Source organism: Azolla caroliniana, unplaced genomic scaffold, assembly GCF_043228905.1.
Source record: "Azolla caroliniana isolate FFs.n. ecotype wild unplaced genomic scaffold, voAzoCaro1.0.p SCAF_2, whole genome shotgun sequence".
NCBI classification, from domain to species: domain Eukaryota; kingdom Viridiplantae; phylum Streptophyta; class Polypodiopsida; order Salviniales; family Salviniaceae; genus Azolla; species Azolla caroliniana.
The window spans coordinates 16319654-16384865 of record NW_028230437.1 but is presented as its reverse complement, the minus strand read 5'-3'; the positions used below and the strand labels follow the sequence as shown (position 1 = coordinate 16384865).

The 65212-nt window shown below is 41.1% G+C and overlaps 4 protein-coding genes across 7 annotated transcripts; all 4 read right to left on the bottom strand.

The window, feature by feature from the left end:
- Positions 1-12914: 12914 nt before the first annotated feature.
- Positions 12915-18088, bottom strand: LOC147867433 (alcohol dehydrogenase class-3). Its single transcript, XM_087315215.1, has 10 exons — positions 17970-18088; positions 16836-16972; positions 16547-16593; positions 16051-16376; positions 15884-15966; positions 15445-15520; positions 15265-15326; positions 14226-14321; positions 13706-13867; positions 12915-13321 (listed from the first exon to the last, which is right to left on the bottom strand). The coding sequence occupies exons 1-10, from the start codon at positions 18004-18006 to the stop codon at positions 13208-13210; spliced, it is 1140 nt and encodes a 379-aa protein (XP_087171341.1). The 5' UTR covers positions 18007-18088; the 3' UTR covers positions 12915-13207.
- Positions 18089-19597: 1509 nt separating this feature from the next.
- On the bottom strand, positions 19598-27544 carry LOC147867432 (uncharacterized). 4 transcript variants are annotated; one of them, XM_087315212.1, is made up of 14 exons: positions 27308-27543; positions 27052-27125; positions 25923-26027; positions 25497-25767; positions 25192-25272; positions 24498-24683; positions 24295-24417; positions 23366-23401; positions 23065-23184; positions 21906-22232; positions 21622-21786; positions 21312-21397; positions 21101-21215; positions 19598-19975 (listed from the first exon to the last, which is right to left on the bottom strand). In XM_087315212.1, exons 1-14 carry the CDS (start codon positions 27476-27478, stop codon positions 19805-19807), a joined length of 2031 nt encoding a protein of 676 aa, XP_087171338.1. In that variant the 5' UTR covers positions 27479-27543; the 3' UTR covers positions 19598-19804. The 4 variants fall into 4 exon arrangements, 3 of the variants coding, with proteins under 3 accessions (XP_087171338.1, XP_087171339.1, XP_087171340.1); XM_087315213.1 differs by lacking the exon at positions 23366-23401 and having other exon boundaries at positions 27308-27542; XM_087315214.1 differs by lacking the exon at positions 25923-26027 and having other exon boundaries at positions 27308-27542.
- Positions 27545-47110: 19566 nt separating this feature from the next.
- Positions 47111-49015, bottom strand: LOC147867431 (uncharacterized). Its single transcript, XM_087315211.1, has 4 exons — positions 48753-49015; positions 48436-48623; positions 48296-48352; positions 47111-47543 (listed from the first exon to the last, which is right to left on the bottom strand). The coding sequence occupies exons 1-4, from the start codon at positions 48807-48809 to the stop codon at positions 47333-47335; spliced, it is 513 nt and encodes a 170-aa protein (XP_087171337.1). The 5' UTR covers positions 48810-49015; the 3' UTR covers positions 47111-47332.
- A 5228-nt stretch (positions 49016-54243) lies between these two features.
- On the bottom strand, positions 54244-55304 carry LOC147867430 (uncharacterized). Its single transcript, XM_087315691.1, has 2 exons — positions 55133-55304; positions 54244-54965 (listed from the first exon to the last, which is right to left on the bottom strand). The coding sequence occupies exons 1-2, from the start codon at positions 55302-55304 to the stop codon at positions 54244-54246; spliced, it is 894 nt and encodes a 297-aa protein (XP_087171817.1).
- Between the last annotated feature and the right edge of the window lie 9908 nt (positions 55305-65212).

The window sequence follows — 65212 nt, the reverse complement described above, 5'->3', positions numbered from 1 at the left end:
ATCATTCTATGTAGGACATCTTAATAATAGTTATTCAGGTGTGGTATTAATCGTGCGGGATAAATATTATCCTCAGGTGGTGCATAATGATCCTTATGGTCATAGAAATCACTTGTTTTGGCGAGGTTTTGTGGGTGGTTGGGATTTGGTAAATTTTTCACAAGAAATGAATCTTAAAGGAGTTAAAGCATGGGAAATCATGTCATTACAAAACATTAAGATCATTCATCGTATGTATGGAGTAACTAATGCTCAACAAAGAAGAGGTCTTCTTCGACAATTCTCACAAGTTCTCTCCAAGTGTAATGCATTATTGATACATGCACCATTAGATGAGGAGCTTTTGGATATCCAAAGTCAATTGCATGTTATTATTTCTCAGTTGCAATGCCAAAGTTATCGTTATGCAAAGATGCGACAATTGAGGGATGGCTCATAGATAATCAATGTCAATCTCATTTGTTTTTCCAAGCATTACATCCTACTTATACTCAATCTAATGTGGTACATGTGAAGCAAGGGGATGAATGGATAGTGGATCCTACTACAATAATTGACATATATGTTCATTACTTTAAGGAGTTGATTGGCCCATAATTGTTAATGACAAATGAGGTGAGTAGAGCACGCCATGAGTTTTATGATGTGGTTAGATGTATCGTGCATGACCTCATTAGTCATGAATTGGATGTGGATTTCACTGAGGATGAGGTGGACAAAGTTTTAAGTTATCTTCCTTGTGGTAAGAGCCCTAGTTGGGATGGCTTGACAAATGAAGTTTTTAAGTAATATTCAAACATTTTAAAGGGGCCCTTAACTTTGATATTTCAACATTCTTGGGATTCTAGTTGTATGCCTCAAGCTTGGAAGGTTGGTCTAATTAAATTAGTTCCAAAGGTGGCATCTCTAGAATCATTTCATCAATGGTGATGTTATCCCTTGTTAGTGATGTTATCCAGGCTTTAGTCATGAATTGGATGTGGATTTCACTGAGGATGAGGTGGACAAAGTTTTAAGTTATCTTCCTTGTGGTAAGAGCCCTAGTTGGGATGGCTTGACAAATGAAGTTTTTAAGTAATATTCAAACATTTTAAAGGGGCCCTTAACTTTGATATTTCAACATTCTTGGGATTCTAGTTGTATGCCTCAAGCTTGGAAGGTTGGTCTAATTAAATTAGTTCCAAAGGTGGCATCTCTAGAATCATTTCATCAATGGTGATGTTATCCCTTGTTAGTGATGTTATCCAGGCTTTAGTCATGAATTGGATGTGGATTTCACTGAGGATGAGGTGGACAAAGTTTTAAGTTATCTTCCTTGTGGTAAGAGCCCTAGTTGGGATGGCTTGACAAATGAAGTTTTTAAGTAATATTCAAACATTTTAAAGGGGCCCTTAACTTTGATATTTCAACATTCTTGGGATTCTAGTTGTATGCCTCAAGCTTGGAAGGTTGGTCTAATTAAATTAGTTCCAAAGGTGGCATCTCTAGAATCATTTCATCAATGGTGATGTTATCCCTTGTTAGTGATGTTATCCAGGCTTGCAACAAATGGTGATATTATGGGTCTACACCTTCCGTCTGGAGGGCAACTAGTAGCACAAGATTTGGTTGATGATTCCATCTCTAAAATCATTTCATCAATGGTGATGTTATCCCTTGTTAGTGATGTTATCCAGGCTTGCAACAAATGGTGATATTATGGGTTGTAAGGAATCACCGTTTTGATTCACCTTCTCCGGTCGGCCACAACCGAGTAATCGCGGATCAATGCAGCAGAAAATAGGAAATACAGAGAAAGACGCGATACACAGGGATTAACGTGGAAAACCCTATACGGGAAAAACCACGGGAGTGCGAGACTCCAAACCAAACTATGCACAGAGAAATATACAAAGGTGAAGCTACAAGGCAACAACCTTGAGCTCACTGTCTTCGCCACAGGCGGCGGTATTACACAGAGGCGTCGACCTCTTCGTTTCTCTCTCTCTCTCTTTCTCTCGGCTGCTCTCACTCTGCTCTCTCGACTAGAACATAAAATGAGCAACAAACGTAAACTATTTGCCCTAAGTCATATTTATACACATATGACTTTCGGGCTATTTACAAATATAGCCTCAAGGGCACTTGGCAAACATATGGACAAATATGTCCCCGCATCCGGATCTCGCTCCGGGTACATACATCATCCGGCTCCGTAACCGGGGTCTTCATCATCCGGCTCCGTAACCGGGGTCTTCTTCATCCGGCTCCGTAACCGGGGTCTTCTTCATCCGGCTTCATACCGTAACCGGGCTTGCCGTCATTCGTCTCCGGACATCCCATCCGGAGGGACCGATATCCCAACAAACTCCCCCTTCACTTCGGCATGGGATGTCTCTCCAATCCGATCCTCCTCCGGCATGCTTCCAGCTTGTCGGGTGTGAGTACTTTGGTCAGCATATCTGAACCGTTCTCGTCCGTGTGGATCTTCGTCAGCACGAACTCCTTATCTTCTATCCTTTCCCGGATCCAGTGGTATCTACGCTGGATGTGTTTCGTCCGGGAATGGTAGGCCGCGTTCTTCGCAAGGTGGATGGCACTCTGACTGTCGCAGTAGAGTCGGTACTCCTCCTGCCGGATACCGAGCTCTCTAATGAAGTCCTTCATCCATATTATTTCCTTGCCGGCTTCAACAGCCGCCATGTACTCCGCCTCCGTGGTTGACAACGCAACCGTCTTCTGCAGCCTTGACTGCCACGAAACGGCTCCCCCTGCATACGTCATCACATACCCTGATGTGGACCGGCTGGTATCTGCATCAGCCGACATATCCGAATCGGTGAAGCCGTCGAGTTCGGGCTTACCGGAGCCGAATCGGAGGCACACGTTCGCCGTGCCCTTCAGGTATCGGAGTATCCACTTGGCCGCGATCTAGTGTTCTTTGCCGGGATTGCTCATGTACCGGCTCACCACTCCGACTGCATATCCGATGTCCGGTCTCGTACACACCATGGCGTACATCAAGCTCCCGACGGCTGAGGCATACGGCACTTTCATCATATCCTCCTTTTCAGCCTTTGTCTTGGGACTTTGCTTGCTGGACAGCTTGCAGTTTGCCGGGAGGGTCGATCCGACTGGTCTTGCTTCCGACATGTTGAACCGTTTAAGCACCTTTGTCACGTACTTCTCCTGTGACAGCCACAACTGCTTCTTGCTCCGGTCTCGGATGATGTGCATCCCTAGTATTTGCCTCGCCGGACCCAGGTCCTTCATTGAGAAGGTTCGGTGAAGAGCCTTCTTCAGCATCCGTATCTTGGCCTGGTCCCGTCCGACGATCAACATGTCGTCCACATACAGGAGGAGTATTAGAAAGTCTCCTCCTTCGAACTTCTTCACAAACACGCAGTGGTCGGACTGCGTTTTGAGGTACCCTTCGTCGGTCATGAAGGAGTCGAACTTCCGGTACCATTGCCGGGGAGCCTGCTTCAGTCCGTAAAGGCTCTTCTTCAACCGGCATACCAGGTGCTCCTTCCCTTTCTTCTCGAATCCTTCCGGTTGCTGCATGTAGATCTCTTCTTCGAGGTCACCGTGAAGGAATGCCGTCTTCACGTCCATCTGTTCTACCTCGAGGTCCATGCTTGCCGCTATGCTCAGCACCGTTCGGATGGAGGTCATCTTCACTACCGGGGCAAATATCTCGTCGAAGTCGACGCCCTTCTTCTGCTGAAACCCCTTCACCACGATCCTGGCTTTGTATCTCGGGGGGTTTCCGGCATCTCCCGGTTTCAGCTTGAACACCCACTTGTTACGGAGTGCCCGTTTTCCTTTCGGCAGCTCCACAAGTTCATATGTGTGGTTCTCATGCAGGGAATCCATCTCCTCCTTCATGGCACTTAACCACCTGCGGCTATGGGTGTCATGCTTCGCTTCTTCAAGGCTCTCCGGCTCCCCCTCGTCGGTTAGCAGCACGTGCTCTGGTTCCGGAAATCTCCGGGGGGCCCTTCTCTCTCTTAGAGGATATCTCCGTTCGGGAGCTTCGGTAACCGGTTCTTCCGATTCTTCTTCATCCGAATCCAGTTCGGGATCGGGGCCGGTTCCGGTATTACTTTCATCTTCTTCGGCCGGTTCTGTTTCTTCACCGTCTTCGGCCGGATCCTCGAGTGCTAACCGGTCTCTTGCCGGTCGGGACTGCTCCTTGTAGAGTTGATCCTCACCAGTCGACTTGGAGCTCTTCATCTTCTTTTCCGACTCCCAGTCGGCGAGTGTCTTGTCCTCCATGAAGATGATATCTCGACTCCTGAATATCTTCTTGTCGACCGGGTCCCATACTCGGTAGCCGAACTCGTCGTCGCCGTAACCGAGGAATATGCATGGACGAGTCTTTGGATCTAGCTTTCCTCTCCGGTCCTTTGCCACATGCACATATGCGAGACACCCGAACACCTTCAGATGCCTGTAGGACACTTCCTTACCGGTCCACACTTTCTGCGGCGTGTCTCCGTCCAAAGGTACTGAGGGTGATCTGTTTATCACGTATGTCGCCGTCGACATTGCCTCAGCCCAAAACCCCTTGGGTAATTTCGCATGTGCCAGCATACTCCGGACCCTCTCCATTATGGTCCGGTTCATCCTCTCGGCCAGCCCGTTCAGTTCCGGCGTCTTCGGCACAGTAAACTCGAGTCGGATTCCCTTCGAGCGACAGTACTCCTGGAACTGCCCCCGGTATTCCCCTCCTTTATCCGCTCGTATCGCTTTCAGCTTCTTGCCGGATTCCCTTTCCACTCTCGCGTGAAGTTCTTTGAAGACGGACAATACTTGGTCCTTTGTCTTCAACGGTGCCGTCCACAGCTTCCGGCTGTGATCATCAATGAATGTTACGAAGTACTGGGCTCCGCCATGTGACTTCGTTTCTACCTGACACACGTCAGTGTGCACCAACTCCAATGGTGCGCCACGTCTCGTCGGTGGCCTTGAGTGGAAGGAGGTCCGGTTTTGCTTACCGGCCAGACAGTCGGTGCACTTCTCCAGGTGCACATGCTTCACTGGAATGAGGTTGTCTTCTGCAAGCCTCTTCATCCCCTTCTCGCTCATGTGGCACAGTCTCTTGTGCCACAGCTCACCGGCAGTGTCGGCTACCACGTTCAGCTCTTCCGGACATAACCGGGCATTCATCAGGTACAGTGTGTTGTCTTTCCGGGCCCGAGCCACTATCAGGTTCCCCTTGCTGAACTTCATTACGCCATTCCGGATGCTACCTGTGTAGCCTTCATCATCTAGCCTCCCGGCCGAAATCAGGTTCAATCGAACCTCCGGAACGTGTCTGACATCCTTCAGCAGCATTTTGCATCCGGTCGAGGTTGTCACCCACACGTCTCCTATGCCGGCAATCCGGCACGTACCTTCATTTCCCATCCGAACACAGCCATGCTCACCGGCTGTGTAGGATGAGAAGTATCTTCTCTCCGGGGTCAGGTGGAACGACGCTCCGGAATCGATCACCCAGGTCGTCTCATCGCCGGCAATGTTTAGTTCACCTTCTTCGGTGATGAGCATGATCTCCTCTTCACTTGCCGCGAGTGCCGTCGTTCCTTTCCGGTCCTGCCCTCGCCGATCCGGACCTCTCCGGTCCGTGGCTCCCCGGTATGCACCGTTTCGTTCCGGTGACTTCTTCAAATCGGTGTCGTCGGCTCCGTTGTCTTTACGGTAATGCCGACAATTCTTTCGGAAGTGCCCCGGCTTCCCACAGTGGAAGCATGTTGGCCTTCCTCTTGACTGCGACCGGGTCCCCGACTTCTCCCGTCTTTGCGGACTCCGGTTCCATTGTCTTCCCCGTTCCGATTCGGTAAGCAGCGCCTTCGAGTCGGAGGCCGGTTCCTTATCTCTCCGACGCGCTTCTTCATTTAGAATACTTGTCTTTACCGTTTGTAGAGACAAGTTATCTTCGGTGCAGGAGGTGCTGAGAGTCACCACCAAGTTCTCCCAGCTGTCCGGCAATGTACACATCAGGATGATGGCTTGCATTGCATCCTCCAACGGGAACTTGATCGCCGCAAGCTGGTTCACGAATCCCATGAACGTGCTTACGTGTTCCACCATACTCTCGCCGTCCCGGTACTTGAGATTCACTATCTTCCTCATCAGGGAGGTCCGGTTCAACGCATTCTTCCTCTCGTAGAGGCCCGACAGCTTCTTCCACATCTCGTATGCGTTGGTGTCGTTCGCCACGTGTTGTAGGACGCTTACATCGACATATTGTCGGATCGTTGCTACGGCTTTCCGGTTCAGGAGCTTCCACTCCGACTCAAGTACCCCTTTCGGTATTTCCGACCTGTCAATCGGTTCGTACAGGTCCCGAACAATCAGAAGATCCTCCATCTTTATCTTCCAGTCGGCGTAGTTCTGCGCGTTCAGCACCATCATGCCCGGAGGCCCACCACCGCCGCCTTCCATCTTCTGTGTGAACCTCGCTCTGATACCACTTTGTAAGGAATCACCGTTTTGATTCACCTTCTCCGGTCGGCCACAACCGAGTAATCGCGGATCAATGCAGCAGAAAATAGGAAATACAGAGAAAGACGCGATACACAGGGATTAACGTGGAAAACCCTATACGGGAAAAACCACGGGAGTGCGAGACTCCAAACCAAACTATGCACAGAGAAATATACAAAGGTGAAGCTACAAGGCAACAACCTTGAGCTCACTGTCTTCGCCACAGGCGGCGGTATTACACAGAGGCGTCGACCTCTTCGTTTCTCTCTCTCTCTCTTTCTCTCGGCTGCTCTCACTCTGCTCTCTCGACTAGAACATAAAATGAGCAACAAACGTAAACTATTTGCCCTAAGTCATATTTATACACATATGACTTTCGGGCTATTTACAAATATAGCCTCAAGGGCACTTGGCAAACATATGGACAAATATGTCCCCGCATCCGGATCTCGCTCCGGGTACATACATCATCCGGCTCCGTAACCGGGGTCTTCATCATCCGGCTCCGTAACCGGGGTCTTCATCATCCGGCTCCGTAACCGGGGTCTTCTTCATCCGGCTCCGTAACCGGGGTCTTCTTCATCCGGCTTCATACCGTAACCGGGCTTGCCGTCATTCGTCTCCGGGCATCCCATCCGGAGGGACCGATATCCCAACATGGGTCTACACCTAGTAGCACAAGATTTGGTTGATGATTCTTTCATGTTTCTACAAGCCTCACGAGAGAATCTTGAGAAGGGGATGCTTGTATGGAACCAATTTGCATTGGCTTCCGGATTACATATTAATTGGAGGAAGTCTAGTCTCATATCATGTACTAAAAGGGATTTGGAATGTTTAGGATGGCAAGAATCCGTGGTGAAGAAAGACTCTATTTTTCGACACTTGGGTTATCCATTAGGAATGAATGTTACAAATGGTCAATTGATTGAATGGATGTCTAGTAAGTTGAGGGATAAGTTCATGTATTGGAAGTCACAATCTTGGCCATTTCATGTACACTTGAAGGTTGTACAATGTATTATGGAACCCATGATATTATATTACTTGCCATTGTTGCCATGGACAAAGAAGGCTTTGCATTCTAGTTCGCAACCTCTTCGATATTTGTTGTGGAAGAAGAGGGATAAGATGGGAATCATTTGGGTTGCATGGAATCATGTAGCAACCCCTAAGCGCTTGGGGGGAGTTAGAATATTGAACTTATCTAAGCATATGATAGCTCGTAGATTTTCATTATTACAAGATATGTTTTCAAACTCACAAGCATGGATATCTACTGTTTAATATTTCATTGAGAACAAGGGTTTAACAAATGGGAGGACAACAATTAAGGCTTCATGGTGGCAATTACTAAATGGATGTATTTCACTTAGGATTCCGGGCTCTACATGTGTTCAACACTTGGTTACCTCATGGCAAGAAGCAATCCTATTATGTGTATGGAAACCATCATCTAGTAGAGAGCATTGTAATTCTTTGCAAAAAGAGTTGATTTTATCTTCTTGGTTATTATGTTGGCCAAGAAAGGAGACATTGTGCTCTCAATTTAATCGTTTGTTTCATTTGGGGGTCAAAGAGGTGGGAGATATAGTTGAGGCTCCATCTCAAAGAATTTTGGAGTTTGCTGAAGCGCGACAATTATTACAAATTCCACCTAATTATGGGTTTATTTGGCAACAACTACAAAATATTGCATTGATGCAAGGTCCCTTACCTCTACAAACAAGAGTACAACTGTGGCTAGATTGGTGTTTAAAGGGTCAAACATCATTGTTACAAGTGACTACTAATCTTTTTTATCATTGCTCTCTTAAGTCTCTTGGATGGTTATCATCGAAGGCGGAAGAAGAATGGAGATTACACAAATCTAATCATGGGTGGTGGTAGATCTTACAACGTAGTTGGCATTCTATATTTCCACTTGTAGCAAAGGTCTTCATTTGGAGAGTTTTGATTAGAGGATTATCTTTGGGATTAGCTCTAAAGAGTCATGGATTAGCAATGGGTAATTGTTTCTTTTGCACTATTCAAATGGAAGATAGTACTCATCGATTTATACAATGTCCAATTGCTTGTTAGATTTGGAGTTACATTTCTCAAATTTGGCAAGTTTTATCATGGTGTTATTTGACACCTAGATAGTGGGTGTTTGCACAATTTACACAGGTTGACCCAAAATCAGAGATGAATATCGTTTTTCTATTTATGAGATAATGGGGATTGCGTCATAATTGGAATATGCGCAATGCTTTTGTATTCGATGGTAGATGGAGTGAAAGCATATCTATGAAAGTTGAAGGGAGCTCTAATGTGGCAATTTTCTTTATTGGAGCAAGTGGAAATTCTTTCCTCGGTGGAGTGTTCGTCTTGCCTATCATCAATTCAACATGTTCCACTACCCATGTAGTGTAGTTAGTGGGTGACCATACTCCATTGTCACACCTATTGTAAGTAGTGTTTTTTAAAACATTTATTAATATAATTGTGTGTTTTCACCAGAGAGAGAGAGAGAGAGAGAGAGATTATATTATTGTTTTCGGAGGTCAAATATGACCAATGAAACCAAAAATACTGCAATTTTCGTGATGTGTGAAGATGAGTAGCAATTCTTGATGTTCAAGAACTTTACAAATGAATCGAAAGTGCACATTGTGGTTGTGAGAGAAATTTGTGCAAAGATTGGGCTGGGTTGAAGATGTCTGGAAAGCATGGTTGAATATGATCAAATGCAAAGCATTGCATCAAAGTGTGATACTTAGACTACTTAGACTCTCGAACTTGTTTAGGGCAAAGTGTGCATAACCGACCACTCTCATTACTTGTGCCCCAACAACCCATTTCACATCGCAATGCATGTGAGCTAAGTCGCATAGAAGCAATGGTTCAAATGACAGACAATGGGATGGGCTCTAACATGTATCGATGTGTACGGTTTCCCCGTTCCGTGAAGAATATGGTTTTGTCGACCGGTGCAACATGTGTAGTATAATGTGTGAAGCGTGAGCCTCCACATTTTTCCATGTCATGATACATTGGTGTTGCAAAAAGGCCTCATTTACAAAGGAATCTAGTGATGCGTCATGAAGCAAATGTATTGCACCTCATCTACCAAACCACTTTTTCATATCTTGCATCCAATTGGAACACAAAATTTTGCTTTTATGCGTCTTTTTGGTCTTTTTGCTTGCTTCAAATGCAATTCTAAGAAGTCGATGTGAGGGAATTTTTTGAACCTTAAGCATGTATTCAAGAACCCTTTCCATGGCCATAATCTCAATGGGAAGTGATCCCTTGTAGAAACTTTGTAAGAAAATGTTTTTGGACATTTTCAAACTCTTTCCAAGTAGATTTAGGGATGCCACCACCCCATACTTCCGCCCCATAGAGAAGCACCAGTGTCACCAAAGTGTCGAAAAGGTATTTCTTGAGGACCGAACACTTAATATCTCCATGATTGCATGTGTTCTCAAATGCATAATATGCTCGCTTTCCCACCTCTAAACGTTGTGTAGCACATTCATTCCATCTATGATTTGAAAGAACTTTCAGGCCAAGATATTTGAAGCTTTCCACACATTCAAGTGGCTCTTTATTGTACATAATGCATGGCTTATCTTTTTTTTGGCTCTTCACAAGCATGAGTCCCATAGATAATGTTTCTAAATTTGAGCACAACTAGAGGATACACCCATCTTATGCAACCATGTTCTAACTGTCACAAGCGAGAGAGAGAGAGAGAGAGAGAGAGAGAGAGAGAGAGAGAGAGAGAGAGAGAGAGAGAGAGAGTGTGTGTGTGTGTGTGTGTGTGTGTGTGTGTGTGTGTGTGTGAGAGAGAGAGAGAGAGAGAGAGAGAAAGGCTGAAGAAGAATGGAAAATACACAAATCTGATCATGGGTGGTGGCAGATCTTACAACATAGTTGGCATTCTAAATTGCCACTTGTTGCAAAGGTATTCATTTGGAGAGTTTTGATCGGAGGATTGCCTTTGGGATTAGCTTTAAAGCGTCGTGGACTAGCAACGGGTACCTACTTCTTTTGCACAGTTCAGATAGAAGATAGTACTCATCGATTTATACAATGTCCAATTGCTTGTCAAATTTGGAGTTACATTTCTCAAATTTGGCAAGTTTTATCACGGAGTTATTTGACACCTAGACAATGGGTGTTTGCACAATTTACACAGGCTAACCCAAAATCAAAGATGGAGATTGTTTTCCTATTTCTGAGATATTGGGGATTGCGTCATAATTGGAACATGCGCAATGCTTTTGTATTCGATGGTAGACATGGAGTGAAAGCATATCTACAAAAGTTGAAGAGAGTACTAATGTGGCAATTTTCTTTATTGGAACAAGTGGAAATTCTTTCCTCAGTGGTGTTCGTCTTGCCTATTGGCAATTCAACATGTTCCACTACCCATGTAGTGTAGTGTGGTTAGTGTGTGACCATACTCCATTGTCACATGTATTGTAAGTAGTGTTTTTCACACACATTTATTAATATAATTGTGTGTGTGTGTGTGTGTGTGTGTGTGTGTGTGAGAGAGAGCCTAGATGGATGTAGCTCAGTTGGTAAGGTTGCCCAATGGAGACCAGGTGGTCATGGGTTCAACCCCTACATTCCATAGTGGCATCTAGTGAAATAACAGATATCTATGGAGTAATAGAGAGGTGAGGAAATTGGGGTTCGAACCCAAGACGTAGTGTTAACGATTTACCACTAGGGTAAGCTAATTACGATAAAAAGAGAGAAAGAAAGCCCAGATGGATGTAGCTCAGTTGGTAAGGTGGCCATGGGCTCAACCCTTACATTCCATAATGGCATCTAGTGAAATAAGAGATATCTATGGAGTAATTGAGAGGTGAGAAAATTGGGTTTCAAACCATTAGGGTAAGCTAATTACGATAAAAAAAACAGAGAGAGATGAGTTTTTGAAGTTCTTTTGTGACAACTTTTGCCTTTCGTAAACCTTTTCCGTAGTAGTAGTTTCACTAACAAAAGCAATAGTGTTTTTTGGGAAATAAACATTCATAAAAATGTGAAGGTACCTAAAAGCTTACACCACTAAAGATCACCAAACATCATCCCCTCCAAAAGAGGTGAAGGTCCCATTGACAATTTGAACATCAACCTAGTTTTGAACCTGCAGAATGCATCTTGATGATAAGCCATGATTGCATGTTTGAATTATGGGTCATCTATGCCAAAGAAATAAATTGACATTTCATTAAACAATATGCAAGAATGAAAATGAGAAAATCGTATGAGACCAAAATGTGTGGATGGGTACCAACAAATCCCTTGAAATATTGTTAAATACCAAAGTATCATGTTAAATTATTTCGATGATGCAATGGACAATTTAAACCTATGATGGGTGGATGGGTACCAATATATACCTTGAAATATTGTTGTGGACATCATTAGGTCCTTCATGCCTTGACATCGACTAAGAAGCCTACAACAATGGAATGCTATTAGTTCACACACACACTCTCTGTCTCTCTCTCTCTCTCTCAACAATTGGATTTTATAAGTCATACTAACACTAGCTCTTTTTGAGCATGTGATATGACAATGTTAACAATTTGCCTTCAAGTATTTTATACTATTACATAACCCGTATTATCTTATGTGTCATGAAAAAGTCAATCAACATTCCTTGAGTAGATATGTTAACCGAAACACTTGCATACTTAGATCATGTATAAATACGTATCTTGAATAAGAAAGACAATTGAAAATGGGATTGCTGATGTGGTGATACGGTACAGTAAAACCTAAGGCTACATACATAAGCATGGGCGCTCTTTCAATTTTGGAGATAAGAAATTAGACACAAGTCGCAAGTACCATTACATCAAGAGGGCTCAACATATAAAGGGCTTTGCGTTAAACCCAAGGGCTCTCACTTTTCTTAATTATTAAACTTACCTATCCATTTTTTAAGAATGACAACTTATATCCGGCAATCCATTTTATGTAAAATGTGAAGAGAATTTGTATTGCTTTAACAAGTCTGATAACACATCCATAAAACGATATCCACAAGACTAGACAAAATCCATGAGGATCTATAAGCTCCATGAAAGTAGCTTCATACTTGAGCTTGTCATGGAACCAAAGATTTTAAAATATCGAAATTATGTGTTCACATTGTTTGATGTATAGAATGGTGGTGCCTATATACTTCACTTAAGCAGAGAGTCTCCATAGCATTAAACCCAAATGTTGATTCACGCTACCATCATATCAAAGCACACAGATAATTCTACGTGTTTCTGAAAGCAGAACAAGGATGAATTTCATTGTATTTCACATGCAAACACCTTTCTTGCATGTCCAGACACCTTCAATTTCTGCTCTCCATAGGATCTTTAATTTTCATCCATGATAGCAGATATGAATGAACTTCCAACAAAAAGTTTTGCAGTCGCAGATGAACAAAATATCATAAAATTTGAACCTCGTGAAGACCATTGACATATTTGACCCAATGAACAAATCTTCACTAGCTTAACTTGTTCATTTTTCCAATACAAACACAATATCAACATAGTCTACAGGATCTCTGAATGAACAATACCTAAATAATAAGATCCAATTGTCTAACTTGTTCATATTACGATACAAAAGCATTTTAAAAGATCCGACGACATTTGCTGAGAATCCCAAGCATGAGATAGTTTCACTCACCTTTATTTAATTTCAATTGCACCATCTTCAAAGTATGTTACCACATGTTAATGACCGCACGCAAGGACTTCCCATGGTGCATAAGGTCAAAAGCTTCATTGATCTGAGGCAATGTTAACTCATGCGTAATATATTCGTCCACTTTAATCTCCTAAACAGCAAAAGAATGCAAAGGGTGCTTATAGGTCAAGAAAAACAAATAAAAGATAAAATTCACTGTAACCTGCTTAAAAGTGATGAAAACATACACAAAAAATAATCATTTTAATTTCCTAAAGAAAAGGAATGCATGGGTGTCTGAATGCCCAAACAAATTAAACCAAGGGTGTGTATTGAGTAATGTTGGGGAAGCAACAAGTAACACCTTTATCGAAAAACATTCTTAGACAAATCAATGCAAGGGTGTGTTTTGATATATAAAGAACAATTTTTTTTAAAAGATTCAGTGTAAAATCTCCTAACATGCAAGGATGTTTCTAGGTCAAGAACGGAAAAACAAAAGATTGGTTCACAATTCAGATATATTTGACCTCACCTTGTTAAGATATTTACCAACGAGTTGTGGAACGTGTGTTCGACTCTTAAAGCCACCAAATGCTGTTCCCTTCCACACTCTTCCGGTTACTAATTGAAAAGGTCGAGTAGAGATCTCTTGGCCAGCAGCAGCAACCCCAACAATCACTGAGGTTCCCCATCCCTACCCGCAGTTCAACAAAAAAGGCAAAACATCAAAGAGATATATACTAACAAAATCTTCTCACTGAAAGAGTAATTGTACTAATAAATTATCCTTCTACTTAAAAAATATTTGTAGGCATTTTAAGGGGGACCTTTGGTATGACAGAACAAATTACTTGATTTTCACATGCGAAATTCTGTATAGGTTCTAAGTCTAGGCCTTTCAAGAGAGAAATAACATGTATTCTAGTTGATCGACGTTTCACTTGGAAATCTTTTGCAGAAACAAAAAAATATGTATGCTTCTGCATTGACATTCCGAGAGAAAAATAATATCATGGTACGATTTCAAATGTCACAAAACTACATTTATGCACCTTATGGCAGCACTCCAAAGCTGCGCGCATCAGTTTGACATTTCCAACACATTCAAAGCTGTAGTCTACACCTCCATCAGTAAGTTCAACTAGAACCTGGAAAAATACAACATATGAGTATGGTATGAATCTTATATAATTATTATATCATAGTACTGTGTGAACCTTACACAATTATTATAATATTATAGTAATGTATGGCTCTTATACAATTATTATAATATCATCGTATAGCATGGATCTTACACAATTATTCTAATATGAAAGCATCATATGAAGCTTCATGTAATTAATTCTAAAGAACTCAATGTAAAATGCACTTTAGTAATCATCTTCCTTCACACAATTACAACAATGCTTAGCTTAATCACACAAAAAAGACCCCACAGAACTTCTCCAAAATAGAAAGCTACTATGTTTTCACCTCCAGCTCCAAAACTTCTCCCAAACAGAAAGCTATTAGGGGGGGTTTCACCTCCGGCTATTCTTCCGATCAATCCAGACAATCATCCAATAATAGCTTTCCATCTCCAGCTCCAAAATTTCTCCATAATAGTAAACCTATTAAAGATTTCACCTCCGCCTCTTCTTCCCTTTGGCTCAATCAAGACCATCATCCAGAGAAAAATATTCCCATATTTGAATCAAGAAAATTGAGCCAGTACTATTACTGAGGATGTTTCGTAAACAGCCGAGTTACCTTAATTCAAAACATTTTCAAAAGATCAACACAATTCCCAGCCGATTCTCTACATTTTGCGCTTCACATTAAACAGAAACAAATACTACAAGATCAGGAAAATGCCTTCAAATGATTAGGTAACATTGGCAAAAAGAAATATGCATATTGTCAACCGTGCTTAAGTTTATGAACAGCATACCTACAGCCAATAAAATTTCTTTACAATGAGAAATGAGCTCACCACATTTGTTACGATTATACACGAGATTCTTTGATATTCTAGTAATGCAAGCTCATTATGATAGCAATCATTGTTGAAGATTATGCTCAACCTAATAAGCAAGGAATTACAGCTACCTCTTGGATAGGTTTTTCATGGTCTTTAGGATTGATAAACTCTGTTATTCCAAATTTCTCACCTGCAAGAAAACAGCAAATTCATTTCCACAGTAGGAGTTCCGATCATTTTATCATTCAAATGAAGTATCTCCTGGTGTTTGGCTTTTCAAATACAAACAAAAACATAATCAAACCTACCAAGACTAGCTTTCTTGGGGTCAATGTCAACCCCGATGATCCTAGACGCGCCTGCAGCCTTTGCACCTTCTGCAACCTGGATGAAATAAAACAAAAATTAGTGATACAAGAATCCCACCTAAAAGCACATTTTGAGGTTTTTTGCGAGTTAACCAAGAATAATCCACAGTTGGTAGAAATGGAAATGAAATGAACAAAACCACCAAAAATGGGGACAATTATGAATAGAAAGGGCAAGAACGGGAACAAAAATTTAACGGAAACCTATATATTTAATCAAATAACTGCATTCACCCATACCCCCAATGACTCCAATTTTCCCACCTATAAAACTCCCAAGTTATGAACTACATATAACTCCACCTATAAAATGCAATTTTAAAGCACATAACTCCATCCATGATTATTAAGGCACATGTGTGCATCCCAATTAACTTACAGCAAGGCCAACAGTTCCAAGACCAAATATAGCCACAATAGAGTTGGGTTCTACTTTTGCGGTATTCCAGACAGCACCTAAGCCTGAAAGATCAATCATACACAACTATGATCCGATAATTTCAAACAAGTGGGAAGCATTATTTGTGTATATATGAACTTATTAACCTGTAGGTATACCACAGCCGAGTAGACATATTTTCTCCAACGGAGCCTCAGGAGCAACTTTTGCCACACTTACATCATGTACAACAGTGTATTGACTGAATGTTGATGTGCCCATGAAGTGATAAATTGGTTTACCATTGATGGAAAATCTACTCTTTCGGTCATTGAGCATAACACCAACTCCTGTGGCAGACCTCACTTTGCCACACAGATTAGTCTTTCCAGATTTGCAGAATTTGCATTCCCTACACTCTGCTTGATAGCAAGGAATGACATGATCACCGGGTTGCACTTCTGTAACTCCTTCACCAACACTTTCAACAATTCTGCAGCCAAAAGGTATTTAAAGTTTGCTAATTCATTTCTCAGGTAAAACATAGTGATCTTTCAGATTTGATCCAGGATAGTATTGCCTTATAGTTAGAAATTTCTTCGCTATTCACATAAATGTCACAGAATTTCACATTGCACAACGAGAATAGAGTGGTGCATTTACCCTGCCGCTTCATGACCCAGAATGCAGGGAAACAGACCTTCAGGATCCTACAACATAGATAAATAAAAACATAGACCACCTCAAGTTTAGCAATTTTAACCATTGTGAGTAATAAATAACACTGTGTTAAATGCCATGAATACTTTCAGACCAATCCGTTAAATTTGAAAGTAGAATTCTCCGAATGTATTCATGGCATGACAAATACACATGATTCTCCGAATGTATTCATGGCATTTAACACAGTGTTATTTATTCCAAAATTTGAAAGTAGAATATGGAATCAGACCAATCCATCTAGTGTATATGCATCGGTGTGACAAAGGGCTGTGTGCAAAATCTTAATTCGAACTTCTCCTGCCTGAGGAGGTGCCACCTCCACATCCTCAAGGGACAAGGGTTTCTTTGCTTCCCATGCTATAGCGGCTGCAAAGAAAAACATGAAAGACATAATAAGTGCAAATTATTTGCTGCAATCTAGCATCAGTTTAAGATTAAACATAAAATACTCCTGATTCTTTTCTTTTATATCCCTAGATGCCCTTGGAAACCCTTTGTCGAGCATTTACATGGTCAGTTCTTCCAGTTCCCCTTGAGAATTTGACCAGGCACAATTGGGGATATAACCAAAAAAACAGGTGCATTTGGGGAAATAAGGAAAAAACTCAGGAGAATGTTTAACCTCATATGGACATGAGATTACATCAATTACATAATCATGAACAGATGTTTTATGTCACCTGCAATGCTCATTATATATTCATGTAACATAGCTTGAGAGCACTTAGATGAGAGGGATAGAATCCCAACCTTACTGAAACAATGCTTCTATATGTATTCGTTTATGCAAAATAAAAAATGTTGAAAGCACTTTGTCAGTATTCATACGTAAAATGTCTTTGTGAGAATATGTCTGACATTGTCTTTGTTGAGTATTTTTTGGTAAATTGTGTCAATGAAAACTTATCCACTATAGATTCTGCAAACATTCCAACTTAGCTGTGCCGGGACTGACTCTATACAGTTAAAGAATCTATTCGAGCTAAGCTCAGGAATACTTCCTTTTTTTAATTCATTTTGAACACTTATTTCACAATTAAACCTTTGATATGCGTGGATCGCTGATGATCTATTAGAGTTATAGCTATAAAAACTTGGATCTTTACACAGTCAAATCTCTTTAAGACGACTTGGTTATTTATACAGTTGGATCTTGACAAATTAGTAGTTGCTTTACATAGTCGGATTATTGCAAATGCTTTGGTCCTTAACATAGTTACGCCACTTTCACAAATACTTTGTCTTCAAATAGTTCAGATATTTGAGACATAGAAAAAAGCTGTTTAAGACTGTTTCTACATCAGAGAGATCCATTAAAGGGGGGGGGGGAGAGAGGATTATATGTAGAGTATGGTTAGGTTACCTTTGCAGACGATAATTTGTCCCTGAGTAGACGCCATGGCTATGGATGGATGGATGGATGGATGGGCTGTCACAGAAAAAGGATGGATTCGGGTGTATATATCTATAGACTATATATGTATGTATGTATAATATATATATATTATTGGTTTGGTTTTAGGGGGTGGGGGATCTCTGTGTAATAATAATTAGTAGCAGTCGTAGGTAGTATTTTTGGTCCGCAAACGGCATATACCTATACCAATACCAATACCAATGGCCAATGACCATTACCATTACCATATATGTACATTATTACATACATTTATATATCATCATTCATTCATTCAACCTTCCTTGGAGCCAAATTCATTCATTCATTCATTCATACTTTGTTGGAGTCAAATTCATTCATCTGCTACTACTCACTACTAGTACACAACTATATTACTATCACAACTTTCGCAACCCACCCACATGACAAACTAACTCACTATATGTTCCTTTCTTTCCTATGATCGATGCTTGGTTGCCACCTCACTTGCATAAGGAACGAACAAGCTCTTGGTCTCCGTCATCCTACAATCCCAAAGACCAGAACGCGTTACATATAGATTTCCACCCTTTAGGACACATCACATTGGCTATGAATAACAATTGGTAGAGATTTGACAACTAACGGAAGATACTCAATCCTCGAGACAATTTCATCGCCGCCATCCTCATTGCTAAGCCCTCGTCGCACTTTGGGCCAAGGATGAAGATGGCATTCTCCATTGGGACAAATTTTCTAATACTAACATTTGACGTCTTCGTATGTTGATGTAGGCACACGGGTATACGCATGAACAATTACATTTGTCTCTTATACCATAGATTTACGGCTTGAATGATATTGAGGTGGAGATACTCTGTTGCCAATGCCAATATCCACCAATGTGATATGGGGGCATTCACCATGCGAGTTTGAGATGATCCTAGCATGGATAGCTTGGGATGCTGATTTGTCTCTCACAAACATGGATAGCTTGGGATATCGATTTATGTCTCACATACATTCTATGATAGTTTTGCCAATGTAGATTACATTCTTACAGCTTTTGTATCGATATGACATTATGGTTTTGGGTTTTGAAGGCCAGTTGGGCATACATACAACATATTAGATGAACAAACTAGGGATCGGCAAAGGCTCGGCTCAAGCCTAAACCGTTTGGCTTAGCCGGCTTAAAGCAGCTCAACAGCTTGGCTCGGTTTAGGCTTGAACTTGCCTTAACGGTTTGAGCTCGCCTTGGCTTGGCTTAGCCCGCTTAGCGGTTTGAGCTCGGCTCGGCTTGGCTTGAGCCTCACCAAACCAGCTTAAGCAAGCTAAGCCGATAAAGCCGTTTAGAAACTTGAGAGAGAGAAAGAGAGGGAGGGAGGGAGAACTACACAAACGAGGAGAGAGAGAGAGAGAGAGAGAGAGAGAGAGAGAGAGAGAGAGTCAGGACCACAGATGTGAGAGAGAATGGGAGGGAGAGCTTGTGAACCGGTTCGGTTCAGGTTTGAGATCCCTTAAACGGTTTAGGCTTAGCCGGTTTGGCTTGGAGGCCAAACTAAGCCTACACCGAACCGTTGCCGATCCCTAGTACAAACTTTTCATAGAATAAATGCTTCATGAATGAACTGTTAATCAAATATATTTGACAATTGTCATTGACAATAACAATTAGGCAGTGATAATGAGATCATGTGTTTAAAATCATGATCTTCCTTGGCTCTACCAACTCAAAAAGCATTTAATATGTGCAATTTCGGCTACGTAAGAGATCTAGGATTGCCACCATCTCGCCAGTTATAAACGTCTGCAAAAATTTATTATGTTACAGCTTTCTTAGGACTGCCCTTCCTAAATCTTTGTTGTCTTTTGTCCACGTTTCCATTTTCAGCAATTCCAACACCCAAGTTTGGATTTCCAATCCAAGTTTTATTCCCTTGAGTAGGACTTTGCATGGACTGACCATATGCATTGTTTGATGGTCTCCTATCCTGCAATAAATTTTAGAAAGAAGAAAAACTTCAGTTAAATTTGAAATCTTGTAGTTCCAAGGAAAGAGTGAAACAATATATTCAAAATCTTCCAAAGTTCTTTTGATGAAGAAAAATAACTAATTACAGAGTAATCATTTGAAGGTTTGGAAAACTTCAAAGTTACCCATAACAAAGAACAGCTTTCAATGATACTCATATTGTGAGAATCACCTGAATTCTGGGACATGCCAAAATTCCAGGTTGTCCCTTAAGTTTAAAGATCTGTTTCGCTATCCATTCAATTGTCATATATGCGTATCTTATCTATAATCTAATAGTTCACATTTGTACTGACATGAAGCAGCTGGTTTATCACTGGCAGATTGTCAGTTCTAGTTTTTCATCATATACACTATTAATCTAACCAAGTTATAAAAACTTGATCACTGGAATCATTCTCAATAACACTCCTCTCATAAGTTATAAAATATATATCTTAATGCTAATCCTAATGGTAAATCATGTAACTTCGAAGTTGACCTTGTGGCTTCATAGAACAACTGCTGTACTTAGAGAGCATAGTAAGATCAGGGTTTAGGGTTAGTGTCTCGACAGCATACCAAATTCAGTAATATGGGGGGGTCGTTAGTTCCTCTACATAGCTCAATACCTAAGGCTTCCAGACCACCACATGTTCCCACGTGGCATAGGTTCATATGGGTTTGTCCCAATTCCTAGGATAACCGGTTTCAAACTATCCTACCCTTATCCCATTAAAATTATCTATAGAGTGAATCCGTAAGGTTATGCCTATAACACTGCTAGAGGAGAAACCAAGAGTTTCAAGCTTATGAATATGGAGTAAATACCTGAACTAAACACTACCTCACATTCTATTTGCTCCTCTAAAGAATCTCATGTTATGTTGAGCGTCTGCACAACGATGAGTAGTTGTAGTATCTACATGATGCCAATTAAAGGCCGAGAATATGAACACAATTTGATGGGGAAGATACCTATTACCTATTAGACATACCCAAAATGCTTGCAATAGCGTAACCTGTATAATTTCTTGATTGGAAAAATAGAAAAAACACTAATTGGTTTCCTATGGGAATTTGTAGTTCAGTTGATGCAACTGACAAGTGAAAAAATGCGTTCTGCTGAAAGCATTGGAAGAACTTGTGGAGGCATCCTGTTTGTTGGCAAATGTTCTCCAGTTACACGGCTCAACTTCTCTATTGAATGGTCACATGCCCTGCGAAGTTTGGAAAAAATGGGTCTCAAAACAATTTAAATTCATACCAACATATATGACTGGCAATTTTCTATGAACATATTCATAGATTCTTACATGCATTTAAAACCAAATAAAGGTTTTCCAGTAAATATGGCATTTTCTGGCCTTTCCAGCTGCTCTTTTACAAAACAGATTAATTTCTGCAAGACCACTGGTTGCAAATAGAATTAAGAAAAGTGCAAATTGAGAGAAATGAAACAGATACTAAAGAATATAAATGCCAAAAATTCTGTAAATTTCTTGAAACCTAAAAGTTTTGCTCTCATTTTGTCAGAGCGTTCTGTGATATCACAATATAGTGAAATTCATAGTACTAGGAGTAATAGGAATTGTCTATGTAGGAACTGTTTGCATCATGGCAAACCTGTAAATCACGTTTGTCCGCTTTGCCTGACAAACCACTCTTCAAAGCAGGCATTGCTGTGTCTAGTTCTTGAAGTTTCGTGGTAAGCTTTAATAGTTCTTCACATAACCTTGAAAAGGTCTTTATGCTCTCTTTAGGCTCAAATTTGTTAGCCTTCAAGGCATCCTGTAATTTATGTTGTCTATTGGTATTATAATTATACACAAAAATTACCAAGCGAAAATACTAAATAGAAGTGATTAAAAAAGCGAAGCCTAGCTTTCGTCTAGGCCCATTAATCTTACATCAATTGCTTGCACAACAGCATTGCCAGCCAGTTGGTCCACAGTTTCATCCTTTCTTATGTCTGCTCCTTCCAATACTTGAGTGCTTGAGAAATTCTCTCCTTCCTGGGATTCTTTCGTATCTAGATACCCATGAGGCTTCTGAAGTAGGATATCCTTTCTTGCCTGATCAGTGGGAGATGCATCCAGAGGCATTTGTCTTACAAGGCCTTCTAATGTCTTTACTAGCTTATCTGTACGATCAAATGTTTCTGACATTAATTCATCTTCTTCATGACCAGACATCTTGAGGATACTCCTTCCAAGCACTCCAAATTCTTTCTGAACCTGTTCACAACATGTATGTCAGGTCATATCTGCGTAACTACCACAATGACAGGAAGCAAAAGAAAATCACCAAGCATATGGAAAGCAAATATCCAAAATACCATAATGAAAAGCCAGATGAAGAATGAAGGAGATATACAGAAAATATTAAAGAGGATGGATAATTAATGGAGAAAAAATTAGAGAAGCAGTCACAAGAGCAAGTAGAGGTGTAAGGAGGCCAGAACATGTGAACAATTCACAGAAAATGGAGAAGGAACTCTAAGAAATAAGGAATGCTGGAAGAAGGCAGTGTAGTGAAGCAGCAGGAGACAGGATTTAGGAAAAAGCAATGAGCAAGAGGACGAAAAGGAAGAAGTAAGAGAAGAGTGCTGAGAGGATAAAAGTTTAAAAGTAAGATTTCTAATTGTTTATTTACCCGTGTTTGAGGCCCCTGTTTTACTGAGATTGAGTCTGATTCATTACACCAAACAGGCTTCACAATTTTTGTCAATGTGTTCCTAAATTGATGTAGAATCAAATTTCTAAAGACTATCTATTGTTGATTACTTCCAGCTACTAAATTTTTCTAATGTCCAAAGTCAAGGTGATTGACCAGTCCTCACTGGGATGATAGCAAATATCATTTTGAATGCTAGCAAGATGCACTTATCATGTGCATTATCCTGTTTAATGCAACTCTTTGAGGCAATAGATGCACATTTTTAACAGCTAATAACATATTTATTAGATCAATTTTTAAAGGTTTAGGCAAATTATTGCCAGAAAATATAACTGGTAACTTAGCAGTTTTGTTTCATTTCCACACAAAAATCTTCAGGATAGTGTGTACCTTTTCCAGCTCTTTATCGTGATTTACAATTGCTTCTTTGATATCTTTGGTCAACTCCTCAACTTTTGGGCTTAATTCCTCCATCGAAATTGGTTTGGTCTCTGGCAAAGATAAATGCATCTGCGATTGATAATATCTATAACAGTGAGCTGTAATTCAACCATTTGGGCAGCAAATTCAATAGCTGAAGAGGACTTTGTAGCCAGTATAAGTTCACGTAACTTGGAGGAAAATCCCTCACTGTGCATGCAAGGAGAACACAAGAGTTCTCAACTCAACAAATAAAGAGTTTTCCTATTACCTTTTTTTCTCCAGGACTGTTCATAATTTCTGACATCTGTACGCATTCCATGAAACCCATTCAGTACAAACTTAGAGTCAGCTGGAAGAAAGTGCTAATATGCATCAAATGGACAGGGAGAAATGGTCATCAATGGAATTCTATTATCCTTTCACTGGAGTGCAATTTTCAGCAGCCATTAGCTTAATTACAGCTCTAAAAAGCATACTTTCGAGTCAAAAGTTGTGCATACTAAGTGAAATACTCGTCCTCTTCAACCGCAGAGAGTAATGCATACTGCTATTATTCATCCTCTTCAACAGTAAAGAAGTATACATATCGTTTTATTAATCCATGATCCTTTTACTGGAGTGTAATCTTCAGCAGCCATTAGCGAAATTATACCTCCAAAAGGCATATTTTCTATCAGAAAAACCGATGTCGAAAGTTGTGTATACTAAGCCAGATACTCATCCTCTTCAAACAGTGCAGAGCTGTGCATACTGCTCCATTCATCCTCTTCAAACAGTAAAGAGCTATGCATAATGCTCTTATTTATCCACATGCAATTTCACTGGAGTGCAATCCTCAGTGCCATTAGCTAAATTATGACTCCAAAAAGCATATTTCCTATTAGAAAGTGGAGTCACAAGTTGGCATACTGAGTAAAATACTTATCCTATTCAAATAATAAAGAGCCGCGCTTATTGCTCTTATTTACCCTCTTCAAACAATCAAGAGTTGTGGATATTACTCTCATTTTTCCTCTTCAGAGAGTCAATAAGAGCATGACATACATGTGTGATGACATAGTTACATTTCGTGACTTCCATAATCAAGTCAGCTGTCTATTTCTGATCTTTGAAGCTTCATTCAAGGGTTCTCCTAAAAAAAGTTAAGTGATGGTAGACTAATTCCTTTTTCTCTTGTTACCATTTGAGATGCTATACCTGACTCTCCAGAGGTAGAATACCGCCTACAAATGAAGCTCTAGAAGCTCGTCTGGAACCTGCATTTAATCTCTTCAGCTGTGACTGCAGCTCAACCACGCTTGATTCCATTTTTGCACATGTCTACATGTCACAGCCCACTAGAGATATATCTTATGAAACTCTTATAGCTTGAAATGACTTGAAAAATTATGATTTCTTACATCTTTGAGATTCTGGTTAATTTGCAACATCTTTTCCATGTCATCCACATCAGCTTTCTTTTGAATGCGGTTCTGAAGCTCTGCAACTGCTGTCTCAAGCTTTGCTTTTGAGGCTGATGAGATTTCTTCATCATGCGGCTTTGCAGCTTCCACAAGGAACTTGAGCTCGAAATCAGAACGTAGATTCTGTGAAAAACATTAAAGAAACTAGAACTTTTAACATTATAGAAGAAACAGAAAACTTTAACTTTAATCCTTGCATATCTCATTCTCATATGTAAAATTAGCTGGATACCTGATCTAAGCTCTAAACCCTAGACCTTGAATCTAGTTTGTTAGGTATAATGAGACAAACCAATTCCTGGACACCTTGTTTAGTCGTGTAAAATCACTTCATATACATTCACATACACTAGACATTATCCAGACTCATATTTGATCGCTGCAGGATGCATTTTAAGTCTCATTTAATTTATTTCATGCATATAAAAATTCTTTCTATATTACATCTAAAAAGATTCTAAAGACTACACTTTTGGATATGCATACATACATATCGGATTGATATAAGGATTTCACTTATCAATGTGTAAATAGTGACATTACATGAACCAACTTTCTCAATGCAGAGTTTGTAAACTGGTCTTACTTTTGAAAAATTCATTCAAGTTTTTTTGTTAAAGAAACTTCTTACTTTGCAATATTGTTGGAGGGCCTCCAAGTCAGCAGCGTGAGAGCATGTTGTCTGCTCAAGCTTTAGCTTAAGCTGATCAGTCTGGCATTACAATGAAGTTGCCATAACTTTAGTGAACAGAATTGTATCTCTGATAAACCAAATTTTTTTATAGAGGTTTAAAGTTTATATTTGGAGCTCTATATGTACGACCAATCCATTATTAATTCTTAATGTTCAGGGGATCTTTCCAAGTATTCATGTTAAAACATCAATACATTATCAAATAACGATTAGTTATAGAAGCCATGAAAATGGTTCTTAACTTGTTCTTCCAAACTGTGGAGTTTGTCATGTTGTTCATCAAAATCTGCAAGAAGAACTTCAACTTTTTGGTTGAAGGTCTCAAGGGAAAGAGATTGTGAAGCCAGGATAGAGTCTGTGGATTTAGTCACTTTGTCTAATGCATCTAATTTTTTTGTCGCTTCTTCTAATGCGACCAAACGTGGTTCAAAAGACTGCACTTTGCTATCTAAGCTCTGTAACCCTGCTACGGTATCACCAAGCTGCTTCATGCCATCATTGTTGTTATTTAGCCTGTGCGTTTGCAAGCAGCAATATTCCTTATCATATTCGCAGTTCCAAGATATAATTTATTCGTTCCAAGCAAGCCCACATTCATTCATTTTCATATTATTTTCTTATCATATTTTCTTTAAGTATATGTGGATGCCCAAATCAAGAAGTCATACCCTTGTTGTAACATTTGCAATTTCTCCTCAACCATACTGGCCCAATTCTTTTGCTGTTCTGCTTCACTTTCTTTTTCTTCTTTCATCTCTTTTACACAATTCCTACTGCAGAAAAGCTTCAAACTTTCCACATGAGATAACATGAAAAGGTATAACCTTCGTATCATCCACCTTCCAAAAGATGAAAAGAGCTAGGAAACTGTTTGTTACATGTCGCGGTTTAAGTCTTAGACATGATAAAGCCACTATTCACTGCAAGAAAGCTTCAAACATTTCAAATGAAATGTTCGAAAATTCTTTTATATTCTGTACAAAATCCCCATAGATTCCATTCAAGGTGTGTGAACACTGAAAAGGTATTGTCTCCATTCTGTCTAGCTTCTCAGATATCAAAATGTTTTCAAAATATCGCAGATGAGGGGATTGGTTGTCAGGTGCAGTTGACTAACTTTAAATACAATACAGCCTTTATCCTAGTCACACAAAAGCTTGAAAGCTTCACATGATATGTGTGAAAGTTATTGTTTTCATACTGTCTATATTCCAATAGCCAAAAATGCTTTTAATCTAGAACTCAATCAACTCTTTACAACATGTTGCTGCTGGAAAGGCTAACCCTTGAATACAACAGTCATCAACATACCAACAATACCTTGAAACACTCCATATGAATATGAAAAGGCAGTGTTTCCATATCATCTATCTTCCAAGGGATCAATTATGAATGTTTAATCCAGGACGCTGCATGTCATATGTTGCTACTTAAGTGTTGAATACAATAAAGGCATGTCTCAGGAGATTGTAACAGTGAGGTGTTGACACATTGAGTACAGAAATCCGAATGATTCATATAAGTATTTTCTATTACAAGTTATCCATTTCTTCACAGAGTTTTCTATAAACTATTGAAAGATTTTTGAGTGCAGCATTTATTTGGTCACACCTCATCGCACTCTCTGCAGAAATAAATTCCTACATAAGGAAAAAGTAACCTACAGCAGCTTATTCATTTCTTCTACGTATTTTTTTGTCTATAAACTAGGCCATTGTTGCATAGCCACCACAGCTCAAAGCGTTTTTGTCAGCAATTCAATTCTTCCACATATTAAGAAAGGGAAGGATGCTTTACCACAATTCATCCATTTCCTCCTTGTATCCCATAAAAGCTTTCCCTTGCTCTTCAGCTTTGTCAAGACGAAGAGCCTGGAAATTTAAGAAAATGGGGACAAAAAGACAAATAAGGTCAGGAATCTATCTAAATCTATTCATCCAAATTGAAGCGTCAAGAGAACACAAACAAGTAACAAAAGTTTATTACGCCAAATGCATATATCCAAATAATACATTATTATTATTATTATTATTATTATTATTATGGTGATTACCTGAAGACCGATCCGGTCACAGAGGGAGTGCAAAATGGAGTGCAGCTTGTCCCAGTGTAAGGAAGCCACCACAGGGACATGGTGGACAGACAAAACGTCTCTAATTGCCTGTACGTCATTCCCGGAGATTTCAAAGGAATCCATGGTTGAAGGTAAGAATGAAGAAAGCATAGACGAAAATGATGTCTTCGAAGGGTGAGAGAAAACGAGAAGAGTGAAGGCGATGGAGTATGGCTAGGTAAACATGGTCTTCAAAACCTGCAATCTCTGGTTGAAGAAGTTGCGAAGGTCACCATGGCCTGCCCACGGACGCAGAAAGGGAAGAGAAGGAAACACAGAAAAAGAGAGCGGAGGGGACGCCATGGTTTCTCTAGTGGCTTTCCAAGCGTTTTTCTTCTTCTTCTTCTTCTTCTTCTTCTTCTTTTTTCTTTCATTCTTCCCTCAATGAAACAAGCTAAACCAAATGCAAAAAAGACATTTAAATTTTATTTACATGCATATATTTTGTGTTAATTTACATATATGTATGTATGTATGTATGTATGTATGTATGTATGATGCTCGTGTCTAAGTTAAGTATGTACTAGCGGCAGCTGAGCGCGTGCAATCTGCACCGTCTAATGTGGATAAAAAAAGCGTTTTGTCACCAGGACCTCGACTCTCTGGCAGCCTCTATCACCAGCAGCCCGACTAACTCAGTGCAAGAGCCCGACTCATTCTCATTTCAGGAGCCTGACTTAGAAACAAACATCAAAAGCTCCAAAAAATCCCAAGTGTAAAACAAAAATTTGCCATGAAAATGTTACATAAAAATTACTCAAAAAAACCCTAAACTTCGAGTTGCAAAAAACTTAAAACTCAAAACTCACACAAACTTATGTCTCCAAGTTTCAAATAACACTTACATAAAAGATTAAAATGCCAAATGTCTACAATGGGAATAATCCAAGTCAAAAACCCTAAAACGAAATCTGATTATATTGTTACCCTGTGGGACAAGTAGGACAAGTGTGAAAACGTATCAAAAGAAGCCGAGCACTAACAGCCAAATAATGAAGCCTAATGTCAAGGAATGAGTGGGTGGAAAGCGCCGAGGTGAAGGGAAGCTATATATATCGAGGAACAGCAAACACAAAAGGGATCTCGAGAAGACGAAGGCTAGTAATAGACTAAGGGAGAGTGAGTGAGTATTGTTCCGATTATACTCGGAACTTGTAATCTGTACTTGTATGCCACATTTAATTGAATATACATATAAGCTTGTAGGTAACTTCGTGTCTGCCTCATCTCGATACATATATCTATATAAAGTTCGATTTGTGTAAGGACAAAACTATGAATTGGTTGTAGCCGATTCTGCAGTGTGTCAATCTCATTCTCTGTAAGCAATCCGTTCTGCGCTCGTTAGTACGTCGTGAGCCTGAGTCTCTTATGCACTACGATCCCTTGACCCGATTACTCAGGAGTAATCAAAGGTGTTCTCCAGGAGGGAGTAACACAATTTGGCACACCCGGTTCACGTTATGAGTTCACAACGAACACGCATAGGAGAAAACCCAGGTCGTCATAACAGTGAGCCCTAGAGGAATACGCACTCGGATAATTCCCGACATGTCGAACAAGAAGACAATAACATTGACTCCGCTCTCACAGAGCAATCGCTGCCTCCGGAATTAGATGCCCAATCAATCGTGATTCATGATCCCACATCAACTAGCGGCAACACCTTTGAAGTCGACCAAGGTTCGAATATAACCTCTTCTCAATGGTACGGGAGGATCCCGACTTCAACACAATGCCTTATCCCTACCCGAGATACACTTATGACGTTGATGTGGAAGCACATGTTCAAGCCTTCCTAACCACATGGCAAGCAAACCATGTGTCGCAACGATTGTCCGCAACCGATGTAGAAACATCAAAGATCGCAGAGTTCGGCTTGTCTCTCGATGGGCAAGCAACACACTGGTATTCCTAGCACGACTCGGGGGAGTTTGCATCCTTTACAGTCCTCCAGGACAAGTTTATACACCTCTTTCATCGATAGATACCCAAATGAAAACTATTAAGCCAATTCTACACCATCTCGTAGGAGCCACAAGAGATGATTCTGTAGTTCACAATTCGATTTCAGAACCTACATCATCAATTGGCTTAGGAAATCTTGGCTAACGACTTGAAGGAGACCTTCCTTACGACTCTCCGTGAGCCTCTTCAAACCACCTTGGCCCTCGTCAACTTCTCTTAACAAACGATCGAGCAAGTTATCGATTGTGTCCTCGCCATGGATAAAGCCCAAAACAAGAACTATTTCTCCATGAGTTCCCTCCGTGGCGCTTTACCGACAACCGAAGAATCCCAATTTAGGTAGGTCATTCAATGCACCACTTGCTTGAACCTAGGACACTCGGTAGTGGAATGCATCCTACGTTCACACTACCCAATTTGTCATTCCCGAGCTCACACATGCTCAACTGCGCCGCCGCCGCACTGATCAGACAGATCAAGCCACGAAACGATCGTTTCCAACACGATGATCGCATCCGTCAACCACCTCGCTTTCAGGACATTGAGCGACCTCGTTACGATGACCGCTATCGGCTAGTCGAGGACCGTTTCTGGCCTATCGAGGATGGCTATGGCCACTATCGCTACGACTACGATCATGACGAAGAATATGAGCCTCGATACCGACATGAACCACGGGTAGGGGACGGGTAGAGAGAAGGCCCCCCAATAATAATTGATTTCTGAGTAATCGATAGTATGGAAATAATCGGTGCCTAGAGTGTCAATATCTTCCTCAACTAGAGGATTGGCTCCAGAGGCCTCATCTTCAAAACTCGGCATGGAGTCTACGAGGGTCAGATGGGTCGGAGGTTGTTACCATGAAGCTGATTCGTCAAACACAACATCTCAGCTTACTCAAACCTCTTTGGTTTGGGGGTTATAGCACTTACAACCCTTCTACTCATCTAAGTGAAAAGAGAGATGATGATAGAAAAGAGAGAGAAGGAAGATATAGAAACCCAAATCTACAAAGATATATTAATAAGGAGTGATGATCCTAGAAACAAGAGAAAGAAGATACATAAACTCAAGCCTACAAGGATGAATTGATCACTAGAAAAAACGCACTACATGAATAGGCAAGAAAAACCCCACAAAAAAGGCTCCTGCTCACCACCTCACTCTTCTTGCTTTATATGAAGTTCTCCTCTAGTAGATAAGTTTCGCTTACTTTCTTTTCCACGCTTTTTTTACAGCTTTTCCATCTCCTATTCTTAGCTATGATACAACGATCTTCTAATCGTCATATCTCCCTCGTAGAAGCTCTAAATTTAGAGCTTTAAAAACCTATGGATAGCTCTCTTCACAAACTTTCCAACCCATATTTACACATTATATTTGGCTTCCAAACGAATGAGTTATGAGCGTTCGTTGTAGACTGCATTTTGGTGCCCGCTTTTTTCTTCTTTTACTTTTCTCCACGTGACTTGCTTTTTGTTTGACTTATCCTCAAGACCTTAGCTCGTGATCTTGCCCTCCGGATGTGAACGCACCATACCTTATATTCTTGTAGACTTCAATACCTTGAATTCTAAAAACACTTTCACATTTTTAGCCCTCCCCCTTGCTTTTTTGTGAACCATTTATGGTGAACCCTAAGCTACTAATAAAACTAAAGGTTCTCCTTCGCCTTATTCATGGCTATAGACAAAGAAGGAGAAAATAAATAGAAAAGAAACAAACTATGTGAGTAAAACCCCCGCTAGTCGATAGGAAAAACCTCACACTTCTAAACACACACACATACACATTGACAATTGCCATCACCATCTTTCTCCTTGTCAACACAAAGAAAGAGGTTACAACAATTAGTATATCTTCATCAACTTTCCAAACAGAAGTAGGTCTATGTGATACATAACTCTTGATAGAAGTAAGCATGTTAACATATGAATAAATCTTTCGAGCGAGCGAACCTTTTGTACAAATACCTTCAAAGCTTCGAGACTTGTCAGAATTGTCATATTTTGAATTATGTCAATCTTTGCTTCATCAACATGACTTTCTTCTTGGCACACCACATTCTCCACATTACCTTGTTTTTTATGTATGACCATTTCATCTAGAATCTCATCTCGAAAAGGAAGCAAAAATAAATCTCGTTTGGTTGAATCATTCAAGGATTGGAAGTTGACGTCTTTCTCCTTTGGAACAACCACAATAAGTGAGACAAACTTCAAATTCTCCAACTTGATGTGGTGCTTGATGCCTTCTACTCTTATCTGTGAATACTCATTTATGAATAACTTTGTAAACTTAAAAAAGAGAGAAATAAACCTTAGATCCTCTTCTCCTTGGACATCGTTTGAAATCATCTTCTTTTTCCCCTTTAGGGTGATAATACTTTTCTCTTCAATGACTTCTTCCTCCTTAGACACCATGTGGAATGATTTGTTTTCCCTATCCCACGAATATTCATCAATTGTTATGCTTTCCTCTTCTTGCTTGCCAATGTCGATAGATGATTCCTTCTCCTTTATACATTTGATTAGTTGTGGTGGATCCTTTGATGGTGATAAGTTAATGATACTCCAATCATGCATTACAAGTAAATCTCTTGGCTCTTGGTCAAATTGTTGTTGAAGAGTTGATGCCCACATAACTTTGTTGCTACTCAATGCAAATCCAAAACATAAATCATGCATGAACACCTTCATACACTGCAACTTGGCACTTACCAATGCTTCCTTACACGCATTGATCTCCAAAAGCCAATCTCCAGCTATCACTTCTAGGTTACCTTCTTCATTTTGCAACTTCGTTGTGGGTACTTCACCATCAACAACTTCTTTTGTCATATCTTCCATTTCATCTTGCACATATTCATCATCAACCACCATATCACTTGTTGTATCAATAATGTCCTCAACATGATGTACATTGGCATCACCATCCATAACATCGCTTCTCATAACTATCTCCTTAGATTCGTCTTTCACATCATCATTCTTTATATCATGGTTGTCCTCATGAACTAGATGGGGGGACTCCACATTCATCACCTCTTCTTCATTGTCTCTGGAATCACCTTCATAGACATCATTATAACTCCAAAAATTAGAATAATGATATGAGGGAACCTGTTGAATCGGACATTGCAAGTAGGCTGGTTGTTGGCTCATGACCGATCCACAATTATTATAGCTTGGATTTATGGTATATGACGCCGATAATCCATATGCTTCACCGAATAACAACTTCTTCAATTGTTGATCATAACTTTGACATACTCGAAGCAAATCATGGAAAGACCTTGGGTACTTCATATGCACTTCATATTGAAAATATGGATCTAGCCCTGCTTTGAATCTTTCCATCTTGAAGTATACATCTTCAACGCCTCCAACAAGTCCAATCCAAGTGGACCATATATCCAAAAACGTCTTCTCATACTCGAGGTAGCACATTGGTGAAACCATACGCAATTGGAAAAGTTCTCTTCGTAGATCTGTCGCATCGCGAACTCCATATCGTGTCATTAGTTTGATGATGAATCGGTAGATCCAACCATCAATTAGTGGACAACCGTTCCTCCCGTTATACAGAAAGGATCGACCCTCCCTGGAGCGCCAAAAAATGAAAAGAGAGATGATGATAGAAAAGAGAGAGAAGGAAGATATAGAAACCCAAATCTACAAAGATATATTAATAAGGAGTGATGATCCTAGAAACAAGAGAAAGAAGATACATAAACTCAAGCCTACAAGGATGAATTGATCACTAGAAAAAACGCACTACATGAATAGGCAAGAAAAACCCCACAAAAAAGGCTCCTGCTCACCACCTCACTCTTCTTGCTTTATATGAAGTTCTCCTCTAGTAGATAAGTTTCGCTTGCTTTCTTTTCCACGCTTTTTTTACAGCTTTTCCATCTCCTATTCTTAGCTATGATACAACGATCGTCTAATCGTCATATCTCCCTCGTAGAAGCTCTAAATTTAGAGCTTTAAAAACCTATGGATAGCTCTCTTCACAAACTTTCCAACCCATATTTACACATTATATTTGGCTTCCAAACGAATGAGTTATGAGCGTTCGTTGTAGACTGCATTTTGGTGCCCGCTTTTTTCTTCTTTTACTTTTCTCCACGTGACTTGCTTTTTGTTTGACTTATCCTCAAGACCTTAGCTCGTGATCTTGCCCTCCGGATGTGAACGCACCATACCTTATATTCTTGTAGACTTCAATACCTTGAATTCTAAAAACACTTTCACACTAAGTAACTGACCAAGATACATTTCTCAGCTCTGACGTCCAACTTCCTCTGCTTTTCCTTTGGCACATGCAGATATGTTGTGCTGCCAAACACCCTCAAGTGTGCCAAGTTTGCCTTCTTCCTGAAGTACAACTTGTTCTCTAGTGGACTGTGACATGTAGACATGTGCAAAAATGGAATCAAGCGTGGTTGAGCTGCAGTCACAACTGACGTCGGAGGGTTTGATATGAATATGAGAGATAATTTATAAAGGAAGGGGGAAGAGAGGTGGAGGAAAGAAGAGAGTGGAATATAAAAGAAGGTGATTCTTTGTTGATGATGCCTCTCGATGTTGTTGATCCTTCTTCTTTTGCCTTCCAATTGAGTAGAGCTTCCATGTTCCTTCTCCCTCCCCTCTTCTTCATTAGAATAGGTTCTTATTTATAGGTTTAGGATTGTTTGCCTTTTTCCCCTAAAAAAAAGCTTGTCTAAAAGCTTTTTTCTCTACTGTGCTCCTCATATCCACGCGCGCTTCTTTTTTTTCTCCCCATCTTTTTCTCTACTTTTGTCTACTTTTGAAAACCGCCTCTAACTTAATATTCATCATTATTTATAGCAAGGTTCAATCCTTTGACCTTTTATTTATAAGGAATTATCTTTGGCAAATGAAAAAGTATTTTTGCTACCAATAAAGTTGACTTCACAATACTAGTTTATTTGAACTACTATTTTACTTCTTTTCGAGGGTGGTTTCACATTATGTGTTAGAAACATCACGACAACGCAATCTGGAGATCACGCACCATCTTGGTCAACTCCTCAAGAGCTACGCCCCCGAACGGTCCTACAACCACATTGGACAGCGTTGTGCCCAACTCGAGCCACCGTCTCGTTTCCTCCACTTTCGTCAGACCAATTCCTCCGGCTTCCTCCTCGCACCCACGTCGGTCATCGACGACCCCGCGTTGTTCCAATCGTACCGTTTGTCGAAACGACCGCAAACTCTTTTGACCACAGTCCAATCGGTCGTGAGCCCTTCATCCGTCTCCAACAAGATACCAACCTTCTCGCGGTCGAGCACGTCGACCGACTTTACAAACAGTTGGACCTTGCTCGTATTGAGCACGGTCTGGTCTAGCGTGGAGAGTTGCACAAACCGCTGTCGTAGTGTATTTTGTACACTACGTGAAAAACGTATATAGTATTAGATTCAATAAAAAATGAAGAAATAGAAGAAAATAGCAAAATAAATGGAACATGCATAGGGCAAGATTTGAACCTTGCACCTCCATGTTAATAATGTAATGTCTTACCATTACACTAGCATTTCATTAGTGTTAAAGCATAGATGTCCCACGTAGAAAGGTAAATTCACGCTAGGATAAACATTAGAAAAACGCATAACAAAAGAAAAAGCTACACATACACATCTAGCGTGCATGATAAAAAACGCACAAGTTAGAAAAAGCATGATCACTTTAGATAAAGCATATAGTCTATCTATAGGAAAAGCATGAGCACTATATTTAGCAAATAAAAGCAAGGATTAGAAAAGCATCACATGCACATTTAGTGTGCATGAACATATTAGAAAAAAAAGCATGTAGCTATGCTTAGTCTCTCCCATCACTACATAAGGATGGGGAGCACAATGTAATAGGTGTGAAAAATATTTGGAAACTGGATATGTTTCTAAAAAACACCAATTAATAAACTATACTCGTGGGATTCACGAGAATTCTATATCATTCTCTTTCAACCGAAGTTTATATTCTTATATTCATATTGATTAATCTAATACAATACACTCGTGGGATTCACGAGTTTGCTATAACTCTTTCTTACAACATATTTATATTCTTATTAGCCTTAAAACTCTCCTCTTCCTAGTCCAAAACCCCAGCGGTTCCCACCCGACTCATGCAACGATCCGAAGCCGAAAGGCACGACACAGTTGGTGAACCCGACGTGAAGACGGGTGGCAAGGAGATGGAGAATCAACAAGAGGCGATGAACATGATGATGATGATGTTCGAGAGAATGCTACAAGAACAACGCGAGATGTCGGAGATCACGACAGTAGTACAACGGCTCGTACAACGAAACGGACAATTCAACGGAAACGATGTGTCACGCTATCTACGTGACTACAAGGCGGAGATGATACGATGTGGGATACCGGAAGGATTGCAAGTGACATCCTTCAATCGGGTGGCCACGGATGAGCTACAAGAGAGAATCCACAAGATACGGCAACAAAACTCGACATGGGAGTCCTTTGAAGAAGCTTTACGGGAGGCATATGACTATGAGAGATGGACGGGACGAGATCGACGAGAATTCGACGAATGGGTGGCGTCGGAGAAGACTCACCGAAGTGCAACGCAAGCGTTCCTAGAGTTCGAGCATCGTTTTGCTCGACTCTCGGAGCGGGAACGAAGATTGGTGGGAGAAGATAAAGTCTTAATGTTCGTAAGATCGATTGATCGGAAAGAAAGGAAGGACATCGGTATTGAACTCGAAGACGATGACGGTGCGAACGGCCTTACCGAGGATTGGGCCAAAGTCGAAAGGGTATGCCGAAGACATGATGAAAGGAAGCTGAGAATCTCGTCAACAACGACATGGCCCATGAAGGATGGTCGATTGAGGAAAAACGATGAAGCCAATATGAAGGCCGAAATACAACATGATGGTACCACGGGAGAAAGAGTGGAACAAGACACCCACTCGTCTTGTGAAAGAACGATGGCGAAGGATAAGGCCGATAATTCAAGTGTAGAAGGAAATTTTGGGATACAAGTGCCCGAGACATCGGGTCAAAAAGGGGTAAGCATAATAGATGTTTGCATAATTGATGCAGATAAAGAGTGTGAAGCGGATGTGATTAAGGAGGTAGCCACAAAAGACGAAATCGAATCGGAGGTGGCTATGGACGAATCAATGGCGGATTGCCATATCGAGACTTCCCCACCACTGATTCCAGAGACTCCGGCGGTTGCGATCGAAAGGCAACGTGAGACCGAAGAGACGGAAGGTGGCGGAGAGAAAACGAATGTCGAAGCCGACGAATACGATGAAGAGATAGCCGAGAAGAATGCTAAGGGTGAAACTACGAAAGAAGGTAATACCGAGGATTCATGCCAACAATATCTAGAGACTTCGGCGGTTGTGTCCGAGAACCAACGTGAGACCGGAGAGACGGGAGATGGCGGCGAGGAAGGTAAAGTCGGAAGTCGGTTCGGATGGAAAATGATCCATCCGAAATTCCAATCTAAAAGAAAGTGCGACAATGCGGAGGTCGGGTCTACGATGGGAGAAGCGCGTAATACAGAGCACGCTCTACGGCGAATAAAGAAACGCGTGTTATGGCGAATAAAGAAGCACGCGCTACGGCGAGAAAAGAAGCATGCATTACAACCACACGAGGACCGAACAACGAGCACATATCGGAGGACCTACGTAGCGAACAACGGAAAGAAGTGCCGAAAGTTGAACCGGACAAGGCAGGTGAAAACGAAGAAAAGAAAGCAAATCCGGACGAAAAGAAAAGAAAAGAAACCGACCCGAAAGAGCACTGAATCGGTAAAAACCGATCAACCGAGTCCGGATCGACCGAATACAAATCGGAAAGGAAGCCGAACTAAACGAAAGACGATCCGACGAGACCGAATCGGAAGTAAGCTAATCCGACTAAACCGAAAATCCGAAAAGAAGTCGAGATTGATGAAGAAAAGAAAGAGGGCAAGAAAAGATACTACTGCGGATGACAAGGACCAAGAGGGCCATGCAAAAAGCGAACATAGAATATGGTGGATCGGATGGCGACAATGGTTCGGGTGGAAAGAATGGGTCTACTCAAAATGGAGAGACAAAGTTGACATAGCGGGACAAACGGAGGATGAAGGAGGAGACTAACAAACACCAACAACTTCGGCACATACCGGAGGATGTGCGGGTTTGGAGGGGGTGAGTGTCGTAGTGTATTTTGTACACTACGTGAAAAACGTATATAGTATTAGATTCAATAAAAAATGAAGAAATAGAAGAAAATAGCAAAATAAATGGAACATGCATAGGGCAAGATTCGAACCTTGCACCTCCATGTTAATAATGTAATGTCTTACCATTACACTAGCATTTCATTAGTGTTAAAGCATAGATGTCCCACGTAGAAAGGTAAATTCACGCTAGGATAAACATTAGAAAAACGCATAACAAAAGAAAAAGCTACACATACACATCTAGCGTGCATGATAAAAAACGCACAAGTTAGAAAAAGCATGATCACTTTAGATAAAGCATATAGTCTATCTATAGGAAAAGCATGAGCACTATATTTAGCAAATAAAAGCAAGGATTAGAAAAGCATCACATGCACATTTAGTGTGCATGAACATATTAGAAAAAAAAGCATGTAGCTATGCTTAGTCTCTCCCATCACTACATAAGGATGGGGAGCACAATGTAATAGGTGTGAAAAATATTTGGAAACTGGATATGTTTCTAAAAAACACCAATTAATAAACTATACTCGTGGGATTCACGAGAATTCTATATCATTCTCTTTCAACCGAAGTTTATATTCTTATATTCATATTGATTAATCTAATACAATACACTCGTGGGATTCACGAGTTTGCTATAACTCTTTCTTACAACATATTTATATTCTTATTAGCCTTAAAACTCTCCTCTTCCTAGTCCAAAACCCCAGCGGTTCCCACCCGACTCATGCAACGATCCGAAGCCGAAAGGCACGACACCGCTTTTCAAACTCCTGAAGTAGAGCTGACGTATTCTATCCCTTGTCGGGGCTCTCGACCCAATCCATAAAGTCCTTCTTCGATAGCCGGAGAAAGTCGTCGAAGCCGTACCTTTCAAGGAGTTGCCCTTCGAATTCTGCCCAGTTACGACAATCTGCTCGCACCTCGACATGGATGCTCAGCGTGACAACTCAAGGGAATCCGGTCAGTTGTCTGTCCTCTTGTATGTCCCTTATCATGATCTCGGCCCGATAGGCCTCCAGGTAGCTAGTCACGTCCTTCCCGTTGAACCAGCCTATCATACTGACTATCGCTTCTATGGCCCTGTTGAGGGTACCCGTGCCCTCCCGTGCATTCACTATACGCTTGACGGTTGCCACCATCGCCTCCGCCAGTTCACTACCCCTCATCCTAGACTCTTCTGCCACCTCTTTCACGTCGTGTTCACCAAAGATGTCGCGGTATTCCGCGTGCACGTGTTAGAGCGGGCGGGACCGCGGGGGTCTCGGACCAAGGAGTCGGAAAGGAAGAAGGGAGGCTCGTGTTACGGTTCGGTTAGATTCTCCGGATCGGTCCGGATAGCTATGCCGGTTTAAGCCCGGTCGGGAAGTCGAGAAGCAGTCGGGACGTGCACGCAAAAAGGGTCTGAACGGGACTTAAGACGCAAGCTTGGTTACGGTTAACACGCAACAAGTAAGAACAACACAGAAACCCCAACACAAGAGGGAACTCAATCAACAAGTGATTACCAGAGAACCAAGCACTCACGAGAGACACTCGCACACACTCACACACACAAGAGAAACGGAATGAAGAACCTCTGGTCGGGAGCTCACGGGCTTCCTGCGCGAGCAAAGGTTTCCTTCCAGAACCGTCACAAGATAGATAGAGAGAGAGAGAGAGAGAGAGCTCAACATTCAAACCGGCAGCACTTCGTCCTCCCAAAACGTTGATCCCTGCTCAGTCCTCTCTCCCTCCTTTTATAGACCAAGGGGATAGATGGTTGTCACATGAGGTAGTTGAGTCGGCCACTTCGGACAAAGATTTCCTCGATCTTCTTATGTTAGACTCACTCCCTTCTTTTCTATCCATGCGGGACCTTAAAGTTCCCATCAAATCCTACTCCCTAGTACTTATTGGTCCTATGTTATTTACATGTGTTCATACATAGAGGCTAAATTTTTGTCTTCATCCGTGTAAGCACCCGTTCCCACGCGTTCGGCTTTGTTTCACCGTGTAGCCAGAACTTCCTCGATAATGTCTAATTAAGCCACCCCAAAATTCAAGGCCAGACTAGTAGGTAAGGGTTTTCGACAGGAATATGGCGTCGATTTCGACGAAATCTTTTCACCAGTGGTGAAAATGACAACCCTTAGATCCATGCTCGGTGTCATGGCAACCGAGGGCTTGGAGCTGATTCAACTAGATGTCAAAATGGCATTCCTCCATGGTGATCTAGAGGAGGAAATTTATATGGAGCAACTGAAAGGCTTCGTGGCACCCGGCCAGGAACATCTTGTCTGCCGACTCAAGAAGAGTCTATACGGCCTGAAACAGGCACCGCAACAGTGCTATAAGAAGTTCGATGTCTTCATTCAGTTGGTCGGCTTCTCAAAGAGCGATGAGGACCACTATCTCTTCACGAAAACAACTCGAGATGGGTCACCCATCTTCCTCATCATCTATGTGGACGACATGTTAATCTCCGGTTGGCAAGTTGGAGAGCTTGTAGTTCGGCAACAGCAATTGAAGTTTGCCATGAAGGACCTCGGTTCGGCGAGACACATTCTCGACATGAAGATTAGTCGAAATCAAAATCGAAGACAATTGTTTCTGTCCCAATCCGACTATATTAGACGTGTCCTCGAACGCTTACACATACAATCGGCAAAATCAGCTTCGACCCTGCTCCCCATTGGTGTTTGGTTGTCTCAGCGAGACTGCCCGACATCCGGTTCGGAGGGGGAAACTATGAAGTCGGTACCATATGCACCAGCAGTCAGCTCCCTTATGTACGCGATGGTCGCGACATGACCTAACATTGCTCACGTCATCAGAGTCGTCAACAGATTCATGCACAACCCTAGCCGATCGAATTGGAACGCAGTAAACCATGTGTTCAACTATCTGGTGGGCACAAAAGACCTTGGCATTCTCTTCGGCCCGAATGACACCTTAGGTGTAGTCGGCTATATCGACTCGGACTTTGCTAGATGTGTGGACAGTCAAAAATCGGCAATCGGATACTGCTTTAAGTTTAGAAATGGAGCAATCTCTTGGAAATCGAAACTTCATGACTGCACTGCCACGTCAACGGTCGTGGCTGAATACGTAGTTGCGTCCGATGTGGCGAAAGAGGCCTTATGGCTTGGTCGGTTGGCTTGCACATTTCGACAAGTAGAATTTGACTTGGCTCCAATCGTCGACAATGACAATTAGGGTGTTGTCGCTCTGTCGAAAAATCCAGTTCATCACAACGCCTCCAAGCATATCGACATTCGATATCAGTTTGTTCGGGACTGCATCATCTCAAGGAAAATGGCATGGAGAAGATACCTACAACCGATAATGTCGCAGATGGAATGACCAAGTGTCTTTCGGTAGATCGATTCTGATCCCTACGGCACCAAATGGGCGTAACTAAGAATCAGTTTGATTAAATCGAACGCACAGGAAGTTTTTCGAACAATCAACTTCAACAGCTCGAAGCTCGGTTTTAGTTTTCCCAATCTCGGCCAATTCAACCTTTTTTTTCTAAGTTCACCGACTCGAACGAAATTTCGATTTGTTCGAAAACTTTGTATCAATTTGTATTGTACATTTATTTCGATTTACAGATTTTTGATGTATACGCCCATTACGGGGGAGTGTTGAATGCGGGTCTCTAACGGACGTATTCACATTGTCTCCATTTGTACACACTAGGTTTAGGCTATTTATGTAAATAGTGAGAAGGGCAGTTGCCATAAGTTAGTCAGTATATAAACCTACTTTGTAACCTAGTTTTGAAGTTGTTGAAAGATAGTTCATTTTGTGCCTAACATCTCTCTCTTTTGCGTTCAACATTGTTGCTCTATCGAAAAATCCAGTTCATCACAACGCCTCCAAGCATATTGACATTCGATATCACTTTGTTCGGGACCGTGTCATTTCAGGAAAAATCGGCCTCGAAAAGATACCTACAGCCAATAATGTCGCAGATGAGATGATCAAGTGTCTTTTGACGGATCGATTCTGATCCCTTCGGCACCCGATCGGCGTAACGAATAATCAATTTGATTGAGTTGGACATTCAAAATGGGTTCAAACAACCATCATTGATAGTTCGAAGTTCGGTCTCAGTTCCTCCGACTCCGGCCGCCAATTCAGCCTTCTGTTTTTCGGAGTTTACCAACTCGAACAAAAATCCGATTTGTTCGACAACTTTATACAAATCTGTATTGTTCACTTATATTATAGATTTCGGATTTATACGCCCATTACGGGGGAGTGTCAAATACGGGTCTCTAATGGATGTATTCACATTGTCCCATTTGCACACACTAGGTTTAGGCCATTTTTGTAAATACTAAGAAGGGTAGTTACCCTAAGTTAGTACACAAACTGACTTTGTAACCTAGTTTGGTGAGGGTGTTGTTCATCTTGTATATTGTGCGGTTGAGAGCTTGAGAAATACAATGCAACTTGCGCCTAACTTTTTGTCTCTTCTTGTGTTACTTGATCCACTTCTTGTGGTGATCAATCTACTTTGCTTGAAAGATGTTGATATTGTTCCGCACCTAGACAACCACATTCCAACACGACACAACTCTTCCATTGGCCCACTCAGCCGGAATGAAACTTGCCTCATCCTCAGAATTCAGCATGAAGTTGTCTGGGGTCGGATTGGTCTAGGGTTGGTACCACAAACCCGTTTCGTCGAAAACCACATCACAACTTACTCGAACATGTTTGGTTCAGGGGTCACAACATTTGTAACCCTTCTGCTCATCCGAGTAGCCGACCAAGATACATTTTTTGGCCTTGGCATCAAACTCCTTCTACTTTTCCTTCGGCATATGCACCTATGCAATGTTGTCGAACACCCTCAAGTGTGCCAAATTCAGCTTCTTCTCGAAGTACAACTCATGTGGTGACACTCCTCCGTTTGTAGATGTTTGATTTTGAAGGTAAACGGACATCCTGACTACTTCGGCCCAATAGAACTTGGGCATGCTCTTCTATTCCAGCATTGCCCTAGCCACTTCTTCTATGGTCTAGTTCTTCCCCTCGATCATGTCGTTCTACTCTAGCGTGTATCTATAGGAGAATTCGCGCCAAATTCCCTCCTTTTGCAAATAACTTGTGAATTGGACGGAAAAGTACTCTTTTTCACCATCAAACCTAAGGCACTTGATCTTCCTTCCTGTGTCCCGTTCAACAAGGCAATTTACCTTCAGGAAACAGGAGAACACTTCTCTCTTCTTCTCGATCAAGCATGCCTAGGTATGCCGAGTGAAGTCATCGATGAAGCTCCCTCCGATACTCACGTTCTATGTCGGTTCCCACACATCCGAGTGGATCAAATTGAGCTTATTCTAGCCCCCATTGCGCTCATTGGGGAAAGGAAGTCGATGTTGCTTCCCTAATTGCTAGGCCTTGCAGACTTGGTCCTTCTGGCTAGTAAATTCCAGCAAACCGAAAACAATATTCTTCGTCCACATCTGATGAAGCTATGGGAAGTTGACGTGGTCGATCCGCTTGTGCCACATGTCGATGTCCGATTCAACCTTTTGCGAACATAGTGACGCCGACGTCGTTCATTTTGAGAATGAACATCCTCCCGTGCCTGTGCCCTTGCACGATGATCTGGCCTTCGTCCTCAATGAAGCATCCATGGTGTGTGAACCGAACCTGCATCCCTTGGTCGATGATTTATCCAACCGACACCAAATTCTTGGTGATCGTCGGCACATGCAGGATGTTCCTCATGATTCCTCTTCGGCCGGCATGGCTCATAGGGACATCATCTCCTATATATTCAATGGGGTAAGGGATGTCATCGGTCTCCACGACTCTTGGCTCCTCTGGCTTTTCCAAAGTAGAGAACCATTCATTATGGTTTGATGTGTTCGATTCTACGTACCACACCTCTTTTGGCATCGAGGTGCTCACACCGAATACACCCATTCAGTTGGTTTTGTGCTTCATGACGAATGTAGGGCCCGTTCTGACTCAGCATAGTGCAATCTCTAATGACGCCCAAAATCGGGTCTGCTTGATTCGGCTTTGTCTGAATCAACTTTCTTCTTCCAACACTCACTTTCCCTTTGACCCTTCCTACCACAGTACTAGTAGTCAGTGGTTCTATTTTGTCGGCTCCCGGCATCACCTTGAGTTCCCCTACTTTGTGGAGGGTCTGGTACTGCTATCAACATCTTTGTTGTGCCTCTGGTTCTACTCATGTTGGTTTTCATTGTTGCATGCCGACCCGCCTCGTCCTCCACGACCATAGGGTCGATCCGCCTCTGTGTAGATGCAACCGTGTGGTTTTCTTCTACGAGGAGCATCAAGTGTAGTTCGAAGAAGGACAACGGCTTCTCTCTTGTGCAAATATTCGTCTGAATCTACCCATACCTCTGAGGTAGACCACCTAGATAGATTTGTACTAGCTCATCTTCGTTTATCAAAACGTTGATGAATCCCAACGAATCACATATCTTTTTGATGTTGGTGGTGTAGTCAGTTATCGACATGCCTCCTTGTCGAACATTGTTGAGCTCTTGTTAGAGCTACAACTTCTAGGATGTGGTGTTGCTATAAAGATCTTTAATCCCCAAGCTTCCTTCTGTGACTTCACATCCTTGATATAGCTTAGCATTTGTTCATGAACACAAGATGCCAAGCAATACAAGACGCGGCATGTTGCTTGTTTCCAAGTCAAGAAATCTTTGTTTGTCGGCTCTAGAGCTACTTCGTTTGCACCTTCAACATAACTCTAGTACCCGTGGCCGAGTAGGTACTCGTGCATCTTGTACTCCCAAGATGTGTAGTTGTTCATGTCGAGTTTTTCGGTCGGCAAGGAACTCCCCATAGCTCTATCCATGTTCATGTTAGTCTATGTCTGGAAATCCAAGCTTATCTGTGCTCTTCAATGAGCCTCTGACACTAATTTCCTACAATATTCCTATTTTAATAGGAATATAGGCCTCTAACAGCCTGTTGGCACCAAGCCGATCCGGTTGTCGGCATTTTTAGCCGATCTGGCTTTCGAATTCTTCAGCCGATCCGCCATGTTGAGCTTGTCACTCAACACACCTATTGAGATGAGTCAGGCTAACACCAACATCGAAGCCAACACTTAAAACACTTCGCGAAATTGAAGCGCTTCTTCCCTCTTCTTTTGTTAGGATTGCTAATGCCATCATGTAAAGCATTGTTTTCCTTTTTAACATTGTCAATGGCCATATTGAGTAGCAAAGTTCTTACTAATATTGCCATGTTATCACTTTGAATCCTTGGGTTGGGAAAGTGAAATTTGATATAGTGCATGATCACAAACTTAAGATATGGATTGTTTTCATAATTGATGAAACATTGTGCATGATCTCAAACCAGAGACATGAATTGTTTTTATAATTGATGAAACATTGTGCATGATCTCAAACCAGAGACATGAATTGTTTTCATAATTGATGTAACATTATGCATGATCTAAAACGAAAGACATGCATTGTGCTCATAATTGATGTTAACATTAGATCCACTTTTTGTAGCTTTAAACCAATATTCATACATTTTAATTTAGAAAACTTCACAATTAAGGTTGTAAACCCCGACATTTTGGAAGCAATTATTGCCACACTACATAATACATTGGCAAGACATTGATCCTAGAGTGTAAACTAGTGGGACTAGGTGTTCCATTTATACATATTGGTATGACAGTGATTTTCTTCATATGCTAATGTGTAAAGTGTAGTTAAAGTCTGGACTAGCTCAATTTGAATGGTTAATATTGTAATAGGGTTAGTTTAATCAAACCCATCGCCTACATATAAATTGGAGGTTATGGTGATTAGGATGACCTTTGACATCCAAAGGACGTGACGCTCATTTTTGTTAATTCTAGAAGATAATTAAGTCATGTTGATATTAACATCATGCTCTCAACTATGTTGATATCATCATTTGTGTTGGACAATGGTGAGTAGATGAAAAGTTAGGATGTTTGTTGGAACCAAGACTTCAACCAAGATCAATGAAACCATGTTGTCAGGATGTTGAATTAGATTTGTAGCATGGGTAAATTTCCATTCATCATCATCTTGCTTACATGTAAAATATATAACCCAACATCACCTTTCTATGTGAAAAGATGATGTTATGCAATACTATTGCCTCTTATATAAAGAGATCGCTTTATACATGGTATAGCTTGTACTATATAAAGGACAAACCTAATTCAAAACATGTTTCGTCATATAATTTGGTGGATCTTGTGAGAAGAGGTTTCTTCTTGGTCTTGATTATTGATCGAGTGATATCATACATTATACATATATGCATGAAGTTAACATTTGCCTTGTATAACCATTCAACCCATAGGGGCAGCTAGGAGTTCTTCGTTGTGATGATTATGGGGCCATTCTCTACTATGTGCTTGACATGTTAAGGATATCATAATCGATAATGTCATTGTGATTCTTTATTTTTGTCATGGACATGATTGACTCGACTTGTCAACTCCACTTACATTATAACCGAACTTTTCTTTTCAAGATTTGTTGCATGGTTTGACTCTTAAGTTACATTATGACCCTAGGGATTGAGAATGCATTATTCACGATCAAACGGAAAGACTTTCTTTTGCAAATTTCACCAATCGATAGGTACTAAATTTGTTTGTAGTTTTCCTAATACTACTCAATTAATGAAAATAGTAGTTAAATAAATAAATAGAATAGTATAAGACCACTTCCAACAACACTTCATCTTAACACAATTAGTAGAATACCATTATTAATGAGTGTTGATCAGTTTCAAAGGTAGGTTATAATCCAATAGGATATACAAACGCATGAAACTATAAGACAACAAACAAACACTTCTAAAAGCTCCAAAGGACAAAGCCACAGCTTTCGGTAGTACTAAGAGAAACAAATTAGCCCAAGGAGTGCAACTACGGTATGGCTGATGTAATTTAACATTAATTTAACACTGTGGGAGTTGCTCGCATGACATATTTTACCTAAGACCAATGGAGAGCTACTTGTGCCAAATAGAACAGCATTGTTTTCAAGGTAACTTGCACAAGTATTAATTTAAAACAATGTGGAAGTTGCTAACAAATTTACCCACAGGAGTACAACTAAGGCATTGCAAATGTAATTTACCGTTAATTTAACAGTGGGAGTTCCTAACATGACATATCTTCCACCCACGACCAATGGAATGCTATTTGTGCCAAATAGAACTGTAATCAGTCCAAATAAACCCGTAATGAGTCCAAGGTATCTTACAAAAGTATTTTGCAAAAACTTTCCCTTTCATAACTTTCTCCCTAAATCATACACTCGAAAAAAAAATATCAGAAGAATATAACTCCCTTTACCATGGAATAAACTGAACGATATAATTAGATCAGAATCCAAAACAGCAAATTGAAGGAAAATAGTTTGCTGTATTGTGATTTATGTGATAAAACAAAACAGACGACTGAATGATATAATTAGATCAGAATACAAAAAAGCAAATTGAAGGAAAATAGTTTTTTGTATTGTGATTTGTGTGTGAAGGAAAATAGTTTGCTGTATTGTGATTTGTGTGATAAAACAAAACAGGCAAATTTGAAAGGAAGGCCATATCAGCCTGAAGACCAGAACTAGAGGAAACTACCAAAATCAGTTGCGATTAAACAAGTTTTGTACAAGTAGTCACAAGATCAGATCTGCAATCTCTGATTTCAACTACATACAGTGAGAAATTTGAGAACTCTTGATGTCTGGTATTCATCTACGCTGCCTTTGCACAAACACTGATCTGTGTCGAGTCTGATCGATCTTCTCCTAACCTAATGAGATGCTTCTCAATGCAATTGTTAAGGAATCTTTCTATTAAATGTGGTGAAGTCCTGTATCGAAATATTCGAATGTCATCACGACTAAGCAACAATGACCTAAAACGTTGTCTGATCACCCCACGTCTGTAGTCCAGATCTGCCATTCTGCAGAAATTAGGTTAAATTAGCAACAGTGTTCATCCAAACTATGACTCAAATCATCAGAATTTCAAAAAGGACTTCTGAACAAAACATTTATGGTTCAACTCATCAAATATGACAAATTATTCTATAGAAACGATTGGTAAGAGGAATAGTTTAATATCATGGCTTGATTCATCAACGCACGAAAACTTTCATATCTAGAAAAGGCATAAAGTTTCATGACAAAGATCTGACTCAAATCATGAGATATCAAATAAATCTTTGGTAGAAACTATCAATAAGACGATCAAATAAATCTTCTGTAAAGGCATAAATATTCGTAAAATTAACTGAATTTCTGAACGTGAACATGGTCAAACAGCTCTCTCCAGATGGGAGTTAATTGAAGATCCAGAGTATCCTTCGCATAGCATGAATATGATCAAAGATCAAGCAATTTCATACAGTATACATACAAACATAAACATACAAACATACAAAGATTATCAAAAAACATCAAGAAAGGATACACGAATCAAACAATTGAAAAAAATTGGTAGCATATATAAGGATTCACAATGCATCATTGACAAGGTACAATATAATGAGGCGACATCTAACAATTTCAGAATGATTCATAAAGCATACATATTTATTAAAAAATTCAAAAACTTTCCACAGTATATAATCAGCATGATTTATCGAGAAAAAGATGATACACGATGCATCAAGACGTGTGACCATACTCTTTTTAAAGACTGTATCACACTTACTCTTGAACTACAGAAAGTCGTGGGGCACTTTTTCTTGAGATACCAGAGCTCCTCTCGCTGAAAATGACAACAGAAGTTATATAACCTTCAGTGACAGTTAATAATCCTTCGAGTTCTAGTATATTTAAAGCTTTACATACAGAACATCTTCAGATGAAAAGGAAGCAGACGATTCACGATCGGAAGATAAGTTTCCTGTATCAGACATAGTTTCAGATCTGTGGATACTACTGCTCACTGTGGGAGATCGAAGCTCCTGAGTAGAAGAAGAATCAACACTGTCCACAGTTCGAGATCTCCTGAGTTCTTCAGATGCATACTGTCGATTCTGGAGAAAACAATAGATCATATAAACACGACTGGAGGAAAATTACACCTTGAAATTTTCGATTTATTCCACATTCACAAAGCTTAAACAAGCAGGTATAACGATAGCATCTTTAACAAGAAACCTCACCTGAGGCAAAATATGGATGCCAGAAAGACATAGAGGAAGGCCACTGCAGCTGATCATGGCGATGGCGAAGCAAGATCTAAGAAGGATCGAGGAAAATTTATGGTACTGAAATCTGTACTTACAAATGGAGATCTTGGTAGAGGAAAAAGAACAAAAGCTTTGAACAGTGTAGAGTCAGTAGGAAACCCTAAATAAAACAGAAGATACGAGGAAAGAGAGAGTCCTTAAAAGTCCTGAAGAGAAACAGCAAATGAGGAGGAGGAGGAGGAGGAGGAGGAGGGGAAGGAGAAGAGGCTCTAAAAGAAGGAGAAAACGAGGAGAATGAGCGAGAGCGGCAGACGTGAATGCCTGGAAAATTGCGAAATAGGCGCCAAAGTTAAAGCAACAGAAATAAAAGGGGGGGGGGGGACCTAACTAACTAAATCTGGCGGTGGATTTACATTTTGTATGTGTACACATAAATATGTATGTATGTACATGGGCGGCTATACATACATATGGCTTTAGGCGAGATCCTCTCGCTTTTTTTTTTCCTTTACATACTTATTGAAAAGCAAAAGAAATATCGGCTTTATTCCTTCTTACACAAATACATACACTTCGCTTTGGTGGTGGGTTTGATCATTACATACATACACACGTATAGGTTCCTTCCCAATCCCACTACGCATGTGTTGGTTCCGTCTATTACTAAGGTTTCGGAGAATTTGTTGGGAGAGGGGTGTTGTTTTGGAAAATGGAGATACAACCAAATTATCTAGGTGCATGTTCAAATGAGGTTTACAACGTTACACTTTCTGATGCCGTGTATGAATAAGTGTGCTTTATTATTGATCATCAATTGATGGGGTTTAATGATAGAATGCGTTTCAGCTAGCATTGGCTGTCTCCACAACACCTTCTACATATGGAGAACCTTTTAGCAAAGCTTGAGGTTTGCTTGAATAATACCCTTTTCAATTTGAATATGGAACATTTAAAATCTACACAACGAAATCATTGTCATGGATCACATCTACAAACAATATGTGCAATGATGATTCCAACCAATTGCAAATTGAATAAGTGTATTGGACCCATATTGACCATTAAGATGTGTGTGACTTAGGTGCCAAATCCTTAGTTCAACATTGTGGACCCATTCAAGTCTTACCTGGACTTTATCAAATGTTTTCAGTATTAGTTTGCATTATTATGTCATTGTGATCAATGTATTTTGCATGCTCAAATCCAACATATGCATTTACATATAAATTTGTAATGTGTCTTGATTATCTTTGAGTAATTGGTCTTTCATTATATTCAATAGCATTTATTGTCAATGGATTATACATATGACCATAGTACGTAATATTCGTGTTCTTTAGCCCAAACATTCGTTTCATACATATGAAAACGAATGCGTATGTTATTAAAACATTCTAGTGGGGTTTTTTTTTCCCACTTTTTACCTTGACTTTCTTGCCCTAAAAATATTTCACCTTATAATAAATCATGAATGCAAAAGTATGGCATTTATCATACTTTGAGGGTGTTTTTCTTACGCAAATGATAAGAATGTTCGAGAATGCGAATGCACGAATGGTACGTATGCTTCATACTATGCATATGACAAGCATGATTATGGTAGTTCATCAATCATTGAAAGTCTCACAGTTCACTAACATTAGTTCTTTTGGGAATAGCCTCCATGAAGTATTTTTTCCAAAGGAATGATAAAACATCCAATGTATATCCATAATTCAATTGTGCTCCAACACCTAGTCAATTTCAAGTACATCCACCATATAACTTGGGACATTTGTAAACCTTTGAAAGACATAAAAAGCTCATACCATATGAAATATAAAACGTCATTTTCACTTATGTGAATGTGAAGGGTTATATATCTTGGAGAGGCTCACATTGATGTGGTCAATAATGATACGCTCTTATGCACCTTTATATTATGCTCTCAAGTTTAAATTGATGATACAAAATATGGTATTCACAATTCATTCCCTTGGCATTCCCTAGCTATATACACACACACACACTAGTGGACAAGTTGTCATAGAATATACATGGTTTTGATTTTGTTTTATTACTACTATACTCAATCTAAAGTTTGTTTTAGACATTGATTAGTTTTCAAATATTGATAGAAATGGTGACATGAGAATCTACAACAAGGGTGTGAAAGATGTGAGTGGAACCATCAATATTTTGGACCAAGTAAGATGGGTTTTAATGAAATTGTCCCCCTAGCCAATCACATGAATTGATATTTGTAAGTTGGCACATGTTCACACCCTTGATTTTCCCCACCTTGGTGGCTCAAGGGCAGTTAATGTCCTGCCGTCAAAAGTATGTATTAATAATAATTTACATGCAAGTGGCACCTAAATATATGTATTTGTGTGAACATGTTAGTATAAACATGTATTTTTTTCCCCAAAAGTATAAACGTGTATTCGCGCATTATAACTGTAATTGTATGAGCATGTAGAAGTGTGTGAGTATATGTGTGAATTTTGATATTTATTCTCGTTTGTATATGAATGTGTGTGTGCCTACTTGTGCATTTGTACATGTAAAGATGTGTGTTTCATTGTTTTGTCGATATGTATGTGCACGTGCAAAGTAGCATATTTTTTTGCATATATATGTGTGTGTAGCTACATGTGAAGGTTTGTGGTTACATGTGAATGTGTGTACAAGTGTTTGACACTAAATGTGTATTATTGTTTAATATGTATGTCTGTTTAGGGGAAATTAATGGAAAATCTTCGAACATAGGGGAAGGGTAATTAATATATAGTTTAGTTGAGACTAATAGACACCTAGCTATTTTGGAAAATAGTGAGAAAATTAGTGCAATGCGTTCTTTGAATTCCTTAAATGTAAGGAGACAGTAAACATAATATGCATAAGGGCAAAATCATATTGTGTTCTTTCTTCTTTGTTTTTTCTATGCTTTTCTGGATCATCATTTATTTGATCTTATTCCCTTTTAGCTTCCTTCATTATATCAGAAAGATTTGGAGCTAGTTGAAGTGTAAATGAGCAATTGTGTGCAATTGTTAGAATGTTTCTGAGTTTGCCCCAGCTTTGAGGTGTATGAGATGTGAGGGTTGGAGTTATGTTCATTGGTGGTGAAGGCGTTGTCAAGGAGGTAATGATTTGATCATTTCTTGAGTTACAAGAGGGTTAGGTGTAGTCTAGGTTGGATGTTGTGCAAAGTTTCATTCATATGACATGTGTGAATGTAGTGGGTTGTTGGACAAGTGGGGATTCAAATAAGTGCTCTTTCAAAATCAGGAGACGACGATGCACTCCCAACCATCTATGCATAAACGAATTGCTAAGGCCCTTTATGGAGATTCTGAAATAGAGCCACGCCATCTACCAAGGTGTTGATGAGTGGAGCCCAAGGTCATAAATGCATTTCTATCGTTCTTGGGAAAATGTGAGATTAGATTGGTTTGCATGTTGGAGGAGGGGTTGGTGTTGATGCAAATGTGGTCACTAGTAAGTGGCATATTGCCGTTTGTGATTGATAGAGGTCCGCTACAACGCCAAGGGAAACCGAGGGTCTTTCTCTTGTTGTTGATCCATCTTCATGATTGTTGTTTCCCAATCTATAATTACCATACTCATGCAAATGGTGTTCTTGTTGATTTGGATACCTGATCACTAGGTGAGGTTATGTGTTATATATTGGTTGCCCCAATTTCATGGGTTATAGGGAGTATAATAACTCTTTGTAAAATTCTTTGCCCCAATTCGTTGAGAGATGTCTCCCCTAATCTAATTTTAATTGTGAGAGAGGCATTGCCATCAATATAGGGTGGTGAATTGGAAGGAATAGAGATAGATATAAATTTTATTATTGTCTTTGGAGGTGAAATGACCTATGAGACAAAAAACATAACATTTTCACAATGAATATCATACTTGAGAGTGCACACTATGACTATGAGAGAAATTTGTGCAAGGAATGGGTTTGATTAAAGATGTGTAAAAAGAATAGTTGAATGTGATTCAAGGAAGAGAATTGTATGAAACTATGATTCATAGACTCCCAAACTTGTTTAGAGCAAAGTGTGCATAGTCGACCACTCTCATTACTTGTGCCCCAAAACTCATCTCCCATCATAGTGAGTGCGAGTTAAGTTGTATGGAAGCAATGATACAAGTGGTTAGGAGGAACAACGTGCTCACATATTCATTCTATTTTCAATAATATCATTAATGGGAAGGAATGTGATGTGACAAGTGGAATGGGGCTAATAATGGAGGTGAGGGTGTTCATAATTGTCAAGAGTTTATTACTAATCAATAGACCAAAATAAAGTAAAAAGAAGAAAAATAGATTGGATAGAAGAACCCGTTCCACCCGACCACCCTTGAGCTATGATCAAGACATAGTCAACCTACCATCGACGTCCCATACCACCGGATATTAGGATGACTAATACCTTGGAAGATATTAACACGATCGTCGTGAAGAAAGCCTAGCCTGCACCACTAGTGTCTAAGACAACCGCCTTCCGACGTAAAAAACATTACGAGGGTAGCTAAGCCTCATATTTATACCTCTTCCTAGGCCCCTTGAATAGATGTGCCGTTCTAAAAGACTCTCCATTCATTGGTTGTCCAAATCATGATAGTGCATGCACCTATCATTCCTTCTATCTAAATTTCACATTAGTCCCTTTTTAACATTAGTAAACATACCCTTCACTTATGTAAATATTAGTGACCTACCCTCACCTACTTCAAAAGATTGCACTCTTGCAATATAAAGTGAGGAAATTGTGCCTTAAGAGTATGATCACATTCCCATGTGGCATCATCAATAGGTTTATCCATCCATTTGATATTGAATGACCGAATCTCTTTAGAACGTAAAAGTTTAGTACGAGAATCAAGAATTCGTTCAGGAACATGAGGTTTGTAATAAAAATCCTCTAATGTTATAAGATCTTGGATTGTCGGGTGTTATCACCAGAACTTAAAAATGGTTTTAGACGATTGATGTGAAAAACATGATGAATACTAACGTTACGGGGTAAGGTTGTCAGGGCCAAAGTTAGGAACGAGTTTTAAAATGAAGAAGAGAATGAGAAACGAAAATAATGAGAGAGATAAGAAGAATTTGATAATGTATTAACAACGAGAGCAATTTTTACAAGAATATGCTGAAGACTGGCGTTGAACCAGAATGGTTCATCAATAGTCAAATACATGTTTATATAGCATGGTTTGGATACATGCATGCTCGCCACCTCATAGGCACGCATGATCACCACTTGACATTCATGCAAGCATGCCCCATGGCAATCATGTGTTAGCCTATGCAAGGTGGTGACATTTCAATAATATTATTAAATATATTTCCTATTGATATAGTAGAATTTATTATTTAATATATACAATATGATGTATCCTAATGGATGGGGTTGTATGCTTTCTTTGAGGAGGTCATGGGTTCAAATCACCATAAAGTTTATTGGGTTTTGTATACACATGACACCATCCCCCTCCTTTGATGACGAGTTCCATGAGTCGCAATGCATGAATTCAGACTTGGCTTATCTGGATATTGGCGATGAAATTCAGCCACCAAGTCAGAGGCATTATCAAGGTTCTCAGCTGGCTCCCAAGTACGATCATTTGGTGTATGCCCTAACCAATCCACGAGATAATAAAGCTTTTTACGTATTATCTTGGAGTCCAAAATAGCTTTGACTTCAAATTTTGGGCCATTAACAAGTTGAACTGGAGGTGGGGCTAGAACAACCCGATTTGGAATGGAACTACCAATGTAGGGTTCCAACAATGAAACATGAAATACCGGATGTAGATGCATTTGTGGAGGTAGATCAAGGCAAAATGCAGCATCATTAATCTGATTGGAGATAATAAATGGACCAAGTCGTTGATAATCCAACTTGTCACAAGGTCTAGTAGTCTTCACATTACGTCGTAGTAACCATACACGATCCCCAATTTGAAACTTTGGTTCCTTTGGTGAAGAGTCGAGACGGTGACGATCTGTGGCTTTTTTGTGTGTGGCTTGAGTAGTTTGCAAATGTTGAGAAAGTGCAACACGCATGTCTTGTAGTTGACGTAGACGATCTTCAACAACAGGATTTTTTGAGATTTCTGGATGTGCCATCATTGTCCAACGAGGATGATATCCTATGTTTGCAAAAAATGGAGTATACCCTGTTGAGGAATGAACTGAATTATTGTATGCAACCTCTGCAAAGTGCAAAAATCCACCCAATCATCCTTTTGGTAATTGATGAAACACCGAAGATATTGCTCTAATGTTTGATTCATCCGCTCGGTTTGATCGTCACTTTGTGGATGATAGATTGACGAAAGTTTACAGGAAATTTTGAGCATCTCAAGCAAGTGTTTCCAGAATTTTGAGATGAATTGTGAGCCACGATCACTAATGATGTCATCTGGAAGACCATGAAGCCGAAATACTTCTTTCATAACGATGTCTACAGTTTCTTTACTGTTGATGGTTTTCGTGCATGGAAGAAAATGCGCCATCTTTGTGAATCGATCTACTATAGTGAGAACAACATCAAAACTCTTCGAAATTGGAAGATCTATAATAAAATCCATCGAGATGGATTTCCATGGACCAATAGGAATTGGCAATGGTTGTAATAACCCATATGGTTGATGTTGTGGAATCTTTGACCGACAACACACATCACAACTACGAACATAATCTTCAACAAACTCTCGAAGGTGAGGCCACCAATAGTTTCGAGAAACTAGCTCCAAAGTTTTGTGGATTCCAAAGTGCCCGACCATTGGGTTGTCGTGACAATATCGCATTACTTGAAGTCAAGACAAACCATTTGGGACATACAAAAGAGTGTTGCGAAAAAGTAAACCATTATCCCATTTAAATTAGTTATAATCTTTACGAGGATTCTTGGAGCTTGAAGAAGAAACACGATCTGAAATTATATGATTCAATATATCTTGAGCAAATTCATCAGAAATGATATCTGTTCGGATTGAATCAAGAAGACTTGAATCTTCAAATGCTTGAGAGGCATTAATAGTTAATAGTCGTAACCGATTAGGCCCCAAGATGATTTGTTTTTGATGATCAAATGTGGGTTCTCCTGGTTGTGGAGCCAAATAAGATCGTCGTGAGAGAGCATCTGCCTTTCCTTGTTGTACTCCTGGGCGATATGTGATGACAAAGTCAAAACGCGTTAGAAACTGTGCCCAACGAGCTTGGCGGCGACTCAAGACTCTAGCACTTTGAAAGTATGTGAGGTTTTTATGATCATTGTAAACAATGATTTGGTGGGGAGAACCTTCTAAGAAATGCCTCCACTGTTCAAACGAGTCTATAATGGCTAGAAGCTCTTTGTCGTGAATCTCGTAATTGATCTCTACGGCTTCGAATTTGCGTGAATAGAAAGCAATTGGATGTAGCTTCCCATCATCTCCTGTCTATGACAAGATACTTCCTAGTGCAAAATCAGATGCATCCACCTCAATGATAAATGGTTTTTCTAGGTCAGCATGAAGTAGAATTGGAGCAGAAGTGAATGCGCTCTTTAGGTTTTCAAAAGCTTTGGTTGCACTAGAACTCCATGTGAATGACTTGTTTTTTCGTGTAAGCTCTGTGAGAGGCATCACAATGTTTGAATAATTCTTGATAAATTTACAGTAAAAATTTGAAAATCCTAAGAAACATTGTGTTGTCCATAGGCCAGAAATATAAATACATTATGTATACTCGCCGGTAGGTAGAATAGTAGGTGAGGAAATAGGTAAAACTAGAAATAGTCGAGTTTTTAGCCCTCACAATTAGCCGATGGCTCGGCTCTGTCTAAAGAGGAAAACTATATAAACCGATATCGGCATACCTCAAGGGGGGAATATCTAGATCATTTTTAGCAAGATTAATATTGTAGGACTGAGCTCTGCACGAACTGTGTTTGGTCGAGAGCCGTGCACTGTAATCACTGTGAGCTTTATCATTTAATATAAGTTTCGCTCTTACTATTCTTTTATCTGTGTATTCTCCCCGTGCTCATAAATCGAGCTATGTTTATGCCTAACGGGTTGTAGCGTGTGTACGCTCCTCGTTCTCCTATCATCTTCTCAGTGGAGAAGAAGCTTCCACGTAACATGATCCCTTGATACCGATAGCCTGTGGGCTCATCGAAGGTGTTTACCTAGAAACGGTTAACACAATTTGGCACGCCCGGTTACAACTGTAAGGTCACAGTGAACTACGTAGGAGGTAAACTCTAGCCGCCATTACGACGCCCAATCACCTCACGCGGTCTTGGCCACCTGCCCGACGCTCGGAGCTAGTCGAAGGAACTTCCGACTCGGCAGTCACTGACCAATCTTTCCAGGAACGATCATAGGCTCCCCGGTTGCAATCCTCGCCACCCGATAACCAGTCGCGAGTTGATTCCATACCAGCCTCCCCGTCGAGCCCTCTAGAGGTCACCCAACCTGACCCTAACCCTTTTTCGGCTTTACCTGAAGACCCGGATCTCGTTACCATGCCTTACCCTTACCCACGATATACCGATGGGCCCGATGCGGAATCACACACCCGTGCTTTCGTGTCCACATGGAAGGCCAACCACTCGACGCAGCGGTTAGCGGCTGCCAAAATTGATGTTGAGAAATCGTTGCGGAATTAATCACAATAATCGAACTATGCGCTGAAATACGAATCACACTCAAAATGTGAGAAAGACAAGATAGACGACTATACACAGACATTTACGTGGAAACCCTAAAACGGGGAAAACCACGGAAACCCTAAAATAGTGGATATACACCACCGAGAAGGTTACAACACTCTGTCAAGTGTAACAGCCACGCAGGGCTCTTCGCGTCTACTGTTACAACACAACTATGGCGCGGCTCACGCTTCTTCTCTCTCTCTCTCTCTCTCACAGTCGTTTTACTTCTGCCCCTACATCTCTCACAACATGTTTGCCCTAGTTGCATATATACTTACGCAACTTTCTGGTTATTTACATATGTAGCCCTTATGGGGCGCACACTAAGACTATTTACAAATATAGTCTCCCAAGTTGGCCATTTATACGATTCCGGTTTCGGCCTCGACCGTTCCTCATCAAGTTAGCTCCTGTTTTCCGACTCTTCGACTGTTGGCTTTCCAAACAGTTGGATCATCCTCCCACAGGAGGGACATATTCCCAACAAACTCCCCCTTCACTCATGTGGGAGGAAATCTGTCAGTCTTGTATTTTGTCGACAGACTTTGAGTCTGTCCATAGGTAGGTTCTTCGTCAGCATGTCGGATCCATTGCATTAGTATGGATCTTTTCGAGAGAAAACTCTCCTTCTTCAACTCTCTCTCGTAACCAGTGATATCTTCTCTATATGTGCTTGGTTCGGGAGTGATATGCCGCATTCTTGGCTAGGTGTATGGCGCTTTGGCTGTCACAATGAAGCAAGAACTCCATTTGCTTCATGCCTAATTCGGTGAGAAAATTTCTCATCCAGATCAGCTCTTTTCCGGCCTCTACTGCTGCCATATACTCTGCCTCTGTAGTCGACAAGGCTACAGACTTCTGCAGTCGTGACTGCCACGACACTGCTCCCCCTGCGTAGGTCATCACGTACCCTGACGTGGATCTGCTCGAGTGAACATCTCATGACATGTCCAAATCGGTAAAACCTTCTAGCATAGGTTTTTCGACACCATACCTTAGGCACACACCTGAGGTGCCCTTTAAGTACCTGAGTATCCACTTCACTGCTGCCCAGTGTTCTCTCCCTGGATTACTCATATATCGGCTTACTGCTCCCACAACAAATGCTATGTCTGGTCTCATACAGACCATATCATACATTAAACTACCGACGGCCGAGGCATATGGTACCTTCTTCATGTCAACGTTTTCCTTCTACCCTTTCGGACACTGCGTCGCATTTAGTCTGCAATTTGTCGACAACATTGAGCCGACCGGCTTTGCGTTTGACATGTTGAACCTCTCTAGGATCTTCGTCACATACTTTTGTTGTGGCAACCATAGCACCTTCCGAGCTCTGTCTCGGGTTATGTGCATTCCTAGGATTTGCTTTGCTGGTCCAAGGTCTTTCATGGCAAATGATTTGCCGAGAGCTTTCTTCAAGCTTCCAATCTTCCTTGCATCTTGGCTGACTATCAACATATCATCAACATATAGCAAGAGAATCAAGAAATCTCCTTCCTCGTACCTTTTGACGAACACACAGTGAGCAGCCTGTGTTATCTGGAACCGATGTTCCATCATGAAGGACTCGAATTTCTTGTACCATTGGCATGGAGCTTGTTTCAGTCCGTACAAGCTTTTCCTCAGTCGACACACCAGGTTCTCTTTCCCTTTCTCCTCAAAGCCTTCGGGTTGCTACATGTAGATTTCTTCTTCTAGCTCCCCGTGTAGAAATGCAGTTTTGACATCCAACCGTTCGATCTCCAGATCCATGCTGGTCGCTATGCTCAGAATAGTTCGAATCAATTTCATCTTCACGATTGGTGTGAATATTTCGTCAAAGTCGACGCCCTTCCTCTGTTGGAAACCCTTCACCACTATGCGGGCTTTATACCTGCGCTTTCTGTCGACTTCTCCAGTCTTGACCTTGTAGACCCATTTATTCCTGAGTGCTCTCTTACCTTTTGGCAGCTCTACTAGGTTGTAGGTGTAATTCGCGTGCAAGGATTCCATCTCCTCTTGCATCGCGTTCAACCATTTTTCTCTACTCTCGTCGGCAATGGCTTCTTCATAGCACTCCGGTTCACCGTCATCAGTCAAGAGGATGTATTGACTGGCATATGTAATCGGCACCTTCCTTTCTCTGAGTGGGTACCTTCGTCCACTCGTTGTTGGCTCTTTTTCAGATGTCTCTGCCAACTCTTCTCTTTGCTCGGGATTCTGCTCATCAATCGACATCTCCAGGTTGGACAACTCCAACTCATATTCCTCAATTGATTTTAGCAGATCTGCAGACTCTGACTCATAGTCTATCGGTCTTTCTGAGTCGACCAACTCGGATTAGGCTCTGTCGGCCAACTGTCTCCTTACAGCTATCAGTAACGACTCACTTGGCCTTAAGTCGATGGTAGTCGAGGTTGACTGGGGAGTCGATTCCGACTTCTGTTGCTTCCAGTCTTCAATTGTCTTATCTTCAAGAAAGATGACATCCCGACTTCTCACTACCTTTGTGTCGACTAAATCCCACAACCTGTAGCCGAATTCATCTTTCAAGTATCCCATGAATATGCATGCTTTCGACTTGCTGTCGAGCTTTGACCTCTGATCCTTTGGTACATGCATATACGCCAAACATCCGAACACCCTCAAGTGTTGGTAGGAGACATCCTTCCCTATCCACACCCTTTGTGGGACATCACCCTTTAATGGCACTGAGGGAGACCTGTTGATCAGATAAACAACTGTGTACATCGCCTCGACCCAATAGGATTTTGGTAATTTTGCATGGGAGAGCATGCTCCTTACTCTCTCCATGATTGTTTGATTCATCCTCTCTGCAAGCTCGTTCAACTCTGGGGTCTTTGCCACTGTGTATTCGATTCGAATACCTTGGCACTTGCAGTATTCCTCAAATTGCCCTTTGTACTCACCACCATTGTCAGTTCGGACAACCTTCAGTTTCCGGCCCGACTCTCTTTTGGTTCTTGCCTGGAACTCCTTGAAAACCGACAATACTTGATCCTTCGTCTTCAGTACGAAGGCCCATGTCTTCCGACTATGGTTGTCAATAAACATTACAAAGTACTATCCTCCTCGATGCGATGGAGCATCCACATAGCACACATCAGTGTGCACTAGTTCCAGTGCAACTTCTCTTCTCCTCGGTGGTCTCGTGTGGAATGCCGTCCTATTCAGCTTTTCGGCTAAGCAGTCGACACACTTCTCCAGGTGCACTCCCTTGACTTCTGATAGAAGTTCCTGGTCGGCTAACAGGTGCATTCCCTTCTCGCTCATGTGGCCTAGCCTCTTATGCCATATCTCCTCTGCCGAGTCGGCTGCCATGTTTACTTCTGATTTGCATAGTCGGGCATGCATCATGTACAATGTGCCTTCTTTCTGAGCTCGGGCCACTATGAGATTTCCTCGGCAGAACTTCCACTTGCCATTCCGAAAACTACCACTGTAGCCTTCGTCGTCAAGCCTTCCAGTCGATATCAGATTCAATCTGATATCTGGGACGTGTCGAACATCCTTCAACGTTAGTCGACACCCTGTCGACGTCATTAAGCACACACTTCCGACCCCGGTTATCTTGCACTCTCCACTATCACCCATCTTTACATAGCCATGATCCCCGGTTATGTAAGTCGAGAAATACTCTCTCGATGGAGTAATGTGAAAGGATGCGCCAGAGTCGATCACCCAAGTGCACTCTTCACTTGCAAGATTTGCACTTGTTTGTTCACATATGAACAGAAGTTCCTCATTGCTCGTAGCAATGGCCGAAGTGTTCTTTTCATCCGGAATTTTCCGGGGTTCGACATTATTTCCGATGCTCTTGTCTTTTCTCAGGTGTCGACAGTCCTTCTGGAAGTGTCCAGGTTTTCCGCAATAGAAGCACACAGGCTTACCTCTGGACTTCGATCTGGCATGGGATCTGTCCGTTCGCTGTGGACTTCTTCTTCGCTGGTCCCTTCCTCTGTCCATGTGTTGAGTCAGATTCGACTCCGTTTGGGACAAGACCCCTTTGTCTTTCCTCCTTGTGTCCTTGTTTAGGATGCTTGTCTTCACCGTCTCTAAAGACAAGTTCTCTTCTTGACAAGAGGTGCTGAGAGTAACCACCAGGTTCTCCTAGCTTTTCGGCAGGGTACACATCAGCAGGATGGCCTGCATTGCGTCATCCAGGGGAAACTTGATCGCAGCAAGTTGATTTACATACCCCATGAACGTGCTGATGTGTTCGACAATGCTCTCACCGTTGTCATGACGATTTTCGGCTACGGTGTGAAACCGAGTGAGACGAATAAACCAAGGATGTGCAACATTGCACATACACTTAGCAAATAAGCCTAAGGCCTAGTGGCACTTGAGTTCATACAGAGGGGTGCAAGCAAGGTTTGAACCTTGCACCTCTAAGATACAAGATGATTGCCTTACCACTAAGACAACTACCATATAGTGTATGTTGTATGTATTTCCTTTTCATATACGAATTATATATGAAGCAACCATAGAAAACCATGTGCACAAAACCATGGCTTGTGCATGACATAAGCAAAACCGTGTGCACAAAACCATGGTTTTAGCCCATGGTTTTGTGCATGTCACAAGCATGGAAAGACCTATAAAAGCCTCTAGTTAGGCTTGTGTAAGGGGGGCTCAATATGTGATATCACCAACACCATATCATCAATATAATTATATTTGTCTTTATCTTCTTCATATTTTTCTACTTCTCAAGTGTACAATCTTTCTTCTTCTCAAGTAAACAAATTTCATCTAATCTTACATTGATCGTCATCTCTTCGATAATTCTGCAAACATCCTCCCCAGGCCAAGACCCTGGTGGTCGCTCGAGTAGCACACGCACACACGAATCTTCGCGACACCGTCTCCGTATTTCAATCGTACGATTTTTCTCATTAGCGAGGTTCTCTTTACCACGTTCTTCCTCTCATACAGACCCGACAGCTTCTGCCACATCTCGTGGGCATTCGTGTCGTTCGCCACATGCTGAAGGACACTTACATCGACACATTGTCGGATTGTGGCCACCGCCTTCCTATTCAGAAGCTTCCAGTCCGACTCCAATACCCCCCTAGGTATTTGTGCTCTGTCGACTGGCTTGTACAGATCTTTGACTATGAGAAGGTCTTCCATCTTTATCTTCTAGTCTGCATAGTTCTGAGAGTTCAGAACTATCATACCTGGGAATCCGCTCACACCTCCTTCCATGCTTGCACCTCAAGCTTTGATACCAGTTTGTTGAGAAATCGTTGCGGAATTAATCACAATAATTGAACTACGCGTTGAAATACGAATCACACTCAAAATGTGAGAAAGACAAGATAGACGACTATACACAGAGATTTACGTGGAAACCCTAAAATGGGGAAAACCACGGGAACAGAGCTTCACTATACAAATAGTGGATATACACCACCGAGAAGGTTACAACACTCTATCGAGTGTAACAACCACGAAGGGCTCTTACAACACAGCTATGGCGCAGCTCACGCTTCTTCTGTCTCTCTCTCACAGTCGTTTTACTTCTACTCCTGCATCTCTCACAACATGTTTGCCCTAGTTGCATATATACTTATGCAACCTTCTGGTTATTTACATACGTAGCCCTTATGGGGCGCACACTAAGACTATTTACAAATATAGTCTCCCGAGTTGGCCATTTACACAATTCCGGTTTCGGCCTCGACCGTTCCTCATCAACTCGGCTCTTGTTTTCTGACTCTTTGACTGTTGGCTTTCTGAACAGTCGGATCATCCTCCCACAGGAGGGACATATTCCCAACAATCGAGTCCTCCAAAATCGCGGAGTTCGCTTTATCCCTCGATGGCACGATTGCTCGATGATACTCCCGCCTCGACATGGGGGAGGTCACACGTTTTAGGATGTCCGCACAAAGTTTCCAGAATTATTTCACCGCCAAGTTCCGAAGCGTGAACTACTCCAGTAGTTCTTTTCCATGAGCCAAGAACCTCACGAGACGGTCGCCCAGTTCACGATCCGGTTTCAAGATCTCTACCGACAACTGGCCAACGATGTCTCCGCCCATCACATTCCGGATACTTTCCTGTCCAGCCTACGGGAGCCTCTACGGACGACTCTCGCACTTACCAATTTCTCGAACTAGACCATTGAGCAAGTCATCGCACGTGTCCTCGCCATCGCTAGGACCGAACATAACACGACTTTCTCCATGGACTCTTTGCAAAGCTCCCTTCCTCAGGAGGACAATCGTTTCCGACAAGCCCTCCAATGCACGGCTTGCTCAGGCTCAGGCCATCTGGCTCTCGAGTGCCCTCACTGGCCACACTGCCCAATATGTCAGTCCCGAGCTCACACGATCGAACAATGTGAGTACAACATGCTCAACCGCACAACGACGACTCCGGTTTGCCAGATCGAGCTTCACAATACATACTCTTGGCAGGATGAACGTCAGTCATACCGACATCGGGCAAACAAGCGACCACGATCTCTGGGTAGCCAGCGCCGCGACGACGACTATCGACGTAATGATGACCGTTACCGCCGCGACAATCGCATGAGATCAGATGACCGCCATGACCAGTACCACGACGACCAATATAGAACAAATGATGAGTATGATCAATATGACGACGACTGGGATAACCGGTACGATCAACGGTATTCACGAACCGATAGAAGAAATTTTATAGAGGTTCGCGGAACAATCGACGACAGAACGACAATCGTCGTCGGGACCCACCTCCAAACGTCCTGCACAACGCGCCACAGGCGACCACGCTGTCGTGTGGTTTGGTGGGGGTGAATGTCGTGTGGTTTTTCACACACGATATGAAAACTATGTAGAAAAATAATGAAATAATTATTTTAGATTAGATTAGTAGCTTGTTATAGAAATATGGATGTACTCAAGAGTTTCAAAACGCATTTTACTACATACAAAATAGACAACTACATATCAAGTTAGGTGGACATGAAGCTTGAGAAGATAGGGAAAATAGAATTTTGAAGTATCCCACATACATACGAAACTTAAGGCCCTAGCTATATAATCACATTGAGATACCTCATTTTTCATTTGTGCTAAGAGCACTTTGGCCACTTTGTCTAGATGGATGAATGTGGCCAAGTTCCCAAAAACCGATTGGCAATAAAATGGAACTGGCCGGTAATGGAACTGGAACTAGCTGGTAAGCAAACTGGAACTGGCTGGAAAGCAAACCGGAATCGGTCGGTAAGCAATCTGGAACCTGCCGGTAAGCAAACCGAAACCGGTCGGTAAGCAATTTGGAATCGGATGATAAGCAAACTAGAACCGGTCGGGAAGCAAACAGGAACCGACCGGTAAGCAAATCGGACCCGACGAAATCAACAATCAGATAGTGTCGGAAATCGAGTGGATCCGAAAACCGGCGATCGGACGGAACCGGTGATCGGGCGGAATCGGCGACTGGACAAGGCTGGACGCGGACTAGACAGATTGGATGGGCGGCGATCGAGACGGACAGATGATAGGATCATGTGGCTAATTAAAGTAAAGTAAAGAAAACTAAAGTAAAGGTCATGTGGACGGTCGCATGCAACTAAAAGAAAAAGCAATGCAACTAAAAGAAAAAGCCATGCAACTAAAAATGGATGCAACTAAAAGTGGACATGCAAAGTAACATAGAAGGCTATGATCAACGGGGAACTCCATATTTTTTTTTTCCTACACTCACTCTGTCTCTCCA

Bases quoted from the DNA above. Each gene is read 5' to 3' on its own strand.
- LOC147867433 (XM_087315215.1), bottom strand. From the start codon at position 18,006: ATGGCGTCTACTCAGGGACAAATTATCGTCTGCAAAG. The intron at 16,594-16,835 runs GTCTGATTCCAT...TCTATGTTGTAG, and splicing joins CATATACACTAGATGGATTG to GATCCTGAAGGTCTGTTTCC. The intron at 15,967-16,050 runs GTTAATAAGTTC...TTGATCTTTCAG, and splicing joins CGGCTGTGGTATACCTACAG to GCTTAGGTGCTGTCTGGAAT.
- LOC147867432 (XM_087315212.1), bottom strand. From the start codon at position 27,478: ATGCTTTCTTCATTCTTACCTTCAACCATGGATTCCTTTGAAATCTCC. The intron at 25,273-25,496 runs GTTAAGAACCAT...TTGTAATGCCAG, and splicing joins TCCACAGTTTGGAAGAACAA to ACTGATCAGCTTAAGCTAAA. The intron at 19,976-21,100 runs GTCAGTTGCATC...AATTTATTGCAG, and splicing joins CAGAACGCATTTTTTCACTT to GATAGGAGACCATCAAACAA.
- LOC147867431 (XM_087315211.1), bottom strand. From the start codon at position 48,809: ATGATCAGCTGCAGTGGCCTTCCTCTATGTCTTTCTGGCATCCATATT. The intron at 48,353-48,435 runs GTATGTAAAGCT...TGTCATTTTCAG, and splicing joins TTTTCATCTGAAGATGTTCT to CGAGAGGAGCTCTGGTATCT. The intron at 47,544-48,295 runs GTAAGTGTGATA...TAATTTCTGCAG, and splicing joins CGACTTTCTGTAGTTCAAGA to AATGGCAGATCTGGACTACA.
- LOC147867430 (XM_087315691.1), bottom strand. From the start codon at position 55,304: ATGGCGCATTTTCTTCCATGCACGAAAACCATCAACAGTAAAGAAACT. The intron at 54,966-55,132 runs GTAAACTTTCGT...ATTCCTCAACAG, and splicing joins TGAGATGCTCAAAATTTCCT to GGTATACTCCATTTTTTGCA.